Raw genomic sequence first — 72,089 nt, 5'->3', positions numbered from 1 at the left:
CTGCCCATTTCTGGCGTTTAATGCCAGCTTTTCTCCCCTTTCTTGCATTTAACGCTAGCTCTGTGCCCTTTTCTGGCGTTAAACGCCAGTCTAGTGCCCATTTCTGGCGTTAAATGCCCAGAATGGTGCCAGACTGGGCGTTTAACGCCCATTCTGCTACCCTTACTGGCGTTTAAACGCCAATAAGCTTCTCTTCCATGGTGTGCTATTTTTAATACTGTTTTTCATTTTATTTTTACTTTTTCAGTTATTTTTGTGACTTCACATGATCATTAACCTACAGAAAACATAAAATAACAATGGAAAATAAGTAGATATAATAAAATTGGGTTGCCTCCCAACAAGCGCTTCTTTAATGTCAATAGCTTGACAGTGGGCTCTTATGGAGCCTTACAGATACTCAGAACATGATGATGGCCTCCCAACACCAAACTTAGAGTTTGAATGTGGGGGCTCTGTTTGACTCTGCATTGAGAGAAGCTTTTCATGCTTCCTCTCCATGGTTACAGAGGGAGATCCTTGAGCCTTAAACACAAGGGAGTCCTCATTCACTTGAAGGACCAATTCTCCTCTATCAACATCAATCACAGCTTTTGCTGTGGCTAGGAAGGGTCTGCCAAGGATGATGGATTCATCCATACACTTCCCAGTGTCTAGGATTATGAAATCAACAGGGATGTAGTGGTCTTCAACCTTTACCAAGACATCCTCTACAAGTCTATAAGCCTGTTTCCTTGAATTGTCTGCCATCTCTAGTGAGATTCTGGCAGCTTGTACCTCAAGGATCCCTAGCTTCTCCATTACAGAGAGAGGCATGAGGTTTATGCTTGACCCTAGGTCACACAGTGCCTTCTCAAAGGTCATGGTGCCTATGGTACAAGGTATTGAGAACTTTCCAGGATCCTGTCTCTTTTGAGGTAATCTCTGCCTAGTCAAGTCATCCAGTTCTTTGGTGAGCAAGGGGGTTCATTCTCCCAAGTCTCATTACCAAATAACTTGGAATTTAACTTCACGATTGCTCCAAGGTACTTAGCAACTTGCTCTTCAGTAACATCTTCATCCTCTTCAGAGGAAGAATACTCATCAGAGCTCATGAATGGCAGAAGTAAATTCAATGGAATCTCTATGGTCTCAGTGTGAGCCTCAGATTCCCATGGTTCCTCATTAGGGAACTCCAAGGAGGCCAGTGGACGCCCATTGAGGTCTTCCTCAGTAGAAATCACTGCCTTTCCCTCTTCTATACATTCGGCCATGTGGGATGTGTTTATGGCCTTGCATTCTCTCTTTGGGTTCTCTTCTGTATTGCTTAGGAGAGTACTAGGAGGGAGTTCAGTAACTTTCTTACTTAGCTGACCCACTTGTGCCTCCAAATTTCTAATGGAGGATCTTGTTTCAGTCATGAAACTTTGAGTGATTTTAATTAGATCAGAGACTATGGTTGCTAAGTTAGAATGGCTCTGCTTAGAATTCTCTGTCTGTTGCTGAGAAGATGATGAAAAAGGCTTGCTATTGCTAAACCTATTTCTTCCACCATTACTGTTGTTAAAGCCTTATTGAGGCCTCTGTTGGTCCTTTCATGAGAGATTTGGATGATTTCTCCATGAAGAATTATAGGTGTTTCCATAGGATTCTCCCATGTAATTTACCTATTCCATTGCTGGGTTCTCAGGATCATAAGCTTCTTTTTCAAATGAAGCTTCTTTGGTACTGCCTGTTGCTGCTTCCATTCTAGACAGACTCTGAGAAATCATATTGACTTGCTGAGTCAATATTTTATTTTGAGCCAATATGGCATTCAGAGTGTCAATCTCAAGAACTCCTTTCTTCTGATTCGTCCCATTATTCACAGGATTCCTTTCAGAAGTGTACATGAATTGGTTATTTGCGACCATTTCAATGAGTTCCTGAGCTTCTACAGGCGTCTTCTTCAGATGAAGAGATCCTCCAGCAGAGCTATCAAAAATGACATCTTGGACAGTTCAGACAGACCATCATAGAAGATACCTATGATGCTCCACTCTGAAAGCATGTCAGAAGGACACCTTTTGATCAATTGCTTGTATCTTTCCCAAGCTTCATAGAGTGATTCACCTTTCTTCTATCTGAAGGTTTGGACTTCCACTCTAAGCTTTGGTGCACAAATTGTGAATCACACTTTTCACAACTCGTACCACTGACCAGCAAGTGCACTGGATCGTCCAAGTAATACCTCACGTGAGTAAGGGTCGAATCCCACGGAGATTGTTGGTTTGAAGCAATCTATGGTTATCTTGTAAATCTTAGTCAGGAAGTCAATTATGTTTATCAGTTGAATTGCAAATAAACAAGAGAGCATGGATTAAAGGTTACTTGTTATGCAGTAATGGAGAATATGTTGGAGTTTTGGAGATGCTTTGTCTTCTGAATCTCTGCTTTCCTCTGTCTTCTTGTTCACGCATGCACGTCCTCCTATGGCAAGCTGTGAGTTAGTGGATCACCGTTGTCAATGGCTACCTTCCATCCTTCCAGTGAAAACTACGCTCACGCACTCTGTCACAGCACGGCTAATCACCGGTTGGTTCTCGATCCGGTTGGAATAGAATCCCTTGATTCCTTTGCGTTTGTCACTAACGCCCAGCCTTCAGGAGTTTGAAGCTCGTCACAGTCATTCAATCCTTGAATCCTACTCGGAATACCACAGACAAGGTTTAGACTTTCCGGATTCTCATGAATGCCGCCCTCAATTCTAGCTTATACCACGAAGATTCTGATTAAGAGATCTAAGAGATACTCATTCAATCTGATATAGAACGGAGGTGGTTGTCAGGCACACGTTCATGGGTTGAGAATGGTGATGAGTGTCACGAATCATCACCTTCATTACAGTTAAGCGCGAATGAACATCTTAGAAAGGAACAAGCGTGTTTGAATAGAAAATAGAAATACTTGCATTAATTCATCGAGACACAGCAGAGCTCCTCACCCCCAACAATGGAGTTTAGAGACTCATGCCGTCAAAGAGTACAAAGTTTAGATCTAAAATGTCATGAGAGATACAAAATAAGTCTCTAAAAGTTGTTTAAATACTAAACTAGTAGCCTAGGTTTACAAAAAATGAGTAAACTATGATGGATGATGCAGAGATCCACTTCTGGAGCCCACTTGGTGTGTGCTGGGGCTGAGATTTAAGCAATTCACGTGCAGAGGCAATTTGTGGAGTTGAACGCCAGTTTTTGTGCCAGTTTGGGCGTTCAACTCCAGCTTTTGATCCTTTTCTGGCGCTGGACGCCAGAATTGGGCAGAGAACTGGCGTTGAACGCCAGTTTACGTCGTCTATCCTTGTGCAAGTATGAACTATTATATATTGCTGGAAAGCCCTGGATATCTACTTTCCAACGCAATTGGAAGCATGCCATTTCGAGTTCTGTAGCTCCAGAAAATCCACTTTGAGTGCAGGGAGGTCAGAATCCAACAGCATCAGCAGTCCTTTTTCAGCCTGAATCATATTTTTGCTCAGCTCCTTCAATTTCAGCCAGAAAAATACCTGAAATTACAGAAAAACACACAACTCATAGTAAAGTCCAGAAATATGAATTTTTCCTAAAAACTAATGAAAATAGACTAAAAACTAACTAGAACATACTCAAAACTATATGAAATTAACCCCAAAAAGCATATAAAATATCCGCTCATCACAACATCAAACTTAAACTGTTGCTTGTCCTCAAGCAACTAGACAAATAAAATAGAAGACTAATAGGTTGAGAAGCAATAATATCTCAGAGTTTTTGAGTGAAGCTCAGATTTTAATTAGATGAGCGGGACTAGTAGCTTTTTACTTCTGAACAGTTTTGGCATCTCACTTTATCCATTGAAGCTCAGAGTGATTGGCATCTATAGGAACTTAGAATTCAGATAGTGTTATTGATTCTCCTATTTCAGTCTGATGATTCTTGAACACATCTATTTTACGAGTCTTGGCCATGGCCCTAAGCACTTTGTTTTTCCAGTATTACCACCGGATACATAAATGCCATAGACACATAACTGGGTGAACCTTTTCAGATTGTGACTCAGCTTTGCTAAAGTCCCCAATTAGAGGTGTCCAGAGTTCTTAAGCACACTCTTCTTTTTGCCTTGGACCTTGACTTTAACCGCTCAGTCTCAAGTTTTCACTTGACACCTTCACGCCACAAGCACATGGTTAGGGACAGCTTGGTTTAGCCGCTTAAACCAGGATTTTATTCCTTTAGATCCTCCTATCCACTGATGCTCAAAGCCTTGGGATCCTTTTTATTTGCCCTTGCCTTTTGGTTTTAAGGGTTATTGGCTTTTCGCTCTTGCCTCTTGGTTTTAAGAGCTTTTGGCTTTTTCTGCTTGCTTTTTCTTTTTCTTTCTAATTTTTTTTTCTTTTTTTTTTTTGCCTATATATATATTTTTTTTTCTGTAAGCTTTGTTCTTTGTTGCTTTTTCTTGCTTCAAGAATCATTTTTATGATTTTTCAGATTATCAATAACATGTCTCATGTTCATCATTCTTTCAAGAGCCAACATATTTAACAGTCTTAAACAACAAATTCAAAAGACATATGCATTGTTCAAGCATTCATTCAGAAGACAGAAAGCATTGCCACCACATTTAACTAATTAGAATTTCTCTTATTAAAACTCGAAATTTTATTGCCTCTTATTCAAAAGATCTACTACTTTATTCATGTTTGCTGATGATGAGAAAAATAAACTATAGCTTAATTGGAGATAAAATCAAAATAGATACTAATTACTACTATATGACTCCTAAGGTAAACTTCTATAAGGACACTGTCACAGAGTTAAGGCAGAAATTGGAAATTAACAACCTTTATTCTGGGGGAACGGGGGTTCCTCTGATCCTTGGGGTGCTTGGTCCTACAAGAGAAGACTTTTGGCACTTCAATTCCCTTAAGTCACGCCCTTGCTCCTCTTGTTCTTTAAACATATAGGTCAGCATTTGACTGTGTTCCTTCTGTTCTTTTATTATTTGCTCCATAGCTTCCTGTATCTTGGTAACAGACGTCTCAAGATACTCCCAGTATTCAGATTGAGGGATCTCTGGGAGGAATTCCTGTGCTCTCTTCTTGATGGATCATCCTGTGCTTGTTGTTTTTCCATTGATGCTTTGGTGATTGGCTTCTCAACTGAGATATACTCAGTTATTCCCATCCTTACTCCAGCGTCCTTGCAGAGCAGAGAAATCACGCTTGGATAAGCCAACCTGGCCTCTTTAGAATTTTTGTTAGCAATTTTGTAGAGTTCAGCTGAAATTAGCTGATGAACCTCCACTTCCTTTCCCATCATGATGCAATGGATCATCACTGCTCTTTTAACTGTGACTTCAGAACGGTTGCTAGTAGGCAACAGAGAATGCCCAATGAAGTCTAGCCATCCTCTGGCGACTGGTTTGAGATCCTCTCTCTTGAGTTGATTTGGGACACCCTTTGTGTTGGTGGTCCACCTGGCTCCAGGGATACATATGTCCTCTAGAATCTTATCCAGGCCCTTGTCTGCTCTCATCATCCTCCTGTTGAAGGAGTCTGAATCATCCTTCAGCTGAGGTAGCTTTAAGATCTCCCTGATCCTGTCAGGGTGGGTATGAACAATCTTTCCTCTGACCATGGTCCGATAGTCATAGAGAGCAGTCCCAGATAGTTTCTGCTTGTCAGTTTGCCACATATTAGCATAGAACTCCTGGACCATGTTCCTTCCCACTTTTGTTTCAGGATTAGCTAGGACTTCCCAGCTCCTGATTCGAATTTGCTCCTGGATCTCTAGGTATTCATCTTCTTTTAGATCGAATCTAACTTCCGGGATCACTGATCTCAGACCCATTATTTTGTTATAATGGTCCGAATGTTCTTTAGATAAGAACTTCCCTTGATTCCAAAGTGGTTTTGGAACGCTCTCTTTCTTGCCTCTTGGAGTGGGTTGTTTTCCTTTGGGGGCCATGATCTTAGTGATTGCGGATAAACACACCAAACTTAGAGGTTTGCTTGTCCTCAAGTAAAAGAAGAGAAAGGAGAGGGATAGAAGGAGAGCTAGGGGCAATTGTTGATGGGGGAGGAGGGAGGCCGAACTCAAATTTATAAGGGGGGGTGGGTTTTCGAAAAAAGAGATAAAGATATGATAAAAAGATTTATTTGGAAAAGATAAGATAGAAGATATGATAAAAGAAGATATAGTTTAAAATTGAGAGGATATGAAAGATTTTTGAGAAAGATAGATTTAATTTTTTGAAAAAGATAAAGTGGAGGTTTTGAAAAAGATATTGATGAGTTGAAAAAGATAGATTTGTAAAAAAAAATTTTGAAAAGAGTTGGATTGAATTTGCAAAGATGCCTGGTGCTTATGGATTAAAATACATTTGATATTTTTAGTGGTAGGGTTTTTAGAAATTATGGAGTTTAGAAATCAGGGTTCTTGACATGTTAATGTAAAATCATGCATTGAAACATCAAATTTGAAATTAGAATGGAAAAAACGTGCGGAAAAAAATGAATTTGGCTCCTCCCTGCCTTCCTGGCGTTTGAACGTCCAAACACTGCCTGTTTTGGGCGTTCAGCGCCCAATTGCTGCTCTCCTGGGCGTTCAACGCCCAGTGGGTGCCCTTTTCTGGCGTTGAACGCCCAGATTGCTACCATTACTGGCGTTTTCTTGCCAGTGAGCTCTTTTTCTCTGTTTTGAGTGCTGAGGTCTTCTGTAAATGATTCCTCACTGTAGTGTCAGTGAACTTTATATAAACAAATGAAAATAAAAATAAAAATAGGGCAAAATTCTTAGAGGATTGTTGCCCCATGGCTGGGTTGCCTCCCAGCAAGCGCTTCTTTATTGTCTTTAGCTGGACCTTGCTGAGCTTTTAATCTAGCTTCAGCCTTGAGCATTCTTGCTCAATGTTGCCTTCAAGATAATGCTTGATTCTCTGTCCATTGACAATGAACTTCTTATCAGAATCAATATCTTGAAGCTCCACATAACCATATGGTGATACACTTGTAATCACGTATGGTCCCCTCCACCGGGATTTCAGTTTCCCGGGGAATAGCCTGAGTCTAGAGTTAAACAACAGAACCTTCTGTCCTGGTTCAAACATTCTAGATGACAGCTTTCTGTCATGCCACTTTTTTTATTTTTCTTTATAAAGCTTGGCATTTTCGAAAGCTGTTAATCTGAATTCCTCTAGCTCATTTAGCTGGAGCAATCATTTTTCTCCTGCTAGTTTGGCATCAAAGTTTAGGAATCTGGTTGCCCAGTAGGCCTTATGTTCTAGTTCCACGGGCAGGTGACATGTCTTACCATACAGGAGTTGGTATGGAGAGGTACCTATAGGGGTCTTGAATGCTGTCCTGTAAGCCCACAGAGCATCATCCAAGCTCCGTGCCCAATCCTTTCTACGGGTATTTACTGTCCGTTCTAGGATTCTCTTTAATTCTCTATTAGAGACTTTAGCTTGCCCATTGGTTTGTGGATGATATGGAGTGGCCACCTTGTGGCGAATTCCATACCAAACCATGGCAGAGTAAAGCTGTTTATTGCAGAAGTGAGTGCCCCCATCACTGATTAGTACTCTAGGGACACCAAACCTGCTAAAGATGTGTTTCTGAAGGAACTTCAGCACTGTTTTAGTATCATTGGTGGGTGTGGCAATAGCCTCAACCCATTTTGATACATAGTCAACTGCCACCAGAATATAAGTGTTTGAGTATGATGGTGGGAAAGGTCCCATGAAGTCAATTCCCCATACGTCAAACAACTCAATTTCCAAGATTCCTTGTTGAGGCATGGCGTAACCATGAGGCAGATTACCAGCTCTTTGGCAACTGTCACAGTTACGTACAAACTCTCGGGAATCTTTATAGAGTGTGGGCCAATAGAAGCCACATTGGAGGACCTTGGTGGCTGTTCGCTCACCTCCGAAATGGCCTCCATATTGAGATCCATGGCAATGCCATAGGATCCTCTGTGCCTCTTCTCTAGGCACACACCTACGGATTATTCCGTCTGCACATCTCTTAAAGAGATAGGGTTCATCCCACAAGTAATACTTTACATCAGTAATTAATTTCTTCTTTTGTATCCTGTTGTACTCCTTGGGTATGAACCTTGCAGCTTTATAGTTTGCAATATCGGCAAACCATGGTGCTTCCTAAATGGCAAATAAATGCTCATCAGGAAACGTCTCAGAGATCTCAAGAAAGGGGAGGGACGTCCCTTCCACTGGCTCTATCCGGGACAGATGATCAGCCACTTGGTTCTCTGTCCCTTTTCTGTCTCTTATTTCTATATCAAACTCTTGCAGAAGCAATACCCATCTGATGAGCCTGGGTTTTGAATCCTGCTTTGTGAGTAGATATTTAAGAGCAGCATGGTCAGTATACACAATCACTTTTAATCCTACTAAGTATGATCTGAACTTGTCAATGGCGTAAACCACTGCAAATAATTCTTTTTCTGTGGTTGTGTAATTTTTCTGGGCATCATTTAGAACGCGACTGGCATAATAAATGACATGCAGAAGCTTGTCATGCCTCTGTCCCAATACTGCACCAATGGCATGATCACTGGCATCACACATTAGCTCAAATGGTAACGTCCAGTCTGGTACAGAAATGACTGGTGCTGTGACCAGCTTAGCTTTCAGCGTTTCAAACGCCTGCAGGCACTCTGTGTCAAACACAAATGGCGTGTCAGCAGCTAGCAGATTGCTTAGAGGTTTTGCGATTTTTGAAAAATCCTTTATAAACCGCCTATAGAATCCTGCATGCCCCAGAAAGCTTTTGATTGCCTTAACATTGGCAGGTGGTGGTAATTTTTCAATTACCTCTATTTTTGCTTGATCCACCTCTATTCCCTTGTTTGAGATTTTATGCCCAAGGACAATTCCTTCAGTCACCATGAAGTGACACTTTTCCCAGTTTAAAACTAGGTTGGTCTCTTGGCATCTTTTCAGAACAAGTTTCAGGTGATCAAGACAGGAGCTGAATGAGTCTCCATATACTGAGAAGTCATCCATGAAGACTTCCAGAAATTTTTCCACCATATCAGAGAAAATAGAGATCATGCATCTCTGGAAGGTTGTAGGCGCGTTACATAGCCCAAATGGCATCCTTCTATAAGCAAACACTCCGGATGGACATGTGAATGTTGTTTTCTCTTGATCCTGGGGATCTACTGCAATCTGGTTATAGCCTGAGTAGCCATCCAAAAAGCAGTAATAATCATGACCTGCTAGTCTTTCTAGCATCTGGTCTATGAATGGTAAAGGAAAATGATCCTTTCTGGTGGCTGTATTGAGCCTTCTATAGTCAATACACATGCGCCACCCTGTAACTGTTCTTGTAGGAACCAGTTCATTTTTTTCATTATGAATCACTGTCATGCCTCCCTTTTTTGGGACGACTTGGACAGGGCTCACCCAGGGGCTATCAAAAATAGGATAAATAATCCCAGCCTCTAGTAGTTTGGTGACCTCTTTCTGCACTACTTCTTTCATGGCTGGATTTAGCCGCCTCTGTGGTTGAACCACTGGTTTGGCATTATCCTCCAATAAGATTTTGTACATGCATCTAGCTGGGCTTATGCCCTTAAGGTCACCTATGGACCACCCAAGAGCTGTCTTGTGTGTCCTTAGCACCTGAATAAGTGCCTCCTCTTCCTGTGAATTTAAAGCAGAGCTTATGATCACTGGAAAAGTGTCACCTTCTCCCAGAAAAGCTTATTTCAAGGATGGTGGTAATGGCTTGAGCTCGGGTTTAGGAGGTTTCTCCTCTTCCAGAAGAAATTTCAGAGGCTCTTTCATGTCCTCTGAATCCTCTAAATCAGGCTGAACATCTTTAAAGATGTTTTTTAACTCTGATTCAAGACTTTCAGCCATGTTGATCTCTTCTACCAAAGAGTCAATAAGATCAACTTTTATGCAGTCTTTTGATGTGTCTGGATGCTGCATGGCTTTGACAGCGTTCAGCTTGAACTCATCATCATTGACTCTCAGGGTTATTTCCCCCTGTTGGACGTCAATGAGGGATCGTCCAGTTGCTAGGAAGGGTCTTCCTAGAATGAGAGTAGCACTTTTGTGCTCCTCCATCTCCAGCACAACAAAGTCAGTGGGAAAGGCGAATGGCCCAACTCTGACAATCATGTCTTCAATCACGCCTGATGGGTATTTAGTAGAACCATCAGCAAGTTGGAGACATATCCGGGTTGGTTTAACTTCTTCAGTTAAGCCAAGCTTTCTGATAGTGGATGCAGGTATTAGGTTGATGCTTGTCCCAAGATTGCATAAAGCTGTCTTGGTACAATTATCGTCTAATATGCATGGTATCAGAAAGCTCCCAGGGTCTTTAAGCTTTTCAGGAAAGCTTTTCAGAATGACTGCACTGCATTCTTCAGTGAGGAGAACTCTTTCTGTTTCTCTCCAATCCTTCTTATGACTCAAGATTTCTTTCATGAAATTGGCATAAGAAGGTATTTGCTCAAGTGCTTCTGCAAATGGAATCTTTATTTCAAGAGTCCTGAGATAATCTGCAAAGCGAGCAAATTGCTTATCCTGCTCCTCTTTCCGGAGTTTTTAAGGATAAGGTATCTTGGCTTTATATTCTTCAACCTTAGTTGCTGCAGGTTTATTGCCTACAGAAGTGGTTGAAGAAGCTTTTTTAGAGGGGTTGTTATCAGCATTTGTGTGTGTCTGATCCCTCACTGGCAATTGAGTGCCAGAGTTAGAAACTGGAGTGACGTTAGACGCCAACTCCTTGTCTGCTCCTGGTGTTTAAACGCCAGAACTGTGCCCATTTTGGGCGTTCAACGCCAGATCCTTGCCCATTTCTGGCGTTGAACGCCAGTCCTGCCTTGTTTCTGGCGTTGAACGCCAGTCCTGAGCATGGTCTGGGCGTTCAGCGCCAGCCTTCCACCCATTTTCTGGCGTTTTAGTTCCAGAATTACTTTTCCCTAGGCTCTTACTGTCCTCAGGTGAATTTTAGGTGGTTTGCTCATTTCTTAGCTTTTTGCTTCCTTGAGGTGGGGTATTTAATGTTTTCCCACTTTTTAGTTGCACTGCTTGGCATTCTTCTGCTATTTGCCTTGACAGCTGCTGCTTTGTTTGCTTAAACTGTTCGTCCATATGTATATTAGCCATCCTTGTCTCTTGTAACCTTTCTTTGAATTCGGCTAACTGCTTTGTTAGAAAGTCCAATTACTGATTGAATTCAGCAGCTTGTTTTACAGGACTGAGTTCAGCAGTTGCTGTCTTAACCTCTTCTTTCATGGAAGAGTCATTGCTTAGGTACAGATGCTGATTCCTGGCAACTGTATCAATGAGCTCTTGATCCTCTTCAATTGTCTTTCTCATGTGGATAGATCCACCAGCTGAGTAATCAAGAGACATCTGAGCTCCTTCTGCAAGCCCATAATAGAAGATGTCTAACTGAACCCACTCTGAAAACATTTCAGAGGGGCATTTTCGTAGCATCTCTCTGTATCTTTCCCAGGCATCATAAAGAGATTCATTATCTCCTTGTTTAAGGCCTTGAATGTCCAGCCTTAGTTGTGTCATCCATTTTGGGGGAAAGTACTGATTCAGGAATTTTTATGTCAGCTGTTTCCATGTCTTTATGCTGGCCTTAGGTTGGTTATTCAACCACCTCTTAGCTTGATCTTTTACAGCAAATGGAAACAGTAATAGTCTGTAGACATCCTGATCTATTTCTTTATCATGTACTGTGTCAGCAATCTGTAGAAACTGTGCCAGAAACTCTATAGGTTCTTCCTGTGGAAGACCGGAATACTGGCAACTTTGCTGCACCATGATAATGAGCTGAGGATTCAACTCAAAGCTACTGAGTCCAATGGAGGGTATGCAGATACTACTCCCATATGAAGCAGTAGAGGGGTTAGAATATGACCCCAGAGTCCTCCTAGACTGTTCATTTCCGCTTAGGTCCATGATGGAGAAAGGGAGATGATGTAAAATAGAAAAAATATTTTTATTTATTTATTTATATATTTATTTCGAAAATAAAATAAAATAAATAAAAATTGAGTGAAGATTTTCGAAAAACTGAGGAGAGAGAAAGTGGTTAGGAAGTTTTGAAAAGGATATGATGATTTTGAAAAAAAAAGTTTTAAATTTTGAAATAAAAATCTGAATTTTTAGAAATATATTTCGAAAAATTGTTTTTAAAATAGAGAGAAAAGAAATTTTTTATTTTTAAGAGGAAAGAGAAAAACAATAAGATAGCACAAGATTTAAAATTTTTAGATCTAATGCTCCTTATTTTCGAGAATTTTGGAGGGAAAACACCAAGGAACACCAAACTTAAAAATTTTAAGATCAAGACACGAGAAAAACTCAAGAACACTTTGAAGACTCACAAGAACACAAGAACATGAAGGACGAACACCAAACTTAAAATTTGGCACATAATTTAGTAGAAAAATTATTTTTTTGAAAAAGATTTTTAAAAAGAAAATAAGGATTCTAAAATTTTAACATGACAATAATAAGAGACTCTAAACAAAAAAAAAAGAGAAATTTTTCCTAATCTAAGCAACAAAATAAACCGTTAGTTGTCCAAACACGAACAATCCCCGGCAACGGCGCCAAAAACTTGGTGCACAAATTGTGAATCACACTTTTCACAACTCGTACCACTGACCAGCAAGTGCACTGGGTCGTCCAAGTAATACCTCACGTGAGTAAGGGTCGAATCCCACGGAGATTGTTGGTTTGAAGCAATCTATGGTTATCTTGTAAATCTTAGTCAGGAAGTCAATTATGTTTATCAGTTGAATTGTAAATAAACAAGAGAGCATGGATTAAAGGTTACTTGTTATGCAGTAATGGAGAATATGTTGGAGTTTTGGAGATGCTTTGTCTTCTGAATCTCTGCATTCCTCTGTCTTCTTGTTCACGCACGCACGTCCTCCTATGGCAAGCTGTGTATTGGTGGATCACCGTTGTCAATGGCTACCTTCCATCCTTCCAGTGAAAACTACGCTCACGCGCTCTGTCACAGCATGGCTAATCACCGGTTGGTTCTCGATCCGGTTGGAATAGAATCCCTTGATTCCTTTGCGTTTGTCACTAACGCCCAGCCTTCAGGAGTTTGAAGCTCGTCACAGTCATTCAATCTTTGAATCCTACTCGGAATACCACAGACAAGGTTTAGACTTTCCGGATTCTCATGAATGCCGCCCTCAATTCTAGCTTATACCACGAAGATTCTGATTAAGAGATCTAAGAGATACTCATTCAATCTGATATAGAACGGAGGTGGTTGTCAGGCACACGTTCATGGGTTGAGAATGCTGATGAGAGTCACAAATCATCACCTTCATTACAGTTAAGCGCGAATGAACATCTTAGATAGGAACAAGTGTGTTTGAATAGAAAACAGAAATACTTGCATTAATTCATCGAGACACAGCAGAGCTCGTCACCCCCAACAATGGAGTTTAGAGACTCATGCCGTCAAAGAGTACAAAGTTTAGATCTAAAATTTCATGAGAGATACAAAATAAGTCTCTAAAAGTTGTTTAAATACTAAACTAGTAGCCTAGGTTTACAAAAAATGAGTAAACTATGATGGATGATGCAGAGATCCACTTCTGGGGCCCACTTGGTGTGTGCTGGGGCTGAGATTTAAGAAATTCACGTGCAGAGGCCATTTGTGGAGTTGAACGCCAGTTTTTGTGCCAGTTTGGGCGTTCAACTCCAGCTTTTGATCCTTTTCTGGCGCTGGACGCCAGAATTGGGCAGAGAACTGGCGTTGAACGCCAGTTTACGTCATCTATCCTTGTGCAAAGTATGGACTATTATATAATTCTGGAAAGCCCTGGATGTCTACTTTCCAACGCAATTGGAAGCACGCCATTTCGAGTTTTGTAGCTCCAGAAAATCCACTTTGAGTGCAGGGAGGTCAGAATCCAACAACATCAGCAGTCCTTTTTCAGCCTGAATCCGATTTTTGCTCAGCTCCTTCAATTTCAGCCAGAAAAATACCTGAAATTACCGAAAAACACACAACTCATAGTAAAGTCCAGAAATATGAATTTTTCCTAAAAACTAATGAAAATAGACTAAAAACTAACTAGAACATACTCAAAACTATATGAAATTAACCCCAAAAAGCATATAAAATATCCTCTCATCAAGCTTACTCAATTTTTGAGGTGGAAAGAACTTTGCCAATAAGGCATTGACTAGCTTTTTCCAAGAGTTCAGGCTTTCCTTAGGTTGTGAATCCAACTATTTCCTAGCTCTGTCTCTTACAGCAAAAGGGAAGAGCATAAGTCTGTAGACCTCTGGGTCAACCCCATTGGTCTTAACAGTATCACAGATTTGCAAGAATTCAACTAAGAACTGATGAGGATCTTCTAATGAAAGTCCATGAAACTTGCAATTCTGTTGCATTAGAGAAACTAATTGAGGCTTAAGCTCAAAGTTGTTTGCTCCAATGGCAGGGATAGAGATGCTTCTTCCATAGAAGTCGGGAGTAGGTGCAGTAAAGTCACCAAGCACCTTCCTTGCATTGTTGGCATTGTTGTTGTTTTCAGCTGCCATGGCTTCTTATTGTTTGAAAAGCTCTGTTAGGTCCTCTACAGAGAGTTGTACTTTAGCTTCTCTTAGCTTTCTCTTCAAGGTCCTTTCAGGTTCAGGATCAGCCTCAACAAGAATGTCTTTGTCTTTACCCCTGCTCATATAAAAGAGAGAGAAGAAGAAAGTATGGAATCCTCTATGTTACAGTATAGAGATTCCTTGAGATGTCAGAGGAAAAGAAGAATAGAAGGAGGAGGTAGAGAGGAGAGAATTCGAACTTATAGAGAGAGGGAGTCCGAATTGCACATTGAGGAAGAGTGCTAGTCCCTTAAATAGAAAAATGTGAGAATGGGGGGAAGAATTTTTGAAAACAAATTAAAAAGATTTTGAAATAATTAAAAGAAATTTTGAAAAATTGATTGATGATCTTCGAAAATTAATGTTGAGAAAGTAGTTAAGTAATTTTGAAAAAGATTTTAAAATTAGAAATCAAAAAGATATGATTGAAAATTATTTTGAAAAAGATGTGATGGAGGAGATATGATTGAAAATCAAATGAAAAAAAGAAAGTTTTAAAATTAAAGTTGATTACTTGACTAACAAGAAATTAGAAGATATTATTCTAGAATTTAAAATTTGATCCTTTCTTAATAGGCAAGTAACAACTTGAAAATTTTAAATTAAATCATTAATTGTAGCAAGGATTTTCGAAAATAGTAAAAAAATATAAAATGGAAAGAAATTGATTTTGAAAAGATATGATTGAAAAGATATGATTTGAAAAAGATTTGATTTTGAAAAATTATGAAAATTTGTAAAAGATTTGAATTGAAAACAAAATCTTCCCTCTTGTGTCCTCCTGGCCTTAAACGCCCAGAATGGTATCCATTCTGGTGTTTAACGCCCAAAATACTACCCTTTTGGGTGTTTAACGCCCAATCAGGTACCCTGGCTGGCATTTAAACGCCAGTTTTCCTTCCTCACTGGGTGTTTTGAATGCCCAGCTTTTTCTGTGTAATTCCTCTGCTGCATGTTCTGAATCTTTAATTCTCTGTATTATTGACTTGAGAAAAAAATTTGAATTTTTAATGATGAGAAACAACAAAATGCAACTAATCATGGAAAACTAAAATCAAATAAACAATGCATGCATGACACCAAACTTAGAAATTTTCATATTAGAGACACTAACAAATTGAGAATGCATATGAAAAACAACAAAACACACAAAACAGAAGAATTTAAAGATCAGAGCAAGGAAATCATCAAGAACAACTTGAAGATTAATGAAGAACAAAATTCATATATTCAAAAAATGCAAGAAGAACAAAGACATGCAATTGACACCAAACTTAAAATTAGACACTAGACTCAAACAAGAAACATAAAATATTTTTTATTTTAAAATTTTGTAAATTTTTTTTGTGATTTTTCAAAAATTATTTGGAAAAGATAATAAAGAGATTCAAAAATTTTAATAAGAATTCCAGGAATCATGCAATGTTAGTCTAAAACTCCGGTCCAGGAATTAGACATGGCTTACTAGCCAGCCAAGCTTTCAGTGAAAGCTTCGGTTTAAAACACTAGACATGGCCAATGGCCAGCCAAGCTTTAACAGATCAATACTTTCAATAGCAAAATTGATAGAAATCAATAAGCTCTTGTGATGATAAGTTGAAACCTCGATCCAAAAGTTTAGACATGGTTTCACAACCAGCCAGACTTCAACAAATATTCATGAAACTCTAGAATTCATTCTTAAAAACTCTGAAGAACAGAATAGAAATTTTTTTTTGTATTTTTGAAAAGTTTTTTCAAAAACAAAAAGTAAAAAGCTTAAACATAAAATAAAATTACCTAATCTAAGCAACAAGATGAACCGTCAGTTGTCCAAACACGAACAATCCCTAGCAACGGCGCCGAAAACTTGGTGCATGAAATTGTGATCATCAATGGCGCCAACAACTTGGTACGCACAATTGTAATCTCAACTCTTTATCACAACTCCGCACAACTAAGCAGCAAGTGCACTGGGTCGTCCAAGTAATAAACCTTACGTGAGTAAGGGTCGATCCCACGGAGATTGTCGGCTTGAAGCAAGCTATGGTCATTTTGTAAATTTCAGTCAGGCAGATTCAAATGGTTATGGAGAATTGATAATTAAAAGATGAATAAAATATAAAATAAGATAGAGATACTTATGTAATTCATTGGTGAGAATTTCAGATAAGCGTATGAAGATGATTTGTTCCTCCTAAACTTCTGCTTTCCTATTGCCTTCTTCCAATCATTCATACTCATTTCCATGGCAAGCTTATGTTGGGTTTCACCGTTGTCAATGGCTACCTCCCATCCTCTCAGTGAAAATGGTCCAAATGCGCTATCACCGCACGGCTAATCAGCTGTTGGCTCTCGATCATGTTGGAATAGGATCCATTGATCCTTTTGCGTTTGTCACTACGCCCAACACTCGCGAGTTTGAAGCTCGTCACAGTCATTCCTTCCCAGATCCTACTCGGAATACCACAGACAAGGTTTAGACTTTCCAAATCTCAAGAATGCTACCAATTGATTCTAGCCTATACCACGAAGACTCTGATCTCACGGAATGGAAGGCTCGATTGTCAGGCGAGGCAACCATGCGTCATGAACCAGGAGGCTAAGAGATACGCACTCAAGCTATTGCAAGTAGAACGGAAGTGGTTGTCAGGCACGCGTTCATAGGTGAGAATGATGACGAGTGTCACGAATCATCACCTTCTTCAAGTTGAAGAACGAGTGTATATCTTAGAGAAGAAATAGGCTTGAGTTGAATAGAAAAACAATAGTACTTTGCATTAATTCATGAAGAACAGCAGAGCTCCACACCTTAATCTATAGTGTGTAGAAATTCCACCATTGAAAATACATAAGAACAAAAGGTCTAGGCATGGCCGAATGTCCAACCTCCCTAAGATGAAAAGTATTGCAAGATCAAAAGTATGTAAAAGTATGAAAATACAATAGCAAAAGGTCCTATTTATAGAGAACTAGTAGCCTAGGGTTTACAGAAATAGGTAATTAATGCAGAAATATTCTTCTATGCCCACTTGGTATGTGCTTGGACTGAGCATTGAAGCATTCATGTGTAGAGACTTTTCTTGGAGTTAAACGCCAGCTTTTGTGCCAGTTTGGGCGTTTAACTCCAGCTTTTATGCCAGTTCTGGCGTTTTGACGCCAGAATTTCTTTGCTGACTTGGAACACCGGTTTGGGCCATCAAATCTCGAGAAAAGTATAAACTATAATATATTGCTGGAAAGCCCGGGATGTCTACTTTCCAACGCATTTGAGAGCGCGTCAATTGGGCTTCTGTAGCTCCAGAAAATCCACTTCGAATGCAGAGAGGTCAGAATCCAACAGCATCTGCAGTCCTTTTTCAGCCTCTGAATCAGATTTTTGCTCAGGTCCCTCAATTTCAGCCAGAAAATACCTGAAATCACAGAAAAATACACAAACTCATAGTAAAGTCCATAAATGTGATTTTTATTTAAAAACTAATAAAAATATAATAAAAACTAACTAAAACATACTTAAAACATACTAAAAACAATGCCAAAAAGCATATAAATTATCCGCTCATCACCCTCCTATCCATCCCAAGCCCCAATGGATGACTTTCTCACTTCATTACTTCAAGAGCAACGTGAAGCTCAAAGGAGGACACTAGAACTCATAGCTACATTGACTGAGGTAGTAAATAATTTGGCCTCCCAACGCTTGGACACTCAAAGTACTCCCATGGTCACATGTGGAGAATCTAATGAGTGTAGCATAAAGGAGAGATTAGAAACTCTGGTGGAGAATAAGGAATGTGACTTTGTATTAGAACAATTGGAAGAAGTCGTAATTGTTGAAAAGGAAGAAGTGTTTGAAGACTTAGGAGATGCCAAACCTCCATGGGAATGTATAATTATAGAGCCCTCTTCTAAGAAGCTTGATATTGATGTGGAGGAGGCTAGTGCACAACTTCCAAAGCATATCATGGTTGAAGAGTTTAAAGAGGTTGATCAAGAGATGGATTCAATCATTGAAGAATTTTTATCTACAATTGAATCCCCTCCCATTGGACTTGAAAAAGAGGTCAAGGAAGAATTTGAACAACCTCCGAGAGGAAGAGGTTGAAGTTGAAGAAGCTTATCAAGAGGTAGAAGTCATCAGAGAGGAGTCAAAGGGAGTGAAGATCACATTGCCAAAGTTGTTGGAGACCTCTCTTCCTGAGTCACCATCATCCTTTACACCATTCAAGTGGGTAAAATTCATATCCCTTAGCTTTACTTTCCTTCTTGAATATGGTTTGCTTGAGACAGATGGTCAACTTAGAGCTCTTTGTGGCTTTAAGAGCAAAAGGGAGATGGTTAGTGGTTGAAAATATAATCCTAGGTTCATTGTGGTTGAAAGCTCAAAATCTAATTGCAAGGTTTGGTGTAGAGCTAGATTGTTTAGGTCTAGGAAGTTGTTTGGAAGCTTTAGTGAGAATTCGGATTGCTTGCCACCAGAGTGGAATGATGATGATCAACTTGAAGATGGATGTGAAAACAAGATTTGAGATCCTGGATTGTCAAAAGAGGATCAAATTTGGGAGCCCTTAGCTTGTGTGGAACTTCATCAAAGCTTGGTGCTATTGACTTTGAAATTTGGAGCTTACTTGAAGTCCAAGTATTGGTGGAAGTTCAAGGATGAATACAAGCACAAGCCACCATGACAAGGAGCTCACCAAATGTCCAACTTAAGGACTTTAAATAAAAGTGCTAGGTGGGAGACACCCCACCATGGTAAACTCTTTTCATTTCTTTTGTAGATATAATCAATGAATGAATTGAGTTGCAATTGTTAGGTAGTTTCCTTCTTTTCTATATTTTTGCATATATTGCTTTGATTGCTAGGTGCTCGTTAGATTTATGTTTGATTTAGAATAGTTGTTTTGAATTGCATTCTTATTGAATTGCAAGTTTTGTTTGAATAATTTTTGAAAAAGTTTTCAAAAACTAAAAGATTTTTGTTAAGTTTAAGTTTTGGTTGGTTTAGAGTGTTTATAGGTTAAGAGAGTGTTGAGTTCTATTTTTGTGTGTCTCTAAAAAAAAGGGCCCTATCACGCGTATGCGTGACCCCCAAAATTTAGATCGCGCTAGGATCGTGCATGGACTATGCCATCACATGGTCCAAACAAAAAGTTGTGCGCGAAGGGTGCGGACACTGTGCGTCTAGCACAATTTCGTTCCACACGTACGCATCACTCTCTATTTTCTCTCATCACGCGTATGCCTTCTAGACGCGTACGTGTGGGCACCCCTATTCACACACATTTCTTTTCTTCTCTTCTTTCATTTCTTTTCTTCCCTTCTCTTCTCTTCTCCTCTCCCTTTCAACCATTATCCACCACCACCATTCACCACCATCTCCACTAGTTTGTTAGTTTCTTAGTTAATTAGCTAATTAATTACTTTCATTTTCTATTTTTATGGAGAAGTGTTGGATTATTGATTTGATTTGCTATTTCTTGATGCTGAAATTGTGTATTGTTGGATTTCTTTATTACGGTTACAATTTTTTACTTGGTTTTGAGTTTTTCATGCTTAACATTTGTAAATACCAAGTACATGTGACATTGCCTTCAAAGCTTTCTAAATCTTTTGAATTGCGGCCACCATGTTATTTGAATTCACTATCTATTGTTAGGACATTGTGTATCATCAATGCACTTTTTGTTAGGTGATGCTTGTTTATGATTGACCCATATTTACGTTACCTAGTTCATACATTGAGATTTTGGAATTGTGAATTTGGATGGTAAGCTAACCTAGTGACATATTTTTGAGCTTTTTAAAACTTTGTAGACCATGCTTGCTATGTGATTGGTTTTAATTTCTATCTCTCTTTTTCTAAGTTTCATAGCACCCATGTCTTCCACCTTCTATGTCAATTAGATATTACAAACAAAATTCAAAGTATGTCATTGCTTGATTTGTATGTTCTATATTTCATTTGGTTCATCGAAGCCGCTTACACATCAACCAATCCCATGCATTATCCATTTCACAATTGTTTTATTATTGCTTGAATTCTTTTATGCTTCTTTAGTACTTGTTTGTTGGTTCTAACTTACAAGTTTTTATTGAAGTATCTCAAGCGCACTAGAATGAGTGAAGTGCATGCTTCTTTTGTATAGTTGTGACACTTATTTTCATCCATGTCACAAACTGATTCACTCACTTCATTTTAGTGATCATTACCTCATTCCAAAAATTTATGCTCCCGTGCCTTTACATTTTCTCATCTTACTTTAGTCTATTTCATATTCTTCAGGATGAGCAATCATTAGCACAAAGGGAAGCAGAGGAAAGAACACGTAGCACCGGTTGATCCACCAGCTGAAGGGGGTAATTCGGAAAGTTGCCGTACCCCTTTGCTTATCTTTGAATGCACCAAGGATGGTGCAAACTTTTTAAGTGTGGGGAGGTTGTCCGACCGATCGGCCGTTTTTGGGTAACAAATTTCTAATCCCAACACTTTTACATTTTATTTTATTTTATTATTAAGTCTTTTAGAATTTTTAGTTGCATTTTCTTAGTTTGCATATATATATATATAATAAGCTTAGTCAAAATAATGAAATTTTTCAAGAAATTTATCTATAGGGCATTCCAATTGATTTGAATAAAAAAAATTCATTGAAACTTGCCTGAATTATATATTGTGGAATATATTTTTGAGCTAAGAACACATAAGCATGTGAGTTTTGAGCCTAATTGTGTAGTTGCATCATATAACCACTATTTTCCTTCTTGTGTGTATTATTCTCTTTCTATGATTGTAATCTTTGATTTGTTTGATTCTTTATGTCCATTATTTTGTGTATGAATGCATTTATATGATTGGGGCCATTATTTCAAATAGCTCACTTACCCAAATGGCCTTACCCTTTTGTCCACCATTGTTAGCCAACTTTGAGCCTATTTTAATCCCCTTTTGTTCTTAAATTTAGCACATTACTAGCCTTAAAGCGGAAAACAATAAATGTCCCTTATTTGGATCTTTGATTAGCTTAAGCTAGTGAGAGTGTATATCATTCAAGTGTGAGGAAGCTTGGAAACATTGGTTAAGATAAAAGTGTATTTTTTGTATTTTTGTTGAAGATCTTGGGAATTGGGTAAATACTCATGCATTAAATATTTAAAACCATACACATTGATACTTTTGCATATATCTTATTGTGAAAAAAATAAGAAAAAGAAAAGGAAAAAAAAAAAGAAAAGAAAAGCAATAAAAAAGGGACAAAATGTCCCAAGGTAAAGTAATAATGAAAATGAATATGGGATATGAAGTGAAAAGAATGCATGAGTGTGTAAAAAAGTGAAGAATGGGTAGTTAGGTTTGCTTTGAATTATATAGATTGTCATAGGTTAGGTGGAAAGTTTAAGTTAATCAAAGATTCAAATTTCAAGTTCACTTGACCATATGTATCCTTACCTTGACCCTAGCTCCATTACAACCTTTGAATAAGTCCTCATGATATACGTATACATGCATTGAATAATTGTTGATTGTTAGATGAAAAATAAATCTTAGAAAGCATAATTAGAGGAGAATTGAGTGAATCAACCCTATACACTTGAGCGATTAGAGTGGATACACATCCGGTGAGGGTTCGATTGCTCAAATTCTATGTTTTCACCGGTTATTATTTCTCATCTTGCAAGTTTGTGAATTCTTTTCAATAACTCAATTCAATTGTAGAGTTGATTTGGTTGTTAATACCTTTATCCATTATGTTCATATATGCTTTCTTGGAAATTGATTTATTTTGACTAAGTAGTTGAATTCATGTAGATAGGTTGCATATAGGTAGTTTACATTGAATAAATGTTAATACCCCTTTCTTGTCTTTCATGAGTTTAGCATGAGGACATGCTATTGTTTAAGTGTGGGGAGGTTGATAAACCACAATTTTATGGTTTATTTTATATTGAATTTGGTGGATTTTGTCAAATTTTCTCCTATTTATTCACTAAAATAGCATGTTTTCATGAATTTCTCCTAATTGTGCTTAATGGTTAAAAACATACTTTTTACGCCTTTAATTAGTTAAATTTAACTCACTTTGATTCCACTCGATGCCTTAATGTCCAATTCTACTAGATGAGGTTGCCTACATATTTCACAAGATTCCACAGGGTCATATAGAAAACCATGTCTATGTTCCACCATGAAAACACATGCACAAAAATTTCCTCTTTTTAGTTTGTAATTGTTTTTAAACTTTACCATAAAAGTAGAACAGGGGGCAAAGACATTACCATGTGCTCCAAAGCCATATCCAGGCCTTAATCAGGAGGTAAAGGAAGGAGTACTAGCTGACCCTTCTTGAAAAATAGCATAGGTGATTTCACGGGATCAAATTTTGAAGGGGCTCACCACATGTTTATATGAACCAAAAACCAGATTAACAAATCAAACTTTCTCATAACTTCAAAAGATATTTGATGAGTCCATATTTGTTGGTGTATTTTGACTCAAATTGGATGGATTCTAGCACATGAACTCACACTTAAGCACTCAAATAGCATACTTTCATGTTATCTCCCTAATTTGGACATAAATGTGAAAACATGCTTTTTTGTGTTTAAATTGAGCAATTTAATCCCACTTTTATTCTATTCAATGCCGTGATATGCTTGTTGAGTGATTTCAGGTCCTAGAGGCAAGAATGGGTTGGTAGAAGCGGAAGAAAGCATGCAAAAAGGGAGAAAGCATGAAGAAAACAAAGGAGGAGAGCTTAGCCATGCGTGCGTGCGCACAAGGATGCGTGCGTACGCACAAGAAGGAAATCAGCATGCGTGCGTGCACACAACCACCTGTGTTTGATAATAATGAGTGGATAATTTATACCCTTTTTGGTTTTACATAGTTTTTAGTATGTTTTAATTACTTTTTATTATATTTTTATTAATTTTTATTCAAAAATCATATTTCTGGACTTTACTATGTGTTTGTGTATTTTTCTGTGATTTCAGGTATTTTCAAGCTGAAATTGAGGGACCTGAGCAAAAATCTAATTCAGAGGCTGAAAAAGGACTGCAGATGCTGTTGAATTCTGACCCTCCTGCACTTGAAGTGGATTTTTTGGAGCTACAGAAGCCCAATTGGCATGCTCTCAATTGCGTTGGAAAGTAGACATTCTGGGCTTTCCAGCAATATTTAATAATCCATACTTTGCCTGAGATTTAATGGCCCAAACTGGCATCCAAAGCCAGCCTAAAACTTTCTGGCATAAAACGCCTAAACTGGCACTAGAATTGGAGTAAAACGCCAAAACTGGCACCCAAGCTGGCGTTTAACTCCAGGAACAGCCTATGCACGAAAAATCTTGAATGCTCAGCCCAAGCACACACCAAGTGGTCCCCGAAAGTGGATTTCTGCACTATCTGCACTTAGTTACTCATTTTCTGTAAACCTAAGTTACTAGTTTAGTATAAATAGCACTTTTTACTACTGTATTCATATCTCTGGACGTTTAGTCCTTAGACATTGGAGACTGGCCACACGGCCATGCTTAGACCTTTTTTACTTATGTATTTTTTACAGTGGAGTTTCTACACCCCATAGATTAAGGTGTGGAGCTCTGTTGTTCTTCATGAATTAATGCAAGTACTATTGTTTTTCTATTCAATTCACGCCTACTTCTCCTCTAATATATACTCTCGTACTTAATTCAATTAAGTCAGAATGAAGGGGTGACCCGTGACAATCACCCACTATCATCGTTACTCGCTTAGCCAAGATCCACGTGCCTAACAACCACAAACGGTCTACATGATGTTCAACGTAGTCATTGGACGACAGCCGGAGTATATTCTCTTGGATATCTAATACACGGACCAAGTTCGTGAGATTAGTATCTTCGTGGAATAGGCTAGAATCATTGGCAGCATCCTGGGATCCGGAAAGTCTAAACCTTGTCTGTGGTATTCCGAGTAGGATCCGGGAAGGGATGACTGTGACGAGCTTCAAACCAGCGAATGTTGGGCACAAGTGACAGTGTGCAAAAGGATCAATGGATCCTATTTCGACGCTAGCGGGAACCAACAGATGATTAGCCATGCGGTAGCTGTACCTGGTATTTTTCATCGAAGACGAGAAATCCGACAGTTGATTAGCCGTGCAGAAACCGTAGAGGACCATTTTCACTGAGAGGATCCTACAGCTTGCCATGGAAGGAAGTAACGCATGGTTGGAAGAAGGCAATAGGAAAGCAGAGGTTCAGAAGTACCAAAGCATCTCCATACGCTTATCTGAAATTTCCACCAGTGAATTACATAAGTAACTTTATTTTATTTTATGTTTTATTTATCTTTTAATTATCAAAACCTCATAACCATTTGAATCCGCCTAACTGAGATTTACAAGGATGACCATAGCTTGCTTCAAGCCGACAATCTCCGTGGGATCGACCCTTACTCACGTAAGGTTTATTACTTGGACGACCCAGTGCACTTGCTGGTTAGTTGTGTGGAGATGTGAAAAGTGTGAATCACGATTTCCCACACCACGTACGCACAAGAACCCAAGCAGAGCGGATTCAGAGCATCGCAAAGTGTGCGTGCGCACAACCCTCTGTGCGTACGTACAAGTGCAAATTCGGCGAAGTGTGTGGACGCACACATCTGTGCGTCCGCACAGGTCCAGCGCATGCCTCCATTAAAAACGCACGTGACTCGTGATTTTGGGGCTTTCTTGGCCCATTTCTGAAGGCTTGGAGGCTGGTTTGAAAGGCTATATGAAGGGAAATGCAATACATAACAAGAGAGCCATCTTAGAATAGGAAAAACACATAGTAGGAGTAGGAGTAGGAGTAGTATAGATTAGGAAATTCTTTCTTAGGGTTTTAAATTAGGGTTTGTAGAATTTTATACTTCAAGTTTGGTTTTGGATTCTAGCAATTGCATTGTAAGTATTCCTTTAATTTCTCTTTCAATTACATTTCTTGTTCTTCACTTTCATATATTTTACTCACTCTTGTCAATATTCACATAGTTTGCAATTTTGAATTCCTAGTTGTTTAATTTGATGTTTGATAACTTTTATATGTTTGTTTGAATTGTCTTTATTGACATTGAGCATTTATGGTAAATAGCTTTCCTTAATTTACCAATTTTGCCATGTTTTATGTTTATGCCTACTATGTGTTCGATAAAATGCCGATTTTGATTATGGGGTAATTTCCACCCTTTGGCTTGGGGAAAATGAGTTTATGGAGTATTAAAGCCATAATGTCCAACATTTAGTGATAATTCTTGGGAAGTTAGTTGATTCTTGTTTCCATTAAAGCTAGCATTTTATCAACTAGTTTGGTAAGTTAGTTAGAACTTATGGATTAAGGTCAATTATGCTTGCTTGACTTACTTCTCGATGTTTGGGGTTAACTAGGCGAGATTAACTCATGATAATTATCATAGTTGTGGTTATGACAAGGAAGGGATTCCATGACTCATCCCAAGTCAACGTTTCATTTATGTTTTGAACCACTTTTCAATCACTGTATAGTTTTACTTGTTTAGATTACATACATAGTTCTTTTATTCCTTTGTTAGTTCATTAATTGCAATTTTGTCTTGTTCTTTTATCTCTTTATTTCTTTATTGATTTATTATCATTGAGAACCCTTTGCCTTCCACAACCAAAATTGTATGCACTTGTTGTCACTAGTTCCTAGGGAGAACGACCCAGGAGTTTAAATACTCTCAGTTAAATTGGTTTGAATTGTGACATTATCTTGGATTGAATTTTGATTGAGAGGATCCATTGCCGGTTTGGACTATACTCACAATGGAATTACTTTATCTAGTCTTCCGAATTGGCATAAGTTTCTCTCATTATCAATATTTCCAAAGAACAGCTACAACAATATTAACTTAAAAAAAATGAGGTACAAGCAGTAAAAGGCAGCTCTTCGGGGTTAAAATAAATAAATCATTTAAAAAAATCCCATACTATCAATTGACAATAGAAAAACTCGGGCATCAACTAAACTATAAAAAGAAAATTAGAAGTAGATCATTGATGGGATATTTTTGTGGAAAAACGAATTTCTCCAAAACACCCAAAACTAACCGGCAAGTGCACCGGGTCGCATCAAGTAATAATAACTCACGGGAGTGAGGTCGATCCCACAGGGATTGAAGGATTGAGCAATTTTAGTTTAGTGGTTGATTTAGTCAAGCGAATCAAGATTTGGGTGAGAGATTTGTGATTTGCAGAATTTAAATTGCATATAAAGTAAAGGGAACGGGTAATTGGCATGAAATTAAAGAGAACTGAAATTTAAAGTGCTGAATCTTAAAGAACAAGAAATTAAATGGCAGAAACTTAGAACGCAAGAAATGTAAATTGCAGAATCTTAAAGTGCAAGAAATGTAAATGGCTTGAATTGTAAAGGGAATTGGGAATCGGATTTGCAGAATTTAAACAAGGAAAAGTAAATTCCAACAAACAGAGAAGTAAAGGATGACTTGAATCGAACCGGATCTTAAAACAGAAATGTGAATGAGATTTAAAAAACATTAAACAGAGGATGTAAAATTGGAATTCAGATCTCAGGACTCAAGAGACTAGATAACCAAGTCTAGATCTCAATGCCTTCCTAGATCCAACAAGAGTAATTGCAAAGGAAATGTAAATTGCAGAGAAAGTAGATGAGAGAGCAAGTAACAGAAACTGAAATTCAATTAAGCAGAGAATTAAACAAGATCCCAAGGTGAGATTGAAACAGAAGTTCTTCAATTCTCCACCCAAGATCCGAAGCAAGAAAATTAAAGAGTGCTGGGCAAGAACAAGGAAGAAGAGAGATCAATTCTCCTCCCCAATTCTCTTGAATTAAAACAACAATGCTAGAATGTAAAAGTGAGCTCTCCATAAAACTCCCCAATCAAACCCGAAAAGAAATCTCTATGAAAACTAAAAAGGGAAGCTCTCTTAAAAACTTAAATCCTATGCTATTTATACACTTTCTTCAAATGGTCTTCAAGCCTTCAATTGGGCCTTTGCTCTTGATGGAATTGGGTTGATAGAGGCCTTGGTTGATTGCTCTTGGAGTTTGGAGAAGAACCGAATTGAACCGGGTTTGGAATCATGAAAGCTTGAGTAAAAGTTTGAGTAAAAGTTTGAGGCTAACTTTTACTCCAACTTTTCACATCAGCCACCCTTCTTTGCTGATACCAACGTTGGGGCAAAAGTTAGGGGTCAAACTTTTGCTCCAACGTTGGCCTCCCCTTGCACACTCATGGTGCCAACGTTAGCCAAAAAGTTAGAGGCTAACGTTGGCACAAACTTTTGCTCTCCAGGGTGTGTTGTTCATGCGCCAACGTTTGCCAAAAATTTTGAGGCAAACATTGGCGCAAACTTTTTCTCTCCAGGGTGTTGATTTGTGATGCCAAAAGTTTGCCAAAAAGTTTGAGGCAAACTTTTGCTCCAGCTTTTTGCCCAAAAGTTTGCACAAAAGTTTGAGGCAAACTTTTGGTCCATCTTTTTGCTCCCTGGTTCATTTTCACTTATTCCAAAAGTTTGGGCTAAAGTTTGAGGCAAACTTTTGCTCAAACTTTTTGTCCTCTCTTCCTCCTAGCCATTCCTTCTTGCTTCAACCTTTCTCCAAGCTTTCTTCACCTATCATTAATCAACCAAACACATCAAAGCTATGCTCAAAATCATGAGATATTCATTCTTTCATAATATGTGATAATTATAGCATAAAACCTCATGAAATAGCATGAATTCATACATGGTTGATTAAATCAAAGGAAGCATGAAAATCTACCCAATTGGCTTGCTTATGGCTCAAGAAAGTGCATAATTTAATTGAAAACAAAAGAAAAAGGCTAGTGAAACTAGGCTAAGATGACTTGTCATCACAACACCAAACTTAAAGCTTGCTTGTCCCCAAGCAAGAAATGATTTTTGCTCAAAGGTTCTTTCAATTAAGACGGATTGAAGAATAAATTGTAAGGTCCTGTGAGTGAAGTGATTAAGTGTCAGTGGGGTGAACTCTAAATCATATGCTCATGCAAGGGCTTCAGTGCTCACTAGTCCTCACATATTGGGAGTCTTAGGTCTTAGGATTTTCATCCAAATGGTATCATGGAGATCTCTTTATATGTAGTCACCTTGAAGCAGCTTATAGTTTCTGAGCTTTGGCCTTGACTCTAAGTGTCATGTCTCAAAGCGGCTCTTTAGATAAGCTTTCAATCAATACTCCTAAACCAGTTGGTTTTAAGGTATTAGGTGTTAAAGCACCCCTAAGGATTTACTTGCTCAAGCCTCTTTTTTTGACACGACTCAACCACAAGCATTTACTAGGCTAACAACTCTTTGAGTTTTGTTTCTTCTTTCTTTTTCTGCCTAGTAATTGATGCTCAGAGCCTTGGGCCATGTTCTTTTTGTTTTTGTATTTTCTTTACTTTCTTTTGTTTTGTTTGCTGCTTCTTGGATCAATAAATTTTTGAGAATCTCCACAATACTTCTTTGAACTTCATATCCTGCCTATGAGCTCCCATGCAAGTTTTCATAAGCATGCAACCTCAATACATAATCATACAACTAGAACCACCACTTCTCCTAATCTTTTGCTTGCCTCAAAATTGTTTGATTTCTCAATTCTTCTTTTCAAAGAACTTTCATGTGATGTATTTTTTTTGAAATATTGAGTGCAAACAAGTTTTGGAGAGTATAGTGTTGTAAATGATCAAGCATCTTGCTTATTGAATTATAGAGAACTATACTATGCAGACAGGCAGGGGTATTATATCACTTTCAATCATAGCAGTGTTTGATGTAAAACAATCACTTAACAATACAACCTTTTGGAGTTCGCTTGCTTTCCTTCTTCTCATCATCATTAGTGCTGGCCTTCCCGTTCATCTTTCATCTCTTTGGTTGATGATGCTTAATCTTCCCAAAAGTTTGTATGGTACTCTGCAGTGATATTGAAAGTTGCTTGTTCCCCAAGCACTTGAAAGAAGAAATGGTTAGCTTGCATGATTTATTTGTGGGCTTTTAAACTTACTTTGGTGTGGGAACACCAAACTTAGTACCTTGCCAATGGTTCTCATGCATCGAATTAACCATGTGTGAAACTCTTTTTCTTTTTTTTTCAAAAGCAATAAAACTAAAAACTAGGAAACAGCAGAATAGTTAACTAGTTCATCCAACATGCTTGAAGCCAGCATTATGCAGAAAGTGAGAATGTGTTTTATGATGGGATTTTGGTGGAACACCAAACTTAGAATCCTTCATTCTCCCTTAGATTGTTTTGGTGTGCAACACCAAACTTAGCTTCTTGCAATATAGATAAAACTAATTAACCTTTTTATTAAAATAGCTATGAAAAGAAAACTACCTCAGGTTGGGTTGCCTCCCAACAAAGCGCTTCTTTATTGTCACTAGCTTGACATCCTTCATTCTTTGATCATGGAGGCTGAAAATCATAGTGCCTCAGCTTTTCTCTTCTTACTGTGAATTTCCTTCCAGTCTTCTCTTTGATGATCTCTAGGTGTTCATGTGGAAAGATCCGGTTCACAGTATAGTACTCAGAGAATTGTGGAGGCACCTTCATTGGTTGGGTGTTTAATATCACTTTATCCCCTGGTGAGAAACTCTCAGTGGGGATTTTCGGAATCCCAACATTTCTCCCCTCTATCTCTTGCCTCTTTCCTCAACCTCCAAAATGTTTCAGGATCAAAAGGTGTGGATTCATCGCTCTTTCCTCCTATCACAAAATCAGAAACACAAATAGAACCAGAAACTGAAACAGAGCACTCTGTGACTTGAGTGCAGTTAGAGTTAGTAGAGACAAAGTCTCGAACAGTTAGTGGGTTAGTCAAAAATTAGAGAAACAGGAAATAAAAATGCTAGATCTAGATCACCACCTCACTTAATCATTGTCAATCTAATCAATCCCCGACAACGGTGCCAAAAACTTGATGGGATATTTTTGTGGAAAAACGAATTTCTCCAAAACACCCAAAACTAACCGGCAAGTGCACCGGGTCGCATCAAGTAATAATAACTCACGGGAGTGAGGTCGATCCCACAGGGATTGAAGGATTGAGCAATTTTAGTTTAGTGGTTGATTTAGTCAAGCGAATCAAGATTTGGGTGAGAGATTTGTGATTTGCATAATTTAAATTGCATATAAAGTAAAGGGAACGGGTAATTGGCATGAAATTAAAGAGAACTGAAATTTAAAGTGCTGAATCTTAAAGAACAAGAAATTAAATGGCAGAAACTTAGAACGCAAGAAATGTAAATTGCAGAATCTTAAAGTGCAAGAAATGTAAATGGCTTGAATTGTAAAGGGAATTGGGAATTGGATTTGCAGAATTTAAACAAGGAAAAGTAAATTCCAACAAACAGAGAAGTAAAGGATGACTTGAATCGAACCGGATCTTAAAACAGAAATGTGAATGAGATTTAAAAAACATTAAACAGAGGATGTAAAATTGGAATTCAGATCTCAGGACTCAAGAGACTAGATAACCAAGTCTAGATCTCAATGCCTTCCTAGATCCAACAAGAGTAATTGCAAAGGAAATGTAAATTGCAGAGAAAGTAGATGAGAGAGCAAGTAACAGAAACTGAAATTCAATTAAGCAGAGAATTAAACAAGATCCCAAGGTGAGATTGAAACAGAAGTTCTTCAATTCTCCACCCAAGATCCGAAGCAAGAAAATTAAAGAGTGCTGGGCAAGAACAAGGAAGAAGAGAGATCAATTCTCTTGAATTAAAACAACAATGCTAGAATGTAAAAGTGAGCTCTCCACAAAACTCCCCAATCAAACCCGAAAAGAAAGCTCTATGAAAACTAAAAAGGGAAGCTCTTTTAAAAACTTAAATCCTATGCTATTTATACACTTTCTTCAAATGGTCTTCAAGCCTTCAATTGGGCCTTTGTTCTTGATGGAATTGGGTTGATAGAGGCCTTGGTTGATTGCTCTTGGAGTTTGGAGAAGAACCGAATTGAACCGGGTTTGGAATCATGAAAGCTTGAGTAAAAGTTTGAGTAAAAGTTTGAGGCTAACTTTTACTCCAACTTTTCACATCAGCCACCCTTCTTTGCTGATACTAACGTTGGGGCAAAAGTTAGGGGTCAAACTTTTGCTCCAACGTTGGCCTCCCCTTGCACACTCATGGCGCCAACGTTAGCCAAAAAGTTAGAGGCTAACGTTGGCGCAAACTTTTGCTCTCCAGGGTGTGTTGTTCATGCGCCAACGTTTGCCAAAAAGTTTGAGGCAAACGTTGGCGCAAACTTTTGCTCTCCAGGGTGTTGATTTGTGATGCCAAAAGTTTGCCAAAAAGTTTGAGGCAAACTTTTGCTCCAGCTTTTTGCCCAAAAGTTTGCACAAAAGTTTGAGGCAAACTTTTGGTCCAGCTTTTTGCTCCCTGGTTCATTTTCACTTATTCCAAAAGTTTGAGCTAAAGTTTGAGGCAAACTTTTGCTCAAACTTTTTGTCCTCTCTTCCTCCTAGCCATTCCTTCTTGCTTCAACCTTTTTCCAAGCTTTCTTCACCTATCATTAATCAACCAAACACATCAAAGCTATGCTCAAAATCATGAGATATTCATTCTTTCATAATATGTGATAATTATAGCATAAAACCTCATGAAATAGCATGAATTCATACATGGTTGATTAAATCAAAGGAAGCATGAAAATCTACCCAATTGGCTTGCTTATGGCTCAAGAAAGTGCATAATTTAATTGAAAACAAAAGAAAAAGGCTAGTGAAACTAGGCTAAGATGACTTGTCATCAATCATGAAACTCAAGGACATCGATGAAATCAAGATCGTAAAAATGATCACAAATACAACTTCTCCCTGGTAACCTGCTGAGGTCTTGAAGAAATCCAACACTCGAGTAAATTCACAATCACAGGAAGATATTATGATCAAAGCAATCTTAGGATGCAAAGATTGGTGCTTTTTCCCCCCTAGAATCCTAGTCATTTCTAACATCAACACATAGAAAGGAAAACGACTAGAATATATCATCAATCAAAGGAATATGGAAACTTACCAGTGACTAGTGTTGAAAATTAGAATATCATGGAAACTTGGAGCTTGTGCCCACGTGCTTTCTGGAACATCAACATCAACTCTATATCCCTCTTTGAACCCAAGAGATTCCAAGGCACCGCCATTTTGATTTGCTGACCATCTGAATCATAGCAGAGAGAGAAGATCACTAATAGAGAGGATTATCGTCGGTCTAGATTTTCTCTTATAGAAAAGAAGAACTTCGTTGTAAGCATAGCTTCCAAACTAACAAACAATCCTCCCAATAAAAATATTGGTTTTGTCATGAGTACAAACCCCAAATGAAAATTAACCGAAGTATTGAAACCTCGGGTCATCTCACAATGAATTACAAAGAAGTGGTCAATTATTGGCTATGAAGGACAAGGGGTTTGATTGATAAAAGGGCACAAAATTAAATGAGCAAGAATTTAAATGACAAGAAGAGTAAATCAAGAATTAATAAAGGCAAGGTAAAGAACTCTTGGCTAGACATAGGTAATTGAGATCACCATCCTTGTCTACAAAACATGTATTGACAATTATGAGGAACCAAGCTCATTAAGTCTACTTACAAAAGCCTTAAGTACGTAATATCTACTCCTAGGCTCGAAGTATGTCAAATGGCTTCATCAACATCAATCCATAAGTCCTAACCTAGCTACTAATTAACTTAGTAGTAGGCTAGAGTCAATGGTTATCAAATTGACCACTAAGGATTCTCAAATCACCAATTCAATGAGACCCAATGACTCAAGGTCACTCAATTTCCTTAGCCTAGGCCAAGAGTAAGAAAACTACTCAAAAACTAGAGAAAATATTTTATCAAACACCTAGAGTGCAATAGAAGTAAACATCACGAAATGCAAGAATTAACAAAAGCTATAACTAACAAAAGCAAGGAATCACCAATAAACAAAACAATTAACCATAAGAGCATAAAAGAAACATCAATTGCATTAAAGGAAATCCAAATTCAAATCCAACAAGAGCATTCATAAAAGTGACATCAAAGGGAAATTAACACTAAAAAGTAAGAGAATTGAGATGTAGAAACAAGAAATTTTAAAGGAAACAAGATGAAATTAAGTAATCAAATTTAGATCTAAGAGAAGTTAACCTAATCCTAACCTAATTCTAGAGAGAAGAGGGAGATTCTCTCTCTAGAAAACTAACTAAAGGCTCATCATGACTAACTAAGTGCTCCTCCCTTGCTCTAGCTTGAATTCCGCATGAAATACTCTCAGAAACGAGTTGGATTTGGGCCTGGGCAGCTCAGAAATCGCCCCCAGCAATTTCACTTTAAGTGGGTCACGTGCCAAGCGTCACACGTACGCGTGCTTGACGCGTGCGGGTCGATGGCAAAATCTGTACTCACGCATACGCGTGCTTGACACGTGCACGTGGCTTGAAAATCTTCAATGCACGCGTACGCGTGCATGACGCGTGCGCGTGGCCCTCAATTCTCCATTTTGCTCATTTCTTCATGAATTCTCCACTTACATGCTTCCTCTTCATTTCTTCCATCCAATACTTGCCTTATGAACCTGAAATCACTCAACAAACACATCAAGGCATCGAATAGAATTAAAGTGAATTAAAATCACCAATTTAAGGGCCTAAAAAGCATGTTTTTACACTTAAGCACAAATTAAGGGAGAATTATAAAACCATACTATTTCATTGAATAATTGTGAGAAAAAGTTGATAAAATCTCCCAAATTAAGCACAAGATAAATCACAAAATTGGGGTTTATCAATCACAGGTTAACAATGAACAATATTCGATTGGAGCTCAGCAATCGAATATTCCCTGTAGCTATCCTTTTTTTGTTAAACCTGTCTAGCAACCCCCAAAGATTAGAGCCCACGCTCGGCAAACTTATCAATAGTTGCATGAGCCTTTCTCCTCACATCCTCTTTGCAGTTGCAAATGTTCAATATCTAAACTGGGAGAAAAAATTGATAAGTCCCCTGCACAAACATAATCAGCTGGTGCCAATAGCAGAATATTTTTACCTGCTCAGGAGCACCTTTGCTGGATCTATGCCAATTTCCATTAGAATCAATGTAAGTTAGAGCAGCCCTCTTGTCTACAGGATTGAAAGGGAAAAAATGGACCTCCTTGATTTCAGCTCTTGCATGCAAAATTTATATTAAGATTTAGAAATTCTTACCTTCAAATTCAACATATACTTTTTCCCTTTTAATTTCTTATATTGAAAAATCAATTTGGGAATATATTTACCTCCTTTGGATCAACAAGCATACCAAATATTGCAGTATCTATAGCATCTTTATTCTCAGTCCTATATGGAAGACCAAGTTAACATAGATACTAGTCTTCAATCGCTGAGACATTGTGAATCAATAAAAACCTAAACCCCAAAAAATTCAACCAAAATGAAACTAGTCAATGTATTCAAGAACCTTGATTTCACCAACAAGTTGATAAGAACACAAAATAAAGAACTATAACCATTACAAGTTCTTATCATAGAATAGGAAATAGAATTAGAGTTACCGATGGAACATAGGATAATATAATTAGAGTTAGCGATGGAATTGAATGAAAGAAAATAGCGATGAAAGAGAAAGGAGATTAGGGTTACCTACACAGCTGAGGCAAGATCGAAGAGAGAAACGCAGCAACATACAGAAAAGAGCAAGAACTAGTGGCGAGATCGAAGAGAGAAACGCAAATTAGGGTTCAAAAGAGAGCGACGCGAGCAAGCACAACGGAAGGGGTGCGATGGAGAAGAACCGGGAAGGGGTACGACAGAGCCTCGATGCAATGGAGGTTTGGTGCGACGGCGGTGCAAGGCTGATAGCGCCGTCGATGGAGCATTTAGAGGGGATGAGTGTGGAGTTGCGGAAGTGTGGTGTGAAATGAAAAGGATAATGTGATCTCCAAATCTTTATTTTAATATTTTCGATGGAATATTTTAAATTATAGACAGATTTTTTGTCTGTAATAATTTAATAAAATGCAGCGTATTTATTCATTTAATTATAGACGAATTTTCTATCGGTAACTATATCCCACGAAAAAAAATTAATTTTTTCGACAGAATTATCGATGAATTCTCTTTTTTGTCTGTAATTTATGCTAATTCATTTTTCTACATTTTCGACAAAAAATCCCTCGTAAAATCTGTCTGTATTTTCGTGAGATAAAATCTGTCAGAAATATCCATCTGTAATAACTAGTTTTCTAGTAGTGACCTCTATTTTACATCTTAGGTGTAAAGTTCTGTGTGGTAGGGTGTTACACTGTTCATCTCCTGACGAGCTAGCGGCTAAAAAAACATGTCCTTGACACTCCGTTCCGCTACAACTCACCATAACAGAGTTCAAATAATAACCCCGGGCTACTATCGGTCCTGCTAACCTTTCAAACATAAACTGAATAGAACATTCAAAACGGTCTAACAATACATGATGCATCGACAACCAGTCTAGTTATCATAACCTGAGAAGTCAGCGTATGCACATGCAAGTCATAAACTAAATCCAACATTTTCAGCCCTAATTCCTCAACTTTGTCATAATCTATGAATGAATGCGATGCTCTAGTATTATACAAAGTAATTAAAGTTTTGTTACCAATTTCACAAATACCTCAGATCAAAGATTTGGATCTAGCAGCATCAATTGGCATTCTAGTGAAGCCTCGACCTTGCTGCGATCGGATTGCATCTTGAGTTCTCCTGCATGGACTTCGCCAATCCTTAACCATATGCCCTGGTAACCCACACCGGTAGCTGATGAGCGGATAATTTATATGCTTTTTGGCATTATTTTTACATAATTTTCAGTATGATTTAGTTAGTTTTTAGTATATTTTTAGTAGTTTTTAAATAAAAATTACATTTCTGGACTTTACTATGAGTTTGTGTATTTTTCTATGATTTTAGGTATTTTCTGGCTGAAATTGAGGGACCTGAGCAAAAATCAGATTTAGAGGTTGAAGAAGGACTGCAGATGCTGTTGGATTCTGACTTCCCTGCACTCAAAGTGGATTTTCTAGAGCTACAGAACTCCAAATGGCACACTCTTAATTGCGTTGGAAAGTAGACATCCAGGGATTTTCAGCAATATATAATAGTCCATACTTTGATTAAGGATAGATGACGTAAACTGGCGTTGAACGCCAGTTCCATGCTGCATTCTGGAGTCAAACGCCAGAAACAGGTTGCAAAGTGGAGTTAAACGCCAGAAACAGGTTACAAACTGGTGTTCAACTCTAAGAAAGACCTCTAAACGTGTAAAGCTCAATGCTCAGCCCAAGCACACACCAAGTGGGCCCCGGAAGTAGATTTCTGCATCATTTACTCATTTCTGTAAACCCTAGTAACTAGTTTAATATAAATAGGACTTTTTACTATCTTTGTAAGGGATCTTTGATTAGTTTTATGCTATCTTAGAATTTCATGGGGGCTGGCCATTCGGCCATGCCTGGACCATTATCACTTATGTATTTTCAAACGGTAGAGTTTCTACACACTATAGATTAAGGTGTGGAGCTCTGCTGTTCCTCATGAATTAATACAAAGTACTACTATTTTTCTATTCAATTCAAGCTTATTCCTATTCTAAGATATCCATTCGCAACCAAGAACATGATGAATGTGATGATTATGTGACGCTCATCATCATTCTCACTTATGAACGCGTGCCTGACAAACACTTCCGTTCTACATGCAAACAAGCTAGAATGAATATCTCTTAGATATCTAATACAGAGGACCGAGTCCGAGATATTAGAATCTTCGTGGTATAAGTTAGAACCCATGGATGGCCATTCTTGAGATCCGGAAAGTCTAAACCTTGTCTGTGGTATTCCGAGTAGGATCTAGGAAGGGATGGCTGTGACGAGCTTCAAACTCGCGAGTGCTGGGCGTAGTGACAGACACAAAAGGATAGTAAATCCTATTCCAGTATGATCGAGAACCGACAGATGATTAGCCATGCAGTGACAGCGCATTGGACCATTTTCACAGAGAGGATGGGATGTAGCCATTGACAACGGTGATGCCCTACATAAAGCTTGCCATGGAAAGGAGTAGGAATGATTGGATGAAAACAGCAGGAAAATAGAGGTTCAGAGGAACGAAAGCATCTCTATACGCTTATCTGAAATTCTCACCAAAGAATTACATAAGTACCTCTATCTTTATTTTGCGTTTTATTTATCTTTTTATTATCAATTCACCATAACCATTTGAATCCGCTTGACTGAGATTTACAAGGTGACCATAGCTTGCTTCAAGCCGACAATCTCCGTGGGATCGACCCTTACTCACGTAAGGTTTATTACTTGGACGACCCAGTGCACTTGCTGGTCAGTTGTGCGAAGTTGTGACAAAGAATTAAGATTATGAATGTGCGTATAAAGTTTTCAGTGCCGTTACCAAGGAATGGAACCGTCACGATTTCTGCGCACCAAGTTTTTGGCGCCATTGCCAGAGATTGTTCGAGTTTGGACAACTGACGGTTCATCTTGTTGCTCAGATTAGGTAATTTTATTTTAATTTTAAGCTTTTTATTTCTTATTTTCGAAAAATACAAAAAAAAATTTCTTCTCTTTTCGTTTTTCCCAATTAAATTTTGAAAAAAAATAAAAAAAAGTTTAATAAAATAATAAAACCAAAAATATTTTGTGTTTCTTGTTTGAGTCTAGAGTCAAGTTTTAAGTTTGGTGTCAATTGCATCTTTTTAATTTTCTAAAAATTATTTTCGAAAATTTCATGCATTGCATTCTTCATGATCTTCAAGTTGTTCTTGGCCAATCTTCTTCTTTGATCTTCATATTTTCTTGTTTTGTGTCTTTTCTTGTTTTTCATATGCATTTTCAATTTGTTAATGTCTAAAGAATAAAAATTTTTAAGTTTGGTGTCTTGCATGTTTTCTTTTCTTGAAAATTTTTCAAAAATAAGTTCTTGGTGTTCATCTTGACATTCAAAGTGTTCTTGGTGTTCATCTTGACATTCATAGTGTTCTTGCATGCATCACATGTTTTGATCCAAAATTTTCATGCATTGAGTCTTTGGGTTGTTTTTCTCTTTCTTCATTGAAAATTCAAAAATCAAAAAAATATCTTTCTCTTATTTCACTCATAATTTTCAAAAATTTGATTTGATTTAGTCAAAAAATTTTAAAATTTAGTTATTTCTTATGAGTCAAATCAAATTTTCAATTTAAAAATCTTATCTTTTTCAAAAATCAAATCTTTTTCATTTTTCTTTCATAATTTTCGAAAATTCCAAAATGATTTTAAAATTTTTTTTCCTTATTTTGTTTCATAATTTCAAATCTTTACTAACAATTAATGTGATTGATTCAAAAAAATATTAAGTTTGTCACTTGCCTAGTAAGAAAGGTTCAATCTTTAAACTCTAGAATCATATCTTTTTAGTTTCTTGTTAGTCAAGTAATCAACTTTAATTTTCAAAATCAAATCTTTTTAAATTTTTTTTCAAATCTTTTTCAAATTAAGTTTCAATCACATCTTTTTCAAAATCAATTTCAAAATCTTTTCTAACTTCCTTTCTAACTTCTTACCTTTTTAAAATTGATTTTCAAATTTTGTTTATCAATCCTATCTTTTTATTTCAATCATATCTTTTTCAAAACTACCTAACTAATTCTCTCTCTCTAATTTTCGAAAATCCCTTCCCCCTTTTTCAAATTTCTTTTTTTTATTAACTAATTGTTTTAATTTTTAATTTAATTTGATTTTAATTTTAATTTTCAAAATTTAACTTTAAATTTTATTTTTAATTTAATTAATTTTCAAAATTTCCTCTCTCTCATCTCCTTCTAATTATTTATTTATTTACTAACACTTCTCTTCATCTCAAAATTCGAACCCTCTCTTCCTCTTGGTGTTCGAATTTCTCTTCTTCTATTCTTCTATTCTTATACTCACATACAGGAATCTCTATACTGTGACATAGAGGATTCCATATTTTCTTTTCTGTTTTCTTCTTTTTCATATGAGCAGGAACAAGGATAAGAACATTCTTGTTGAAGCTGATCCTGAACCTGAAAGGACTCTGAAGAGGAAGCTAAGGGAAGCCAAAGCACAACTCTCTGGAGAAAATCTAACAGAAATTTTCGAAAAAGAAGAAAACATGGCCGAAAATAATAACAATGCAAGGAAGATGCTTGGTGACTTTACTGCACCAAATTCCAATTTACATGGAAGAAGCATCTCAATCCCTGCCATTGGAGCAAACAATTTTGAGCTTAAACCTCAATTAGTTTCTCTGATGCAACAGAACTGCAAGTTTCATGGACTTCCATCCAAAGATCCTTTTCAATTCTTAACTGAATTCTTGCAGATCTGTGATACTGTTAAGACCAATGGAGTTGATCCCGAGGTCTACAGGCTTATGCTTTTCCCGTTTGCTGTAAGAGACAGAGCTAGAGTATGGTTGGACTCTCAACCTAAAGATAGCCTGAACTCTTGGGATAAGCTGGTCACGGCTTTCTTAACCAAGTTCTTTCCTCCTCAAAAGCTTAGTAAGCTTAGAGTGGATGTTCATACCTTCAAACAGAATGAAGGTGAATCCCTCTATGAAGCTTGGGAGAGATACAAGGAACTGACTAAAAAGTGTCTTTCTGACATGCTTTCAGAATGGACCATCCTAGATATATTCTATGATGGTCTATCTGAGCGATCAAAGATGTTACTGGACCATTCTGCAGGTGGATCCATTCACCTAAAGAAAACGCCTGCAGAAGCTCAAGAACTCATTGACATGGTTGCAAATAACCAGTTCATGTACACTTCTGAAAGGAATCCTATGAATAATGGGACGCCTATGAGGAAGGGAGTTCTTGAAATTGATACTCTAAATGCCATATTGGCTCAAAATAAAATATTGACTCAGCAAGTCAATATAATTTCTCAGAGTCTAAATGGATTGAAGGAATCATCCAACAGTACTAAAGAGGCCTTTTCTGAAGAAGAAGCTTATGATCCTGAGAACCCTTCAATAGCAGAGGTAAATTACATGGGTGAACCCTATGGAAACACCTATAATCCCTCATGGAGAAATCATCCAAATTTCTCATGGAAGGATCAACAAAAGCCTCAACAAGGCTTTAACAATGGTGGAAGAAACAGGTTTAGCAATAGCAAGCCTTTTCCATCATCCACTCAGCAAAAGACAGAGAGCTATGAGCAGGATCCATCTAGCTTAGCAAACATAGTCTCTGATCTATCTAAGGCCACTCTAAGTTTCATGAATGAAATGAGGTCCTCTATTAGAAATTTGGAGGCACAAGTGGGCCAGCTGAGTAAAAGGGTCACTGAAACTCCTCCTAATACTCTCCCAAGTAATATAAAAGAAAATCCAAAGAGAGAGTGCAAAGCCATTGATTTAATCACAATGGCCGAACCTACAAGGGAGGGAGAGGACGTGAATCCCAGTGAGGAAGACCTCCTGGGACGTCCAATGATCAACAAGGAGTTTTCCTCTGAGGAACCAAAGGAATCTGAGACTCATCTAGAGACCATAGAGATTCCATTGAACCTCTTTATGCCATTCATGAGCTCTGATGAGTATTCTTCTTCTGAAGAGAATGAAGATGTTACTAAAGAGCAAATTGCCAAGTACCTTGGTGCAATCATGAAGCTGAATGCCAAATTATTTGGTAATGAGACTTGGAAAGATGAACCTCCCTTGCTCATCAATGAACTAAGTGATCTGGATCAACTGAGATTGCCTCAGAAGAAACAGGATCCTGGAAAGTTTTTAATACCTTGTACCATAGGCACCATGACCTTTGAGAAGGCTTTGTGTGACCTTGGATCAGGGATAAACCTCATGCCACTCTCTGTAATGGAGAAACTGGGAATCTTTGAGGTGCAAGCTGCCAGAATCTCATTAGAGATGGTAGACAACTCCAGAAAATGGGCTTATGGACAAGTAGAGGAAGTGCTAGTAAAGGTTGAAGGCCTTTACATCCCTACTGATTTCATAATCCTAGATACTGGGAAGGATGAGGATGAATCCATCATCCTTGGAAGACCTTTCCTAGCCACAGCAAGGGCTGTGATTGATGTGGACAGAAGAGAGTTAGTTCTTCAACTGAATGAGGACAACCTTGTATTTCAAACTCAAGGATCTCCTTCTGTAACCATGGAGAGGAAGCATGAAAAGCTTCTCTCACTGCAGAGTCAACCAAGGCCCCCACAGTCAAACTCTAAGTTTGGTGTTGTAAGGCCACAACCAAACTCTAAGTTTGGTGTTGGGAGGTTCCAACCTTGCTCTGAACATCTGTGAGGCTCCATGAGAGCTCACTGTCAAGCTATTGATATTAAAGAAGCGCTTGTTGGGAGGCAACCCAATGTTATCTAATTATATTTATTTATTTTCCATTGTTATTTTATGTTTTCTTTAGGTTGATGATCATGTGAAATCACAAAAACTACTGAAAAATCAAAAATAGAGTGAAAAATAGAATGAAAAATAGCACACCCTGGAGGAGAACAGTCTGGCATTTAAACGCCAGAAACAAGCATCTGTCTGGCGTTTAACGCCAGAAACAGGCACCAAGCTGGCGTTTAATGCCAAAAACAAGCATCTACCTGGCGTTAAACGCCAAAACAGAGCATGGAAGTGGCGTTTAACGCCAGAAACAGGCAGCAGTCTGGCGTTAAACGCCAGGATTGCATGTATAGGGCGTTTTACACGTCTAAAGGGTACAGGGATAAAAAATCCTTGACACTTCAGGATCTATGGACCCCACAGGATCCCCACCTAACCCTATTCTCTCCTCTTCACACCTTTTCATAACTCTCTTCCCCAAATGCCCTTCACCAATCACTTCAATCACTCTTTCCCATCACCCCCTCACCACTCACATCCATCTTTTCTTCCCCATAAACCCCACCTACCTTCAAATTCAAAATATTTTCCCTCCTAAACCCAACCCTAAATGGCTGAACCCTAAACCCCTCCCCACTTCTATATAAACCCCTAATTCCTTTTTCTATTTCACACAACACAACCCTCTCTTCTTCCACTTGGCCGAAACCTACTCTCTCTCCCTCTCCTCCATTTCTCTTCTTCTTCTACTTCTTTCTTTCTTCTTTTGCTCGGGGACGAGCAAACATTTTAAGTTTGGTGTGGTAAAAGCATTGCTTTTTGTTTTTCCATAACCATTTATGGCACCTAAGGCCAGAGAAACCTCTAGAAAGAGAAAAGGGAAGGCAATTGCTTCCACCTCTGAGTCATGGGAGATGGAGAGATTCATCTCAAAGGTCCATCAAGACCACTTCTATGAAGTTGTGGCCAAGAAGAAAGTGATCCCTGAGGTTCCTTTCAAGCTCAAAAGGAATGAGTATCCGGAGATCCGATTTGAGATTCAAAGAAGAGGTTGGGAAGTTCTCACCAACCCCATTCAACAAGTCGGGATCCTAATGGTTCAAGAGTTCTATGCAAACGCATGGATCACAAGGAACCATGATCAAAGTGTGAACCCAAATCCAAAGCATTGGCTTACTATGGTTCGGGGAAAATACTTAGATTTCAGTCCAAAAAATGTAAGGCTGGCATTCAACTTGCCAATGATGGAAGAAAACGCACGCCCCTACACAAGAAGGGTCAACTTTGATCAAAGGTTAGACCAAGTCCTCATAGACATATGTGAGGAAGGAGCTCAATGGAAAATTGACTCAAGAGGCAAGCCGGTTCAACTAAGAAGGCATGACCTCAAACCAGTGGCTAGGGGATGGCTAGAGTTCATTCAATGCTCAATTATTCCTACTAGTAACCAGTCTGAAGTTACTATAGACTGGGCCATCATGATCCATAGTATCATGATTGGAGAGGAGGTAGAAGTTCATGAGATTATACCTCAAGATCTTTACAAGGTGGCTGACAAGTCCTCCACTTTGGCAAGGTTAGCCTTTCCTCACCTCATATGCCACCTCTGCAATTCAGCTGGAATTGACATAGAGGGAGATATCCTCATTGAAGAGGATAAGCCCATCACTAAGAAAAGGATGGAGCAAACAAGAGATCATGGACCTCAACATGAGCATGAGGAGATTCCTCACCATAAAATCCCTGAGATGCCTCAAGGGATGCACTTTCCTCCACAAAACTATTGGGAACAAATTAACACTTCCTTAGGAGAATTAAGTTCCAACATGGGACAACTAAGGGTGGAGCACCAAGAGCACTCCATCATCCTCCATGAAATTAGAGAAGATCAAAGAGCTATGAGGGAGGAGCAAGAAAGACAAGGAAGAGACATAGAGGAGCTCAAGAGCACCATTGGTTCTTCAAGAAGAGGAAGACGCCACCTTCACTAAGGTGGACTCATTCCTTAATCTCCTTGTTTATTTATTTTCCTGTTTTTCGATTTTTGAGCTTTATGTTTATTTATATTTGTGTCTTATTACATGATCATTAGTGTCTAAGTGTCTATGCCTTAAAGTTATGAATATGAATCCATCACCTCTCTTGAATGAAAAATGTTTTAATTACAAAAGAACAAGAAGTACATGGTTTCGAATTCATCCTTGAAACTAGTTTAATTATTTTGATGTGGTGGCAACACTTTTTGTTTTCTGAATGAATGCTTGAACAGTGCATATGTCTTTTGAAGTTGTTGTTTATGAATGTTAAATATGTTGGCTCTTGAAAGAATGATGAAAACGAGACATGTTATTTGATAATCTGAAAAATCATAAAAATGATTCTTGAAGCAAGAAAAAGTAGTGAATACAAAAGCTTGCAGAAAAAATGGCGAAAAAAGAGAAAAAGAAAAAGAAAAAGCAAGCAGAAAAAGCCAAAAGCTCTTTAAACCAAAAGACAAGAGCAAAAAGCCAATAGCCCTTAAAACCAAAAGGCAAGGGTAATAAAAAGGATCCAAGACTTTGAGCATCAGTGGATAGGAGGGCCTAAAGGAATAAAATCCCGGCCTAAGCGGCTAAACCAAGCTGTCCCTAACCATGTGCTTGTGGCGTGAAGGTGTCAAGTGAAAACTTGAGACTAAGCGGTTAAAGTCAAGGTCCAAAGCAAAAAGAAGAGTGTGCTTAAGAATCCTGGACACCTCTAATTGGGAACTTTAGCAAAGCTGAGTCACAATCTGAAAAGGTTCACCCAGTTATGTGTCTGTAGCATTTATGTATCCGGTGGTAATACTAGAAAACAAAGTGCTTAGGGCCACGGCCAAGACTCATAAAGTAGCTGTGTTCAAGAATCAACATACTGAACTAGGAGAATCAATAACACTATCTGAATTCTAAGTTCCTATAGATGCCAATCATTCTGAACCTCAATGGATAAAGTGAGATGCCAAAACTATTCAAGTGGCAAAAAGCTACAAGTCCCGCTCATCTGATTGGAGCTAAGTTTCATTGATATTTTGGAATTTATAGTATATTCTCTTCTTTTTATCCTATTTTATTTTTAGTTGCTTGGGGACAAGCAACAATTTAAGTTTGGTGTTGTGATGAGCGGATAATTTATACGCTTTTTGGCATTGTTTTTACATAGTTTTCAGTATGATTTAGTTAGTTTTTAGTATATTTTTATTATTTTTTAAATAAAAATCACATTTCTGGACTTTACTCTGAGTTTGTGTGTTTTTCTGTGATTTCAGGTATTTTCTGGCTGAAATTGAGGGACCTGAGCAAAAATCAGATTTAGAGGTTGAAGAAGGACTGCAGATGCTGTTGGATTCTGACCTCCCTGCACTCAAAGTGGATTTTCTGGAGCTACAGAACTCCAAATGGCACGCTCTCAATTGCGTTGGAAATTAGACATCCAGGGCTTTCCAGCAATATATAATAGTTCATACTTTGATTAAGGATAGATGACGTAAACTGGCGTTGAACGCCAGTTTCATGCTGCATTCTGGAGTCAAACGCCAGAAACAAGTTGCAAAGTGGAGTTAAACGCCAGAAACAGGTTACAAACTGGTGTTCAACTCCAAGAAAGACCTCTACACGTGTAAAGCTCAATGCTCAGCCCAAGCACACACCAAGTAGGTCGCGGAAGTGGATTTTTGCATCATTTACTCATTTCTGTAAACCCTAGTAACTAGTTTAGTATAAATAGGACTTTTTACTATCTTTATAAGGGATCTTTGATTATTTTTATGCTATCTTAGACTTTCATGGGGGCTGGCCATTCGGCCATGTCTGGACCATTATCACTTATGTATTTTCAAATGGTAGAGTTTCTACACACCATAGATTAAGGTGTGGAGCTCTGCTGTTCCTCATGAATTAATACAAAGTACTACTATTTTTTTATTCAATTCAAGCTTATTCCTATTCTAAGATATCTATTCGCACCCAAGAACATGATGAATGTGATGATTATGTGACGCTCATCATCATTCTCACTTATGAACGCGTGCCTGACAAACACTTCTGTTCTACATGCAAACAAGCTAGAATGAATATCTCTTAGATATCTAATACAGAGGACCAAGTCCGAGATATTAGAATCTTCGTGGTATAAGTTAGAACCCATGGATGGCCATTCTTGAGATCTAGAAAGTCTAAACTTTGTCTGTGGTATTTCGAGTAGGATCTGGGAAGGGATGGCTGTGACGAGCTTCAAACTCGCGAGTGCTGGGCGTAGTGATAGACGCAAAAGGATAGTAAATCCTATTCCAGTTTGATCGAGAATCGACAGATGATTAGCCATGCAGTGACAGCGCATTGGACCATTTTCACAGAGAGGATGGGATGTAGCCATTGACAACGGTGATGCCCTACATAAAGCTTGCCATGGAAAGGAGTAGGAATGATTGGATGAAGACAGCAGGAAAGCAGAGGTTCAGAGGAACGAAAGCATCTCTATACGCTTATCTGAAATTCTCACCAAAGAATTACATAAGTACCTCTATCTTTATTTTGCGTTTTATTTATCTTTTTATTATCAATTCACCATAACCATTTGAATCTGCCTGACTGAGATTTACAAGGTGACCATAGCTTGCTTCAAGCCGACAATCTCCGTGGGATCGACCCTTACTCACGTAAGGTTTATTACTTGGACGACCCAGTGCACTTGCTGGTCAGTTGTGCGAAGTTGTGACAAAGAATTAAGATTATGAACGTGCGTATAAAGTTTTCAGCGCCGTTACTAAGGAATGGAACCGTCACGATTTCTGCGCACCAGTAGCACAGACCTAACCCAGTCTTGTGCGGCTTGTCTGGATGCTAGCTCTCACTCCGCTTGAAATCTTGGCCCATTGGCACAAAATTATTGCCTTGATCCCTTTTATAGAACTCCCAGCGGTCATTCCTTACCACAACACTCTTCCTTGTACAGTTCTCCACCACTCTACTCTTGTTGAGTAACTTGGCAAAGTTTCTAATCTCCATTGGCACTACGGTACTCATGATATCATCTCAGAGACCACCCTCATACTGGATGCACTTCCACTCCTCGTAGCTTTCTGGTGCTCCCTGACAAACTTTGGAGAATCGGCACTACTCCTCAAGTTTGTTTGTATATTCGGATACCATCATAAAACCTTGCTTCAGCTGGATGAGTCCCAATTCTTTTGCCGCCCTCATTGAATTCGGGTAGTACTTCTTGTAAACCTCGGTCTTGAAAGCTTCCCAAGTAATGACAGCATCGCCCTACTGCAACAAACGGCGTGCTCCTTGCCACCAAAGTTGAGCCTTTCCTTCCAACTGATAAGTGACAAACTCCACATACTGATTTTTTGGCACATGTTGAGCTTATAGTACTCTCTCCATGGCCTGAAAGTAGTTGTCAGCCTTGGTGGGTTAGTCGTGCCCTTGAAGATTGGAGGATTCACTTTCAAGAGCGTAACCAAAGTCATCGGCCTTTCGTCTCCGTGGTTATCTCCACCACTATGTCCATTACCACCTCCATTAACGTTCTCAACTTGTCCCATCCTATCCACTACTCGGTTGGTAGCAGCAGCAGTAGCCATGTTCATCATTTCACCCACCAAATTGGTTGAATAATCTCCTGGTACATTTCCCTTATTACCTTTCTTTCCTCGTCCTCGACTTTGTCTATGAGACGTCATTTGGGTGATCAGTCTCAATATCTCAAGTCTAGTACCTCGAATCCCCAAAAGTACGCTCATGAATATTATGCTATATTTATCAAGCAGACAATCTAAATAGCATATAAACATAACTCAGAATCCCAAAAGCATAACCAGTCCATCCCTCAGGTTCTACAAGGACAAAATGATCTGATACCATATGTAACACCCTACCACACAAGGCTTTACGCTATAGTCGTAAATCAAAGGTGGTAAGGTATTACGACACTTAGAAAGAGAGATACATACATAATACTTGAAGAATAATAATAATATAACTAGGAGCCTGTGAAGAAAAGTAAACATCGTTAGTCGTTAATCAAACACGAAATGCGTTAATGCAAGTAAACGTCATATACAGAAGCAAAATATATACATAAATTCAAAATAGGATACATAGTAGTCACTAGTCCCGACCCACGAAGAAAGGCCTGCTAGAATATTGCAGCACTTGAGAATTTATAGAATAGAATATCTGTCTCTCCAAAGAAAAGCCTCTAAGAGGAATATACAACAAAGTGTCAAAAGTGCAGAGAATTCTAAAGCCAAAATAAGATAAATTTCAAAAGTGATATTTTTCGCTTCGCCACCTGAAACTCTAATACTCTCAGCAAGGTGCGTTGCGTCCTGCATCTAAAAATAACAAATCTACGATGGGTGATTACCCAAAGGTTCCCAGTTAGGTAACAGTTCCAATAAAGACTATATAAGGAAATATGAACCTTCTAGGTAATCTTGATCTCCTACTTCTCAGGAATCCAAGCCTAGGTTCTTAACTAATCCATACCGGGTTAAATTTGCTAAAGTCTCAGTTCTATCAACTACCTCCATCCTCATTTGTTTCCCAATACATCATCTTCTTTAACCTCAGTCTTAATATTTCTCAATTCAATATCCAGTTAAGTAATATCATGTAAAACAAACACAATTAGAGAGCATGTACAATAAGTATTATAATTAGCAATTAAACATAATATACAGTTAGGAAAACTAAAACAAATATGCACACTCAAATAATAGCAAACAAATGCACATGATGCATACCTGTCCTACTGGCTGTGAGTTTACTTGTCGGTTAAAAAATGCCAGAACCCGACACATCCGGTACTTAACCCAGACATTGTCTCTCTATTGCGCATCCTTGGGAGGAATATAAATAAAAGAGAGTGCTTTTCAACCTTCTCCTAGAGGAATTACGAAGGAGTGTGTCTTTCTACATTCAAAGGAGCGTATCTTTCCACCTTGCAACTAGAGAGAAATGTGGGAGAACAATACGAAAAAAAGTGTCTTTCCATATACGAAGGAGAGTGCCTTTCCACCTTTCTCACATTCACACCACAACAAGAGAGGAAATCCTTCATCCTCAACTTGTCTATTTGGGAGAGGACAAAGCCACTGTCCTCACCGTGGACAGGACGAACCACCATCCCCACATCATCAATGATGCAAGTAGGACAAAACCCATGACCTTACCACACAAGCGGGACAAAATCCATGATCTTGCCAATCGATAATCAATATCAATCAAACTCTCTATCATCTTCATCAAATTTATCCAAATCATAATCTTAACCAATTATAACCCCATTCGTCTATCAATAAATTAATGTCATTATCTCGTGAGTGAGACTAAACCACCGTCCTCACCGTGGCGGGATAAACCATCATCCCCACATCACACCGCAACCACAGACAAGCGGGATAAGACCACCATCCTTACCCGGTGCAGGTGCTTCAATCACAATCGCGAATCTAATGGCAATCAAATATATCCATTATAATTTTAGAAATCATATTCAAATTCATAATCATTTAGGTTCACATTTATCACAAGAATGAATATTCTCAGGCCGTGAGTGGAATAAAACCACCGTCCTCACGTAGGCGAGACGAACCACCGTCCCCACAACATTTTCATCCGGTTACCCAAGTGTTTATCCTGGAATTTATCAATTCAATTCATTAGATTTACCCATTCTCTTTTCAAAGCTTAAAAATTGGTCATCGGATGTGATATGGAGGTTACGGGGGTTACAAGCTTGTCGAGAAGGTTAAACAGTAAAAAGAATAGCATTTTGTAGAAAATAGGTCGTGTGCACACGCACACCTCTGTGCGCGCACACCGATCAGCAAGCTTCCCAGAGTGGTGCGTACATACCACCCTATGCGTACGTACAAGTCCATTATTTTGTCTTGTGCGCAGGCACAATCCTGTGCGCACGCAAACATCAGAAAGTTTTCTGGTGTGCTGCAAAATCTGTAATTTTCAGTTATCGACACCGATTTTTAAACTTCTATAACTTTTGCTACAAAATTTGTTTTTTCTCTGTTCTTCGACGGTTTTAAAGTACTTATCACCAGCTTTAATTCAAGACAAGTTTCACTCAATTCCAAACTCCAACTGCCAAATTATGACCTGTCGAAGTTGGCTAAAAATCACTTTTTACCAAAATTTTTTGCATAATTCATTTTTGTCATTTTCTCAAATCCACCACTTTTAACACCAACATAAACCAAACTTCAGCCATCATTTACACTACCCCATCAAGTGACCCAAACACTCAATTCGTTACCAAACCTGAATCTCCCTTTTCAAGAGCATTTCATCTCTCATTAACAATTAAAACCGTGGCTAAATCCATTATTTCTTGTAGTGACACTTTTCTTACCTATAATCAAAACTGTTTGATAATTTTAATTGGCGAAATAACCTTATTCTTCTTAGGGTGGTATACTACTATATGATTTTTGAAGCTGGCATTTCACCGAGCAAAGTCTTCTATCCCTACTAGTTAACCTAAAGAATTACGATAAGCTCTAGCGAGAAGAAGAATGCAGCAGAGAGATCACAGAATTCATGGAAGTGGACAAAACGAACAAATTTACTGTAGCTGGTGCTTTGGTCTTTAAGCTTTTCGGAACATATTGAATCTCTAAAGACCACCCAAAAATGAATAAAAAATTATACCATTTTTAATTGAAACCAGCTGTAAATTTGAATTGAATGTACATGATTATGCTTTGGGAGTTGATATTAATATAGTGCTAGTAGTCTGTACTTGGTTATGAAGTAATGGAGTGGCTGAAATAATGGCATCTTTCGTGGCCAACATGGTTTTGGTTGATCCTTTTCCAAGCCAAGTAAGTTATGTGTCTTAGATATGCAAATCTTGATCATAATTAATATTCATAGCCAACATGGTTTAATTACTATGTTTGGTTTAATAATTTGTTTTGCTAGTGTTGTAGAGTAGTGGAATCGAATTATTTATTCCCCACTCTATGGTCCATTTATGCCTGTTTGTATTGAAAAGAAAAAGTATACAAAATAAGCTTAATTTTAAACTAAGAAATTTAATATTTCTAGGTGTTTTAGTAAATAGAATACTTAGTTACTAATCGAATAATAAAACTTCTAATGCCTTCTGTGAAGTATTACATACTTTATCAATTTTAAAATAAACGAGAATATTTTATTTGAAAAAAAAAACTAGACGAGGAACGAATACCATGAATAGAAGGCACCTCCTACAATCAAGTTGAGTTGGTTTATTGGTTAGTCTACTAGTCCGCTTAACCAAGTGTCGAGGGTTCGAATTCCGTTTTATGTATGTAGTAACCCATTGGCCAATGAAAAACTCTTAAATGGAGCTCAGTATCACAACAAATTAGTCCTTGATGTGACAAGTTGGGAATACCGTGAAAAACAAAAAAAAAAAAACAAAAGAAGGCACCTCCCACGCTCTATTAATTTATAATTCTTAACAAAATGCTATTTATTATTTGTACTGCAGTTGATATGGCAAGACAGATTGTAAAGTACGGAGTTGAGAGTGATAATACTAATTTAATCTGACAAGAGTCAACATCCAACGATGTCAAGCCAAGCCAATCCATGAATATTTGTTTCTTCAAGAAAAGAGTAATTATATTGCATCAAGTTATAGTAGTATGTTACGACTTACGACTTACAAGTATGTTACATGTTTATTAATAATTTAATATAATACATGTCCATTTCTTGGCCCATATGCATGCCATAACTACTTACAAAAAACAGTCGTATATGTTATTTATGCTTGTTATAAAATTTAAAAGTTTAAATTATTATTATTATTATTATTATTATTATCATTATTATTATTATTATTATTATATCACATTTAAAATTGAAAAAAATACTGAATGATTAAATTTTTTTGTGATTAAATCCAACCAAGTTAGACAATAACAAATTGGCCTAAAAATCAATTCATGTGCCACTCCTTTTTAAAGTTTTCTTAACGTTCATAACATAAAGTTCATAAATGAGTAAATTGTCAAATTCATTTCTGGTTACTTGTTTTTTAAATTAGACTCTAAAATAATTTTTTAATTAAATTTATAGTTAGTCACGTTAGTTCTTTTATCATTTCTGTTATCGATCTGGTATATTAAGTGATACCATACTGACCACAAAGTGCATACCTAACAATCCTAATTGACTACTAATTCGATAAATTGATAAGTTTTTTAAATTAGATTAAATCAATCTCAAATATAAAGGAGACATTGAGGTATTAAAATTTCTCAATTTAAGATTGATTTGATCAAATTTCAAATCCTATCATGTTAGCAACTAATTAGGACCGTTAAGTGTGCAATGTGATGCCACTTAACGTGGTATATCAGCAAATTCTGACGCCATCAACAACAGAAGTGACGGAAAGATTAATATGACCAACTTAAAATATTTAAAAGACAAATATGATTAAAAAAAATATTTTTGAGACCAATTTAAAAAACAAGTGATCTTTTTCTCGTCCATAAACCCTTCTCTTCTTGAGACAACTTTTCAATCCGTTACATACGTCTTCATAGTTTTGAGTCTTCCTAGGTTCTTTTATACCTTTCTCTTTCGATTCTTCATCTTCAAGAGTTTAAAGTGATGAGGTGAGGATATCGTCTCAAATTCTGTCTTTTAAGATTCTAATGCAGCTACAATAATATCTGAAATTCTGGAATTGTCTTTTATTTTTAATCTTTTTCATATTTGTCTTAAGATCATTTTCAAGCTCTTTAAACTTTATATGGATAGTTTTTTCAATTCAAAGTCTTTTTACTATATACTCTGTATGCTTTAGATAACTGTGAATGTTTTAAAAATATACCATAATCGAATTTGAGATTAAACTTTGCGAGTTTATCCCTTATTGTGTTAAGTATAAAGCCATGTGAGTCAAATATATAAAAGTAAAAAATTTTGGGCTTATTCATTTTCAGAACTCATAAAGTGTAAGGTTGAGGACTTTGAGGACTGCTCTGATAAAGATTCGGTTTTGAATATGACATGATAGTCTAGTGAAGCTGGAATGATCCGTAAAATTCAAATTTGTGGGTTGGGCGAATCATATTTATTTTTGTTCACCTGGAAACAATTAATTTGAAATATTGAGAAGGAACTTGCTACTTGGATGGTGAAATTGCTACGTAAATCAGATAGAAAGGTTCTAAATAAAATTTTTGGTGCTGGTCTTGCAAATTTTGTTTTGTTGTAAACCCTATAATATCACTTTGGACAATTCTAAAGAGCCACTTTTTTTGTTGTGAGATAAGGGGCTAAAATTCCCAAAGGAAATTAGGATTCAATACAAACTTCAGCAATATACCGGGGGTATCGAAGCCCCTCTCTATCGTCAGCTATGATCTGCTTTAAAACCAAAGGAGGTAAATCTATAAAATCCATGAAAGCCCCTCTACCAGTACGATTTTTGCTAATTATGACGTGGGCTTTATAGATGCAAATATGAAGAAACCGCCCAACGTACTCTTTACAATCATCGGCCCAGCCCACTGTTTACCCATATATCTGTTACTAGGAAATCTGAGAAAATACACCTTCTAGATATCAAATACTCTCAGTAATAAATGGAATTCTTGCAAGTACAATTGCAGTGACATGATCAAATTACAACTACTTTACCAGTCATTGATCAAACTAAAAATCGCAACAAAAATGGGGTATTAGCCTTGGTAGAAGAACCCGCAACAAACTCTGGGTAATTCACTACAAGGCCTTGTTTCTTTTGTGTCCTCTCTAACCAAAAACCAAAAAATGTTAAGAATAATTTTGATATTCTAAGTGTCAGTTTCAGGGTGGTATGGGCGAATAAATGCGGAGTTCATCTGCCAAACTTTGATTGATGCTGTGACAGTGGCATCAGTTGCATTGTTGAAGACGAATAATTTGGCAGCTCCATAGATTGCTCTTGTTGGATACACCCGAGATGTCACACAAGTCCTTCCACCTTGAGCAAAGCTTTCAACTATAGAATGGTCCACCAGTACTCTTAAAGACAACTTTTCACCTCCAAAAACTGGCACAACGCTACCTAACACCTTCTTGTTAACATTCGTTGCTACAGAAGACCTACAAAAAACCAGCGTAACAAAATTTCAATATAAATTAACCACATATTTATACATTAATAAATGATAGTTGATTTAAACAAGTAGTTTCTTGCAATACCTTGACTGGTCAGAGCAGAAAGTAGTGCGAAGACTTCCATTGAGGCCTTTGGTGACATAGAAGTACAAAGGAGTAAATTCAGAAAGTCCAGCATCTGCTAACACAAGAAGACCAAAAGGTCCCAAGGCACCACGGCGAGAAGCTCCGCCGCTGCTTTCGCAAATGTAGTCTGTATCGCTCTCCGGTAATGTTGTCTCCAGTGCTTCCTTGTCTACTTCAAATTCCGCAACAATATCCAACTGTTACATTATTCAACTCTTATTTAGGCAAGCTACGGAGGCAGGAATCTCATAGTAATATAAGAGGCAAAAATTAACAAACTCAAATAAATCTTTTACAATAATTACTTAACATGTAGATAAAAAAATATATATTTAGAAATATACGTTGTAATATAAAAAATATATTAAAAAATTAAATAAAATAATAAAATAATACTTTTGTAATTCATTTGATACTTGAAAATTATTTTTAGACTAATTTGTTATAAAATTAATATTATTAAGAACAATTTGTCTTTCACCAAATGTATCAGTATTGTTTTATGTATTTTATTAAGTAAATTATAATACTAAATATAATCACTTCTAATAAGTTATTATTTTGATATTACGAGAAAATTAAATGATTTATTTTTAGAAAAAAATGAATAACAACAAGAGTACGATTGTTTTTTTTTTTTTAAAGAAATATCGTTACATATGAATGAAAAAACCTCTTAGGTTGTGTTTGGAATACAAGAGTTAGAATTCTTAATTTGATTTTAAAATTAAGTTCTTTGTTTTGAAATGAATAAGAAATACGAATTGAATTAATTTGTAAATTCGGGGAATTTACATTATAAGTAAACTCAAATCTCTCCATTTTCTTTTATAGAAACAGGTGAAATTGAAATGATCTAGTATGTTAAAAATATAAAAATTAATTTTATCATCTAGTTATTTATATAAAAGAGAAGAGTTTGGAGAAGGAAAGACGTGGTAAAGATCCACAATAATCTAATGGTGGTCATGATTGGTGGTGATGAAATATATATATATATATATATATATATATATATATATATATATATATATTAAATAAATGAAAAGCATATAAAGTCAAATAATAATTTTATCAATTTTGAAATTAATTAATTTTTATTTTACATAATTATTTTCATTTATAATAATGTGATTGATTTAATATGTTTTTAAACTTTTAATGAAATAATAATTTAATCATTTGTTAAGTAATATAAAATATTTTAAATATTTTACGTTTTATATATTTCTTTTATGTATTTAAAAGCAAAAGATTGTGTCACCAAAAAAAAAAGCAAAAGATTATACTTAATTGTCATTTTAATAAATAAAAAAAGATTATATCTTCTATATATTTATATATTTTATATTTATTTATTTAGAAGCAAAAGGCTACACTTAATTGTTATTTTAAATCAAAGATACTTATTTATTTATCTGTTAATATATTCTATATTTATTAAAGTTTGTCAATAATTTTTTTACGACATACTTTTATTTTTATTTGATAAAATTTAATAATTTATAAAAAGTGATGTCTATAATGTGCACAAAATTATTTAAGCTTATTTTTAGACGCACTCAAAATATTAGCACTGATTATTAATTGTAAAAGAATTAATCTCTAATCTTTTCCCTGTTGATATATTTGTGCATCACATTATATATATAAGGGTTACCAAAATTTTTGGGGTGCAAAGCATATTGGCCAAATTTTTAAAGGCAATTCGATTGTTTATCGTACACGTTATATACTTTTCTTTTAATTCCTTCTTAGTCAATATGACAACAGGGACGCTAACCTGTGTGGCTGTTTCAACTTGTAGTGGAACAACTGAACCAGGCTTGGCCTTCAAATCCTTAAACTCACTGCTTCTCAATCTTAAACTATTCACCTCCTCAACAGGCCACTGAATCAAATTGCTCCCTGTCTTCCTATCAAGTCTCACTGTCCTTGGAATGCCCTGCACAATTAAAATATACTAATATAGCGGTATATTTTTTACTATAATATAGAAGAATAGAAACCAAACAATGCTTAGTTTGGTAAAGCCTTTTAAAAAACAAACATATCATTTTTTGTTTAATGAATAAAAAAATTATATACTTATGCTTGTTTTATATTTATATTTCTATGATTTTTTTAAATATTAAAAATTATTTCACCAAATACAATTATTATTTATACTTATTAAATATTATTTTTAATTTAATTTTATCAAACATAAGTAATACAATTATTAAAATTAATTTTTGAAAGACAACTTTAACAAACAATTCTTAAAATATAAAAGTTTTACCAAGTATAAGACGAAACTGAAGGCTACAAACGCAATACCTGAAGTGATGCCCAGCCCTTGGTTCTATCAACACACTCGCTATCATACTCTGTAATCCAACCCCACAAGATTCTCCTTTGCTTACTTGGATCAAAGAATGTCTTGGAAGCATAGAAATTACCATAGTCATACCTCAGTCCAATACCAACATCATTCTTAACATCATCAGGCAAGAAGCTTGCAAGCTTCTCATCATAAGAACCAATTGCATAGTAATCATTTCTATCATCATCCAAGCTCACCTTCACCACATGCTTAACACCATCCCCATAGGCAGAGGTATCCAATCCAACATCATTGATGCTTGACACAGGATAAAAGTCAACGCACTCCCACATACCGGTTCCCTGCACGGCCCGGAGCCACCCATTCTTGAGCTCGAAATTTTTGAAATCCTCAGTGTCATAGATAAGCGCAATGCCGGTTTTGTTGATCTTGGACCCAATGCTGATACGCCACTTGCCTTCCGACGTCAGCATGGCCGTCGTCGGATCGCGGAAGTCGCGGTAATGAATGCCCGGAGGAGGGGATAGAACCGGGTTTTTGTCGTACTTGGTCCAATTCAGAAGGAGAGGGTCGGAAGGATCAGCCGGATAAGCCAGGTTTTGTACTTGAACCGACTCGTTGGTCGAACCGGTGTAGAGCATGACGAGTTGGCCATCGGATAAGATGGTGGCTGAGCCGGTCCAGACACCATTTGCATCGTACCATTGGTCTGGAACCATTGCGATTGGAAGGTAAAGCCAGTGGATCATGTCCCTTGACACTGCGTGGCCCCAAACTATGTCACCCCAAACGGCATCGTTTGGATTATACTGGTAGAAGAAGTGATACCATTCCTTGTAGTATACAGGACCTGAGATATTATAATGATGTTTGAATATTAAAACTTTTTACGTATAAAATGATTTAAAGGGTAAATAAAAAAAATACAAATTTTATCAATAAGTTAATTATAAGAAATTACCTAGAAATAAAAAAATAAATACGAACAATGTGATCAATTTAAAAACTTTCTGATTCATCATTCATCCATGAAAACATTACTTGGTCTCAAATGTAAAGTGCTACTTATTTTTTGTTTATATATATTTTTAGCATTTTATATTTTTATAATTTTATGAAATAAAAAAATAATAATTTTTTTGTTTTTATTTTTTTATAAAAAACAAAAATATTAAAATAAAACTAAAAAATAAAAACATAAACAAAACACAATTTAAATGAGAAAAAAACATTGACATTAAATTAAAACTTTTAGCAGCACTCTGGTAAACGAGAGACAAAGAGAACTCATTTTTATCAATAGTCACTAAAATTAATAAATATAATTCAAATTATAAATTAAAATGTTAATTCATTTAAGAAAGAGAACAAGAATTGCATTAAGTGTTTGTTTGCGTATCATTAAATTGATAAAAAAAAGATATTTTTTAAAGAAAAATATCTTTTTTTACTTTTAACATATTTGATAAATTTCTAATAATAAAAATAAAAGTACTAGAAAAATAAAAAAAAATCTTTTTTGATAAGTTACAATTTACATCTTTTTTTTAAAAAAATTTTTCTTTTAAAAAAATATTTTTCATATAATAAATAAACAAAAATATACTTTTATATAATTATACTCAAACATAAAATATCTTTTAAACTCTTTGAAAAAAGATAACTTAAAAATATATCTTTTCTTAAAAATTCATCCAAACAAGTCCTAATTCTATTGACTAATAACATCAGTTTAACACACATATATAACATTACTAAAAATAGAAAATTTGTTAACTAAAACTCAATTGTGCCAAGTAGGGCTATTAATTATTTCAATATATTTTTCTTAAAGCGTACTTTTTTTTTTTAGTTATTATAAGTATATATTCTAAACAATAAAATGGGATAAAAATCCTCTTACCATTAGGATCTGACGAGAGCCAAGCACGTTTTCCACACCATCAGAGCAAACCAGAGAAGCCAGACAAAAATAAGGGACGGAAAATGTTAGGTTGAGATAAGAAAGTCTAGAATAAGAGTGCTTTATAATTTGAATTTGAATGATAAGAAATAATTTTCATTGTAATATACAGTAATAAAATATATTGCACCTGAACATATATTAGAATAGCCGTCTATTTGGTAATTATTTCTAGTATTTTTAGAGTGATTTCGTATTAATAAGGAATGAAAAGATCGGAGACTTAATGAATAGCTAATAAGTATCTACCTATTTCACAAAATGTGAGTATACTCAATACTTATTTCATTACAATACAATTTGCATTCAAATAATTTTTCTTTTAATTTTTAATAAATAATTTTTCTTTTAATAAAAATTCCTAAATTCAAATTTTGAAAGAACAAAAACATATTTTTTTTATATAAAGAAACGTGTACCAATCCCTCCTATTCAATATTATAGTTGATTATGTTTGATATTATCATCACTCAACATTTGAATTTAGCTTGTGTTTAAACATGAAAGATATATAATTGCACGTAGGTTTGCCTCTGTTCCATCTCCATGGAACGCAGAAGACCGAGCAAACAAATAAACAGAAAAAAAAAAGTCTTCATTTTAATTTTTCTTTTTAAATTGACTGAACATTTTTGTTTAAGAAAACAAAAATATTACGCTAACAGAAAAAATTAACCATCAAATCAAATCATTATATATTTATGTATGAATATATGAACCGCTTAATTTATTTTTAATATATATTTTATATAAATAATTAATTTAGTGATTGATATTTGGTATACATATATCAGGGCATTAAGAAAAACATATATATGCTCTATCTATTGATTAATTAATTAACAAGTAGGAAGGAGAAGAAGAAGAAAGAGGAGGCATTACCGTTCATCCAGTTCTTATCGGGCTGGAAGTGGAAGGCAGTCCTCTGCCACGAGAGCATGGTGTTGCTCCAGCCAGGGAATGGCTTTGCTCCCAAATGCCTATTGGTCTTCTCCGATACACCGGCCGACACCCCTCGCGAAAGAACCGGCCGTCCATGCGTTGTTCCTTGAACCGCACAATACAAGGGCTCCCCACTATATGCATTGTGAAATCCAATCAATGCCGCTAACGAAATCAGCACCAAGAACCCGCACACTGCCCCAATCACAACCCTTCTGCTCGGTTGCCGAGACCCTTCTTCATTCCCCCCGTTCAGCAGGGGCACGTTCACAGACCAACCCTTCTCTTCTCCCATCTTCTTTTATTATTTTTCCAAATTTTGTTTTATTTTTTTTATTTACGAGAATGGAGGAGAAAGTAGAGAACTAGAAGGAAGGGCCGCAGGTGGTTTTATATGAGAGGAGTTAAATTGAAGCCAAACGTGGGGCTCTGTTTGTTTTGTGTGTGTGTGTGTGTGTGGGAATTGGAAAGAGCTCTATTAACGGGAATGGTCTGTGGAATGCACCAAACAGAAAAGAGAGGTTTGTGTTGGATTGGCCATGTCACTATGGGAAACGAGAGAAAAATGGGTATTTAGTGAACTAAACACGATGAAAAACTTTGTATTATGATGCTAATTTAATTTGCTACATGGAAGGGGGTGGGTTAACGTGAGAGAAATGCCAAATCACATCACATGAATAATTGAAATTGGTTGGCCGAGAATCCAGTGATTTCGTTAAGCTTTTGGTATAGTTTCAAGACTGTTATTTGTTTATCAAAGATAATATATTCGAGAGAGAAAAAATTTTTTTTTTCTTTCTTTTATAAAATAAATAAAAATTTTAATTCCCAAACCTAATTAAAATTTAAAAATACATTATTATTTTTCAAGATCAACTTTTTTGTGTGTTTTCATAAAATTCAGCAAATTTACTTAGATCATGCTACAATTTAGATCCCATTGATATATTTTATTTTTTTAATTATTCTTATTTTATTTAAATAATTTAAAATTTAAATAGATATAATTTAAATTTAACAATTTAATTTAATTTGATAAAAATAAACATAATCGTATTATTATATTCATATTATTAATTATATTTATTTGTTTTAAAAAATTAACAGTTTAAAATCATTAAATTTAAATTAAAATATAATTGTACTTAGTACGCGTACGTTTATTTAAAATTTAAAATTTTCAAATAAATCTACTTTTATTAATTGTAAAATTATTTAAAATAATACGAATATATTTATTTAAATTAACAAAATTTAAAATAATACGAGTATATTTATTTAATTTAAAAATAATAAGTATACTTTTTTTAAATTTAAAGTAATAGTTTTAAATAGTTAATTTTTTAAAAATTGAATAAATATAATTAATTATATGAATATAATAATAATAATGAGTATTTTTATTTTAATCAAATTAAATTAAATTATTAATTGTTTAAATTATATCTATTTAAATTTTAAAATAAAATTTGATAATCTAAAATTTAAATTATTTGAATAAAATTAGACTAAAATAAAAATATACCAATATAATCTAAATTATACCATAATTTAAGTAAATTCGCCAGATGCATAAGCAAATTTTATGTAAATAGACAAATTTGTCTATCTGTTAAACAAATTTTATGACAACACCAAAAAATAGATATTAAAAAATCATATATTTTCAATTTGTTTTGGAAATTAAAATTTTTATATTTTATAAAAAAAAAACATTCCCAAGAAAAATGAGAGTGGAATGCAATTATGTCTTAGTTTTAATTGAGTAACTATGGTATCACGTGATCTTCTCACATGCTGTTCGTTAGTTTCGTTATTAGAGAAAACTAAAAGAATTTGGTATTCTAGCTGGTATTGTTTTAGAAAATACTCTGAATCATAGATACTGATTTTATTTTATCTAAAATTAGATGCATTCTTTTTTTGGCTTTGTATCCATGAGCTAGGCATTTACCAAAAGGACGCAGCAAGAAGTTGACAAGTGGACAATAGAAAAAGTGCTATAGTTTTAATATTTACTATATGTACCTAATGTAATTAATTTTAGAATGTTAGGAAAGAAATGTAAAGTATCTTTAATTACGAGAATATAAACTATTATACGTAGAATATTTTGGTTTTTTACAAAAATAAAAAATTTTATGTGTATACTTTTTAACAATTTTTAAATTTTTTATTGTTTTAAACATTCGATTATTATATTGCAGGCAAAAATTATGACATAAGCTAAGAAACTATAATACAACCACTGCCATCGTAATATTATTATAGCGCAGTCTCTAACAAAGTTATTATATGTATCAGAAAATTATAGCGATTGTTGTCTACGATATTGTGTTGGAACTTCTTGCTCTATATATATATATATATATATATATATATATATATATATATATATATATATATATATATATATATATATTTTCATCCCTCCTAATAACTTTCATCTTTCATTTATTCTTTATTCTTTTTCTCAAATACAATTTTTCTAAAATGACTACGAGCGTATAGTAATTGTTGTGTATCCGAATGCAACAATATTACGCAAAGATAATAGTATACATTTTAAAATACAGTAATTCTATTGTCATGCATACTTGGTAGTTACATTTGTTAATAGATCTTGAAAGTTTGATTTTGGTCAACATCAAAATGCTTGGAATTAAGTATGTTCGAAAAATTGGGTATTAGTACATTTCACTAGATGCCATGAGAAATATCCGATATAAGGTAGGCTTAAGGATAATGATTGTGTGCGAACACTATCAAACTGCCGCTGATTTTATCACTGATCTCCGGAGCTGCTTCCTTCCTCCGTCTTCATATTGTATCCTATTTTATATTTGTATTTTTTAACAAAAACCCTAAATGTCTTCAAGTTGGTCACCGCCACTATCACTGTGTCATACATGTTGCCACCACCATGTTGGAGAAGTTTTTTGCGTCACCATTGTTTTTAGGTAACTCACTCACCAAGAAATTTAGTGTAGTAGTAGTTAAACCTTAAACCCTAATTTATGTAATTTTAATATGTTATGTGTTAGAAAATTTGCAACTAAGATGATGATTACAAAGTTATAAGTTGTTAATTTTTCTTGTGAATAATATGAATAGAAAACAACAATAACATTGTTTGTTATATTCTATTATAAAGTAATAGAATATTTTTAATTAGTTTTAAAACATAAGAGTAATTACAAATTTTTCATGTTTAAATTTGATGAAAGTAAATACACATTTAGTGTTATTCTAATTAGCATGGTGTGTTACACAATATCATTCAATCAGAGTATTTTTGTTGCACTACGTACAAAGGTGTGTGTATTTAAATGTGAATGGCTCGATCCATGTTCCTGACTTAGAACATAAAAGTACAAGAACTACAATATTGAAGTAAATGTGACCTGAAAATATAAACACTACTATCCTTTTATTCTACCTCAAAATACACGACAAGTATATTATTTGTCTTATATGGGGTCATGCAAGTCTAGTTGAGTGGTTGTGGTTAAGATTAAGTAAAGAGGTCGTATCAAGTCTAATGGGATATAAGGTTAGAAATCTTACCAAATTGATGACCCAACTCCTTCGAAAATGGTAGTTGATATCGGTGATCCGATCACCCTTAAGTCAGTTGTTATAGATGATGACATCATTGACCTTAGGGTAGATGACGAGACACTGCCACTAGAAATGACGATGTTCAATAAGAAGAGGGGGTTGATAGAGACGAAGAAAAAAAAAAGACAAGTTTGATTATTAGAAAATTATCTAGGAAGAGGAGGATGATGAATTAAAGGAAGAAGATGATGAATCTGAATAAGGTTAACCTAAATATAGTTTAACTAGCTTGTTTTATTTTTAAACTTTATTTAGTAAGATCATATAATTACAATGTACGCTAGCCTTAGTTCTATCTTATGTAATTCTTTATCAAACTTTGATTAGATTGTAATATAATTACATTGTTTTGGGTAGGGATGATAATAGGTTGACGTGTCACGGGCAGACTTTGTTTTGATTACAACAACGATGACTATTATGCTCCATAGTCATTAAGGCTTTTGTTTAGGGCTTTGCTTTGGTTAGTTTAGCAGCATTTTATTCCTTCATATTTTTGTTCTATATATTTGATACTTTACATTATATATAAATCATTGTTTTCAGATAAATTACTAATTTATTCTTTATTAATTGAAGTTGACTATCAATTATTAAATATCAGAGTCCATTATAGGTTAAAAAAAAGCATAAAAAAATTTAACACTATGATAAACCCATATTTCATGAGTTCTTTTGTGCTTAATTTGAGTGATTTATACAATCCTTCACCTACTTATTCACATTAATTGCATGGTTTTACTTTCCCTTCCTTATTATGTGATGTAAATGAAAAACATATTTCCTAAGCTTTAAAATTAATTAATTTAATTACCTTTATTTCCATTCGATGCCGTGATTAGTGTGTTGAGTAGTTTCAGATTTTCTAAGGCAGAATGACTTAAAGGATGGAAAAGGAAACATACAAAATAGGAAGGAGAAGGCAAAACGGAGCTTTAAAGAAACTGGTATCCCCGCGACCGCATGGACGAAGCGATCGCGTGCCAAGCACAAATCAGCAGTGACGCGGCCGCATGACTGACGCGACCGCGCGCCTTAAGCAGAACGCACATGACGCGGTCGCATGACTGACGTGACCGCGTGGCAAGGAAAAGCTCCGAATGACGCAACCGCGTGACCCACGCGGACGCGTGACAGAGGCCACGTATCAGAATTTGCAGAAAATGCTCATAGCGATTTCTGAAGCCCTTTTTGGCCCAGATACAAGTACAGACAGCATAGACCAGATGTTATAAAGTGTGGGAATGCATCCATTCAAAGAGAGCTCGCATATATTTTACTTTTCAATGATTTAGATTTAGTTGAGAGGGAGATCTTCTCCTCTCTCTCTTTTAGGATTAGGATTTAGGATTTCTTCTTGCTTTAAGAGTGACTCTCAATCCAGGTTTTACGTTCCTTTGTTTTAGCTTCCTTTTACTTTTATTTATTCCAGCACTTGAATTGATCAGTGAATTTATGAATTTCTTCCATGTTATAGATTGTTATCTGAATTAATAATAATTAAGGTATTTTCAGTTTATGATTGTTCTCTTTGATTTAAGTTACCGTTGCTTCCCATCTAAGGATATTTTTATTATTCCAGCAATTTTACTTTTTCCCCTTTTAGTCTTGGTTAAGAATTCAGTAACTCAACAGTTATTAAACTCAACATAATTGATAATCGTTATCTTGCTAATTGAGCTGAACTTAAGTAATCCCAACCTTTTCTTAGGAAATAAATAGGATTCAAAGGTCAATTTAATTAGTCCCTTGACTTTCCGTTGCCCTAGTACAGGTTGATCAAGTGGAGTTTAGATTCAACTTTCATTACAGTTGAGAGAAATAACTACGTTGGACCTCCAACTTCTCTTACCTTACCAAAAGTCTGCTTTATAGTATTTATTTATTTTAATTGCCATTTACTTTACTTGTTGTTTAAATTACTTGCTTCTCATCTTCTAAACCCCTATTACAACCTTTATAGCCAATAATAAGAACATACTTCATCGCAGTTCCTTGAGAAGACGACCCGAGGTTTGAATACTCGGTTAACAATTTTTAAAGGGGTTTGTTACTTGTGACACCCAACACATTTGTATGAAAGGACTTTTGTTGGTTTAGAAGCTATACTTGCAACGAGGATTTGTCCGCAAATTTCTAGACCACGCAAAAGTTCTCTCATCAAAATGGCGCCGTTGCCGGGGAACTGCTAACGTGTGCCTTATTATTGGTTATTATAAATATTTTTCTTTTGCTTGTTTATTTATTTTTGTTTTTCCTTTTTATCTTTATTTGCTACTATGAACTCTCACTCCTCTCGCTTTGAGTATGGTTCTAATATTGTTAAGAGAAATAGAAGTTACAGCAGGAATGTGCATCAAGGTCAGACCAATCAAGGATGGATGGGACCAAGAGGATCTAATCAACCCCTTTGGCAGCAACACCCTCCGAGATATCCTGGACAAAGACCATTCTACAGTGCATACCCAGCTGAAAGACATGGTGGACAACCTTGTAACTACCAACAAGCCCCACCCCGTGCATATAAACCATCCTTTCAACATAATCTCGAATCACCATACTCACAAGCTTCTCTTCACCATTTGCCACCATATGATCCTTCCCTACCCCGCTACCAATCCAACCGCTCCCAAACACCACCACTTTCCTTTGTGTCATGTCCAAGTCCAGCAACCCAGGAAGCAGAGGCTCGCCTAAAGAAAACAGTAATTAAATTTCAAACAATCATTCAACAACTGGAGCAAGCGATAATTCAATGGGTTTCTAGGCGCTCAAATACACAAGGATCAGCCACAGCTCCATGTGGACATCCCAATGAAGAGCGTAGCATGAAGGAGCTACCAGAAACTCCAGTGGACAAGACAGAGAATGAATTTGTACTAGAACAATTAGAAGAAGCTGTCTTTGTTCAAGAAGAAGAGTTGGTTGAAGACCTAGGAGATGCTGAACTTCCATGGGAATCCATAATTGAGGAAAACTCCGTCCAGGATGCTACAGTTGATGCTAAGGAGGATATTTCTCCAAGGCAAGTCGTTTATGAAGAATCAGACGGAATAATCCAAGAAACAAATTCCCTCGATAGTGATAGTCACAAGTCTAGCTCTCTTAGTGATGAACTTGCATCCGCAAGTGAATTCTCTAAGATCGAAGAATCTTCCCCAAGTGAATATGAAGATGATGCGGATGTAGATTTCTCTCAGCCTCCAATCTATGACTCAAGTGATGAGGAAGACATAGAAGACTTTGACCAGGACACAGATACAATTGAAGATCTTTGCAAAGAAGTGGAGGAATTCACAGAAGAGCACAAGGAAATAGAACTTGCAGAACCACCAAAAACACCTATCCCAAGGCCATTACCACCTAATACAAGCTTCAAGTGGATACAATCCTTAACTTATAATTTTACTTATTCACTTGAATATGGTTTGCTTGAAACAGATGGCCAGCTTAGAGCTCTCTGCGGCTTTAAGAGTAAGAGGGAAATGGCTCGTACTCAGAGCTGGTGCACAAGGTTCAATAAGGTTCCACGCTTCACCTCGAAGTACACGGATTGGTATCATGCTCAATTGCATGGATCACGGAGAACGTTTGGTCACCACGGTGAGATTCTACTTTTTAAACCGCCCGGATGGAGACATGTAGATCAAGACGGAGGCGGATTTAAAAGCAAGGCTTGGAATCCTGGAGTTTATTCTGACATTTGTCATTCCGGGAGCCTAACAATATATTTGAAGCTGCTCGGAAGCTTTGCATGCCTAGTTTGGGACCCCGGAGGCTATTGGCATTCCAAACACTGGTGGAGATTTTTAGACGAATTTAAACATAAGCCGCCATAACAGGATACTCCTCCAATGTCCAACTTAAGGACTTTAACTAAAAGTGCTAGGTGGGAGACAACCCACCATGGTATGGTCGCTTCTTTTTCAATTTATTTCTTGTTAATTGCTTTCATTTTTCCTTTTTCAATTTCAATTTATTAAACCTGGAATCATGCATCGCATTCATGTTAATCGTTGCATTCTGCATTTTTCATACATATAAAAAAAAAAGGGGTGCACGACGCGACTGCATGCCCCATGCGATCGCGTCATATTGCGAGAAACACCACCCACGCGACCGCATGACCCACGCGACCGCGTGATATATATATCGGCGTAAGGATCCAACGAATAGAAAGTTAGACTGGAATCGTGCGGCCCTTGTGCGTTTCGCACAAATTGGCCCACGCGATCGCATGCCCCATGCGATCGCGTCACTTGCACAATACCAATCCCACGCGACCGTGTGAGCGACGCGATCGCATCGCATGGATTGCACATCACCCCAAAAGGAGACAGAGAGTTGCGCTAAAACAGCGCTGGAGTCGTGCGTTTAGCACGAATTCCAGCGACGCGATCGCGTAACCCACGCGATCGCGTCACCCTTCTTTCCCCCCTCTCATGCGATCGCGCGCCCCACGTGATTGCGTCACTCCCATTTTCACCCCAACCACGCGGCCGCGTGGATTCGACATTATAACCCCCCCAGCCACGCGAACCCTATCAGTCACGCAACCCCCCACCCCCAACCCTCTTCTCCCTCTCTACTTCTTCTTCCTCCAGCCACCACCCAGCACCACCCAGACGCCGCCGCCGTCCAGACATCGCCGCCGCAACCCCCTCCCCTCCCTTCTTCTCCCTTCTTCCTCTCTCTTCCCCTCTCCACCACTGCCCTCCGCGACCACCGCCCACCACTGCCGGCCATCCAGTCGCGCCCCCTCTCTCCGCCACCCACCCGCAAACCCCCCATTCTTCTATCACTAACCCTAAACCCTCTCTCCGCCACTGCCCCCCTCAGCCGCCACCGCGACGCCGTGCCCCGCCACCACGCCAGACGCCGCCGCAGCCACCTTCTTCCCCGTTCCACCCCTCCCGCCTACCAGGTTCCGCAAAACGCAACCCCCTTTTATCCGTTCGTCATTTTTCTGTAATTTTTTCCGTTTCTGTTCATCATTAGGATAGATAGATATGCATGCTGTAGTGGATTTTTAGGTTGTTAGGTAGCTTAGGCTGTGGTTAGTGGATCTAGGTCTGTTTACTTACACTGTACCTGCTTATATTTTATCATAACTGCAATTCTGCTATTCCTGTGACCTCGTTCATATGCTGTGATTTCTTGCAATTGCTGCTTGTTACTCTAAATTTTCCTGTTTCTATTCACTACTGGTAACTGCAGCAAGTTTTTAATTCATATGAACTGCTATGATTGCTGTTTATTTTCCGGGACAATCCAATTTTAGCCGGAATGCTGCCCAAATTTTTTGTAAATTGTTTTCATTCATGTTTTGGTTTGGCATTTCTGAACTCTGTTTACTCTGCTTTACCCAAACCGTTGCATGAATGCTATGGCAGACTTTCTTATCCTCTTTGATTTCCTGGTTCATAAACTGCATTTGTGATTCACTGATTCCAATTTTTGCTTTCTTTATTTCTATTCGAATCAGCATCACCCTGTTTTCCTTGTTCGATTATGAGTACTTCTATTCTTACCTGTGAATCCTTGTTATATGAAATTTTTCTATGCCACTTACTTTAACCCGCACTTTACTAACTCACTAATTTTAATTTACTAATTTCTTTTTTAAATTCTAACCATACTAACCCTTTTAATCTCTTTTCTGATTATTTTCACTTTCCTCTAACTTTCTCACCATAGCATATTGATTATTTTTCCATTTAACATAAATTCAATCACATTTCATTTACTCATTTTCCTTATTCTATTTCTCCCTTGCCGCTTTGAGTTTCCTTTGTTTAATTGCCTATTTGCTTTCCTATTTTATCCATATCCTAGTTTTCTGTTTTTCAGGATGTCTGCCTCACAAAGGAAAGGAAAAGGCAAGGCTACTGGCAAGCGCAAGAGAGGAGATTCCTCCCAGTCCATCATTGCTCTAATGCACGATTCTTCATGGCGGGAGAAGAACTTCACACAGCAGGAAAAAGCTGACCAGCTGCTCCCTGCGCATGATCCTATAAAATTTGCAAACCGGTACTGTGAGCTGAAGTACCCGGCTTTTGCAAACTCCAGAAATCTATACCTGGAACGAACTCTGAAGATTCCAGAAGCACTCCAGCAGTACATCACTGAGCAAATCAAGCAAAGGGGCTGGTTCTTTCTGGAGAGAACACTGACAGAGGTCAACGCATCTTGGGTCCGGGAATTCTACTACAACTACTACCTCACCACCCTAGATGCAGTGAACCTGAGAGGAAAACAAATTCTGGTCACTGAGGAGGCCTTAGAGGACATTCTCCGGCTCCCAGCCAAGTCCGATCAGCTCGATGGTTATTCAAAGGCTGAGGAGGACATGCGTCAGATGCAGTTTGATTGGGATGCCGTGAAGGCACGGATAGCTCTCGACCCGACAGTTCCTTGGGAAATGGGTCAGGATACCACCATGCCTCGAGGGATCAAGAGAGCGTACTTAAATAATGAGGCTCGGTTATGGCACCAGATCTTGAGTAATTATGTGATGCCGAGTACTCACGAGACGGAGATCCCGGCTGCTATGATCACCCTCCTTTGGTGTGTGCTGGAGGGTAAGGACCTTTATCTGCCACGTTTCATTCGGCACTATATGGCTAGGGTCCACGTCCGAGGCACCCTCCCTTTTCCGTATCTAGTTACACAGCTTGGCCGTCGAGCTGACGTGCCATGGGAGGATGTCGATGAGAGACCACCAGCGGTGAATTGTAGGAAGATCATTCCGCACAGCCGAAACTTCTTAGCCCTGGGCCACAGACCACCACCTTTCACTGCTACTGATGAGACAACCCCACCGTCTGCTGGACCCTCTTCCTCCACTGCTGCACCACCTACCCCTGCTACCACCACTGCACCTCCACCTGCCACAGAGCCCGTCTATCATCTGGTGCACCGCTTGTTTCGACGACTTGACCAGATGGAGCGTCGCAACAAGTGGCGCTATGAGCACCTAAAGCTGATGATATGATCCGGTGACATCCCCTCCGAGCCCGACACACCGTCCGAGGCATCTGAGGAGGAGGCGGATGCGCCCGAGGCAGAGACCCATCCCCAGGGAGAGGCAGCGCCGGCCGCACCACAAGCAGCGGTCCCACATCAGATTGAGGCTGCGGATCTTGAGATCCCGATCCAGTCAGCACCTCCTCTACAGCAGCCAGACTCCCAGCCTACCACCACTGAGACTCCAGCTACCATCCCTACCAGTGATGACACCCCTTCACACCCGGCTTGATTGGGCATCAGGGACGATGCTTCCTTTTAAGTGTGGGGAGGTCGCCATCTCTGGCGTTTATTTTGGTGAACCACTACATCTTTTTTCTTTTATTTTGGATATTTTTCTGTATTTTTCTTCTTACTGTTATTTTCTGAGTACTTATACATTGCTTTTATGTATTTTTACTCTATTTTCTACATTTTGTATCTTTAGTTCATATTTTAGCCATTTAGTTTATTTTAGTTATTTAGTTTAGTTTGCAATTTTGACTTATTAGTGGATTAATTAGTATAGTTTACCCTTTTTTTTAGCATAAGATAGTATAGTTTAAATTGAAAAATATAAAAAGGAAGTAAGTTAGGAAATTGAACATATCAGATTTAAATCCATAAACCTTGTATATAGCATTACATGATGTAGTTAAGCTGACAACATTTCATCAAGGAGGAACATTAAAACTTTAAAAGCTACCCTAAATAAATTTTTTTTTTTGAGAATAATGGGAATTTTTAACTAAACCTGCATAACATATATGAATGATATATGATGCTTGAGTTAAAGAACACACAGCCTGTGAGTCTTGAGCTTAATTGTATGGTTGCATTCAAACCATAATTTCATTTCTGTGTGTTTCATTTCTTTTTATTCTGATGTTCTTTCTTTTGCTTTAATCTATATGTCCAATTATAGAATATAGAATAAATACATACCAAAAGAATGATTGAGGCCATCATTTGATTTTAGCTCACTTACCCCAAATTAGCCTACCTTTTACATCACCTTTGTTATCCCCCTTGAACCTTTTAAAACCCCTTTATTCTATTTAGCCAAATTACTAGTCTTAAGCAGAAAAACAAAAGAAAACCCCAAGTGAATCCTTGGTTAGCTTAAGATAGGAAATTATAAATAGAGTAAAATGTGGGAAACCTTTTGGGAACATGGGTGATAGAAACAAAAGGGTAGAAGAGTTAAAAGAAATAAAATAAAATTGGGAAACATGCTCATGAGAAAATCAAAGTGATTTAATTGCCATGTGCCTTGAAAAAAAATTTTTTTTATTCAGCATTTAATAAAAGGGGATACAAAAGAAATTCCCCAACACAAAATAAAAGCAATGCACATGGAAGAAAAAAATAAAAAGTGAAACATGAGCATGTAACAATAAGTGGGATAATATGGGAAAATAGGTAAAGAGATTTTGTTTTACTAAATATGTATGTTAGGTGAGATCTTAGTCTAATTAAGGATTCACTTATTAGCTCACTTGACCCTATACATAAATCCTTACCTTTACCTTGACCCCATTACAACCTCAATTAAAGACCTCATGACTTTTTGGTATGACTATATTCTATAATTGTTGATTGGTTAGATGAAGAACAAAGCTATAGAAAGCAAGAATAAAAAGAAGAATAGAGTGAATAAACCCAATAAACACTGAGTGACTAGAGAATAAACACAAAATCCAGTGAGGGTTCAATAACTCATCAACATATATCTGTGCTTAAATTTACTAATTGTTTTGCAAGTTTGTACAAATATTTTCTTTCCCATCTCATTTGCTAAAATGCTTTATTATTTAAGGGTTGGCTATACATATACATGACTCCTTGAGAATGTGAATTAACTTGACTACATGTAAGCTTTATATATGAGTGAATAAGTTAGAGTTGCATGATGCATCATTCATTTAGGTAGTTGCATTTAAATTAGGTTGCATTGCATGACATTC

At 36.9% G+C, this 72,089-nt stretch overlaps 1 non-coding gene and 1 pseudogene across 2 annotated transcripts; both read right to left on the bottom strand.

Annotated features, from left to right (window-relative positions):
• Positions 1-40,175: 40,175 nt before the first annotated feature.
• LOC148576579 (small nucleolar RNA R71) lies at positions 40,176-40,283 on the bottom strand. Its single transcript, XR_015904634.1, has one exon. It is a non-coding gene; the product is annotated as a small nucleolar RNA R71 (small nucleolar RNA).
• Positions 40,284-53,684: 13,401 nt separating this feature from the next.
• Positions 53,685-59,788, bottom strand: LOC107606566 (acid beta-fructofuranosidase-like; annotated as a pseudogene). The gene is made up of 6 exons (XR_015902691.1): positions 59,434-59,788; positions 58,492-58,500; positions 56,582-57,438; positions 56,046-56,207; positions 54,221-54,459; positions 53,685-54,121 (listed from the first exon to the last, which is right to left on the bottom strand). The product of XR_015902691.1 is annotated as an acid beta-fructofuranosidase-like (transcript).
• Between the last annotated feature and the right edge of the window lie 12,301 nt (positions 59,789-72,089).

This window comes from Arachis ipaensis, chromosome B1, assembly GCF_059453495.1.
Source record: "Arachis ipaensis isolate K30076 ecotype BB chromosome B1, ASM5945349v1, whole genome shotgun sequence".
NCBI classification, from domain to species: Eukaryota; Viridiplantae; Streptophyta; class Magnoliopsida; order Fabales; family Fabaceae; genus Arachis; species Arachis ipaensis.
Note: the sequence above shows the minus strand (reverse complement) of the source record. Positions and strands in the feature narration are given on the sequence as shown.